The sequence below is a fragment of the Bombina bombina genome, chromosome 6 (assembly GCF_027579735.1).
Source record: "Bombina bombina isolate aBomBom1 chromosome 6, aBomBom1.pri, whole genome shotgun sequence".
NCBI lineage: Eukaryota > Metazoa > Chordata > Amphibia > Anura > Bombinatoridae > Bombina > Bombina bombina.
Window position 1 is genome coordinate 901,551,963 of NC_069504.1, and position 72,089 is coordinate 901,624,051.

Sequence of the window (72,089 nt, forward strand, 5' to 3'; positions counted from 1 at the left end):
AGTAAACTTCCTTAATCTGAATAGTGAAATAACATGACTGTGCCTGCACATGCCAGATGCCCGCTCCCTTGCAAGTCAAGGGACTAGCATTCTGATTGGCTGCTTAAAGTCCCTTTACAATTTGATGTGGCTACTGAGGAAATTTTGAGGTAAAATATCTTCCTTTTTTACATAGAGATGTTCAGATAATTTTTTTAGTCAGCTTTTTACAGCTATGCTGCATCACATTAAATGCTTCAACATTTAGGTATCATGTCACTTTCAACAGTACTTGGAAGCAAAAAGTGTTAAATATTGTATATCTAATTTGCATATCTTACCCAGGGTTCCCTGGTGCATTGGTAACAATTCATAAAGTACATCTGGGGAAAAGCAAACGGGGAATACTTGCCCAGATTTGCTAATTATTTATACAATAATTATATGGCTCTTATTTTATGAAATTAAGGGTTTTAAAGTGATGGTAAATCCTATAGTTTCTGAAACGCTAGGATTTACCATTGGAACAAATAAAGGAGTCTGGTGGCGGATTTTCCGCATGGCTATTGGCTAAGAGGTGGAAATGTCACCTCTCAGCCAAATAGTGTTCTGCCATGGCCTGCCTTAGCAGCTCAGTGCGGCGAAGGCTGCAAACAAATAAAGGAGCTTTCAGCACGAAGTATTTTATACTTCATGACTGAAAGGCCTTTATTTGTTCCAATGGTAAAACGCTAGGATTTACCATCAATTTAATCTCATGCTTTTATCTCAACCATAACTCAAATAAATATTGCTTTTTTTCTGGCAATAAGCTTTACCAATCAGCAAATCAAATCTATATTCGGCGGATGAGTTAATATACTCAAAATAACAGTCCAGAAGTGATTTGCTTTTGCAAAAAGCGTGAGATATTGTATATCTTACCCAGAGTTCCCTGGTGAATTGGTAACAATGCTTCTGGGGAAAAGCAAGCAGGAATACCTGCTTAGAAATGCTAATTTTCTATTTAATAATTATATATATATACTTTTTTATTACCAAGCAAATATTTGTGGACAATAGAATTGACTGTTGAAATAAAAAAAAAAAAAGTTTAATACTCAACATGACCAACACTTCCTATTCACCATATGTAATCTGCATTTAAAAGACATTGGAAAAGCCAAAGTGCATTTTATTTTATTTTAGCTCATATAGACATTGCACCATACATAAATAATTACATTGTAAAAATGACTCCATATTTACAGGTATAATATATATTTCCATATAATATATATAAACAATTTATATTAAATTTAGGGCATGGTGTTTGGGAAAAGTCCTTTAAAAAGACTTATTTGTGGGTTTTCAGGGTGAAGATTTGAGGTGGTGTTTCTGCTCCGCACAGACCCCTACAGTGTATTGCAAAACACTTAATGAGGAACCATTGCAAAGCAGAAAAACCAACACAAAGTAATGCATTCCACACCCCCTGTAGCAGAGGCTTGGTTGCACCAAATGGCACCTGGAAGAAGTGTACAATGACAATTAAAAGACATAAGGATCTGTAGTGCTCCCTCTGGGCAGGGGAGAGAATGTCAACCTTCGTCATTAGTTTAAACAAATGCTGAATCCAGCCACTGTATTAAGGCAACATAACAGCCAGGAACCCCTCCAGCAGGTTAAGATGACAGCTGTAGCCCATTCAAAAGGGAGGTGGCACAAGGCTTTAAGTACTCCTTAGTGGAGAAAATGTAGTCGTTTCTGGAACCTCTTTTTCTGATAGAAGCTAGAAGCATGAAATACATTGCCAGGTTATGTATATAATCCACATTGTTTCTCTGTAACAACGAGACTTTTGCATAGTCATTCACCTGACTGGAGTGGTATAAATCTTACTCTAGATTCCAAGCGAAAGAGATGCCCAGAGCACTATCGGCCCAGTAAGACTTCTAACCAGCAGGGGCATGAGGTGATAACCTGGCGCGAATAGCAGGGACCCCAGCCCTTGGCAAAGCTGATGCGTACACTGTGTGGGTCGTATGGTCCATCTGTATGTTCAGGTGGAGCAGGGAGGTGCCTCAAGACACATGACTTCTTATAATCAAACACTTTGAGGGAGTACCCAGGCATGACCTTGCGCACCACAAAGGGGCGGCAGGCAGGTGTGTCCAGTGTGGGTGAGTTGACAAATATTGGGTGGTCACTGCGGTTGTAGGCCCAAACCCCATCTGCCTCACGGCTTAACATTATGCCAAGCCCTATCTTCCCCCGAGTCCTGACTGCAGCTTCGCTTCGGTTCTCCAGACTCAACTGGCCCAGGCAGAAGCCACTCCCCTGAGGTAGGTCATAGAAAATGCTGACTGAAGGTTGGGACACTGAGTAGAGTCGGCCCACACGTGTGCGGTGCTCCCAGTAGGCCACACTGCACCAGTGGCCCTGCTTACTTGTGTCAGGCGACAGACTAGTATCTTTGGAGACAAGAAAGACAAAAACACAGTTAGAACACAGTAATAAGAACTAAATAAAAAAAGACAGCCAGCAAATTATAATTAAACGCATTGTGGAGAACTTGCCTGGAAAGCATTTTAGTTTTTACAGTATACTTGTGGTAACAAAAGAAGGAAATTGTTGAGTGGTATGGATAAAGAATGAAGTAGCCTGTTGCTCAGGGAGTCTGTCATTTGCACTCCAGAGACAGAACATTGTTTGACACCTATAAGTCTCTTTGTGTTGTCTGGGTCACTCCCTTTTTATTCTGAAGAATTCAGAGAGTTATTACTAATCACTGTGACAAGCAGAGGGAAAGCTGGGAGGGAAGGGAGGTAGAGATAAGGAACCAGAAAACCCAGCAGAGGGATACCAGAGCCTGATTAAGGTTTGCCAGACTTCATACCCTACCCAGGGCCCCTCATACAGGAAGCCTCCACCTCCTGCGGCCATTGAGAGGAAAGTAGGACAAGAAGAAGGGTCAATGCAGAGGATATAGAGTGGGTGTCAGATATAAACATTACAAACTATGAAGACTAAAGGGCCCACTGAAGATAGTACACAGGGAAATTCATCTCAGAATCTTGAAATACTCTATGCTCCAAAGCCAACACTCAAACGGTAGACTATTGCTTCTTTAAAAAGGGACATTTTAATAAAATAATTTGCTGACAACACAACCGCTTCTTGGTAACCTTGTTAAGCCACTGTAATACGTTTAAACACAGTTAAAGGGACAGTCAACACCAAAATTGTTATTGTTTAAAAAGATAGATAATGATTTTACTACCCATTCCCCAGCTTTGCATAACCAACATTGTTATATTAATATACTTTATAACATTTAAAACTCTTTGTAAGCCACTACAGGCAGCCTCTTATCACATGCTTTATTAGCTTTTCACAACAGGAGACTACTAGTTCATGTGGGCCATATAGATTTTGGCCCACATGAACTAGCAGTCTCTTGTTGTGAAAAGCTAATGAAGCATGTGATAAGAGGCTGCCTGTAGTGGCTTACAAAGAGTTTTAAATGTTATAAAGTATATTAATATAACAATGTTGGTTATGCAAAGCTGGGGAATGGGTAGTAAAATCATTATCTATCTTTTTAAACAATAACAATTTTGGTGTTGACTGGATGATACTACACTAATTGGCTAAAATGCAAGTCAATAGATAATAAATAAAAGGTCATGTGATCAGGGGGCTGTCAAGAGGCTTAGATACAAGGTAATCACACAGATTTAAATATATTAAAGACAGTCAAGTCTAAAAAAACCACACAAAAACTTTCATGATTCAAATAGGGCATGTAATTTTAACCAACTTTCCAATTTACTTTTAACACCAATTTTGTGTTCTCTTGGAATTCTTAGTTGAAAGCTAAACCTAGGAGGTTCATATGATAATTTCTTTGACCTTGAAGTGCATTTTGACCACTAGAGAGCGTTAGTTCATGTGTTTCAGATAGATAACATTAAGCTCATGCATGTGAATTTACCGAGGAGTGAGCACCGATTGGCTAAAATGCAAGTCTGCCAAAAGAAATGAAATAAGGGGGCAGTCTCCAGATTCTTAGATACAAGGTAATTACAGAGGTAAAACATATTATAACTGTGTTAGTTATGCAAAACTGGGGAATGGGTAATTAAGGGATTATCTATCTATTTAAACAACAAATTTGGAGTTGACTCACACTTTAAATTGTGGGGGGGGGGGGGTAGTGTCAAAATAATGCAAAAAACAAAACAAAAAAACACAACTCCCCCCCCCCCCAACACCTTTCCTGATTCAAGTCGAATATACAAATGTACTTCTATTATCTAATTTGCTTTATTCTCTTTGTATCCTTTATTGAAAAAGCCTAGGAGCAGCAATGCACTACTGGGAGCTAGCAGCTTATTGGTGGCTGCACATACAGTATATGCCTCGTGCAATTGGCTCACTGGTTCTTTTCAGCTATCTCCCAGTAGTGCATTGCTGCTCCTTCAATAAAATATACCAATTGAATTGAGCAAATATAAATAAAAAGTAAAATAGAACATTTGTTTAAAATTGTATGCTCTTTCTGAACTATTAAAGGGAAACTGAACCCAATTTTTTTCTTTTGTGATTCAGATAGAGCATGCAATTTAAGCAACTTTCTAATTTACTCCTATTATCAAATTTTCTTCATTCTCTTGGTATGTTTATTTGAAAAGCAAGAATGTATGTTTAGATGCCGGCCCATTTTTGGTGAACAACCTGAGTTGTCCTTTGCTGATTGGACAGCACCAATAAACAAGTGCTGCCCATGGTGCTGAACCAAAAATGTGCTGGCTCCTTCGCTTAGATTCCTTCTTTTTCAAATAAAGATAGCAAGAGAACGAAGGAAAATTGATAATAGGAGTAAATTAGAAAGTTGCTTAAAATTGCATGCTCTGACTCATGAAAGAAAATATTTGGGTTTCATTTCCCTTTAAACACCAATTTTTGTGCAATAATAAAACGTTAATTAAGCACTTTTTTTTATTGTGTTATAATGTCGTGTCAGCTAGAAAGTCCTGTACTTGCACTGCAGATCAACATTCCATCCCTCTGAGGCACATAACGGGTTAACCTAGTCATGCAGTGTCACTTTATTTAGCTTTTAAAGTGTGGCTTATAGGGAATGGGCTTGATTTGTATTTGTTTAACCCACTCTTATCCAATAAGCGAGAAACAAATTCACTCCGTCTAGGTAGTTTGTGAAGAAGCTGGAGCTTGACCAGTATTTCCCCAGTACATCTGCAGACTCCAGGCCCTCAGTACACGAGCCAGCTTCTGCCTCGCTCATGCACAGTCATTTGTGTGCAGACCTCGCCCCCAAGAGAGCCAATTTCAGCCCCTCTCAGGACAGACCTGATCATCCAAACCTCTCTCAGGAAAGCCCCCCAACCTTTCCTCCCGGGCCTAGAGAACAGGCTTCTGTGATTTCTGCTGAGAGCTCATTTCTTCCTGCAGCTCTGGAAAGTCTGCTAGCGGAACAAGTGACAGAGACTTGGAGAGGACATCAAAGCACCCTATGTCTGACAGAGGAAGGAGACGGCTCCTGCTGAGCGCGCACATCCTAAATCTTCCAAGTCTTACTGGCAACTCCTAGGTGGGGAAGGGGCAGGGTAACCCTTACTAAGCCAAAGACTTGTGTAATAATATTATATTCTGAAACATCTGTAAAATGTATGTGCACCACCCAGGCAGATTAAACGTACTTAGAAAGAGTTACAGACAGCAACCAAATAGTGTTTCTACTGTATAAAAATGTAATCCCTAAATGGACATTTATATGAAATGTATTAAATATAAAAAAAGGTAGATATGACTAGAAGTTTTAGTGTGTGTTTTTGTGTTGGGGTATTGTAATGCTGCTTGTGTTTACTGATGGGACTGGAGGGTCTATCCGAGAGACAAAATCTAGCTGCATGTTTTCTTGTATAAAGGCGGTTGAGTGTTTAATGTTTTACCCTTAGGTTACCTTTCCCTTGTGTAAAGTATTATGTCCTTAAGGGTGACACGTTACATAAACTTTGTTGTGTGAAAGAGTTCTATTCAGACAGCCATCATTCAGCGGGCACCAATCTTAAACTGGCACATTTCTATCAAGCATATGAAAATACACTTTTTTAGGGGTTCCTTTAAGACACAACAAAGAAAAAAAAAAAAAAAAAAAAAAGGATTTGAATGTCACTTTAAACTAGACTTTTTTTTTCTCTGGCTGCATGTGCACACACATAGCTGCCTTGCACAGTCACCGCCACCTCACAAGCTCAGGATCCTGTGGTCAGGTCTATGCAGAGGTTTGCTTTAAAAGCACGATAAAAGCAGGATGTTTGGCTGAGGTTTCCCTGCCCTCAAATAAACATCCCACAGCAGCCTCATCCCAAATACAGGCCAGCCAGAGTGGAAGTGCTGGCTCCACATTGCATCCATACACCCCCCCCCCTCCCAGCAATGGGCAGTGAAACTCTTGGGAGGAAAAGTTGGGGTAGTGAGACACACACACAAAAAAAAATACAGAGGGATAAGGAGGGTATCAGACAGATTTTATTATTTTGTAATTACTAAAAATGTATGTTAAATACCAGAGTGTCTTTAAAAAGTTTCTTTTTTTATAGTAATAACCCCCCCCCCCACACACACATTCATTTTTGGATGGGGGCTTAATTTTGGAATTTCCATGCTTTTTAACATTAGATTGGGAGCTTAAACTTTGGCATTAAAGGGACATTATACACTAATTTCTTCTGTGCATAAATGTTTTGTAGATGATCTATTTATATAGCCATTAAGTTTTTTTTTTTTTTTTAAATGGATAGTTTTGCTTATTTTTCTTTTTAATAACATTGCTCTGATTTTCAGACTCCTAACCAAGCCCCAAAGTTTTATGTGAATACCGTCAGATACCTACTCCAGCTTGCTCCTGTTTGTGTAAAGGGTCTTTTCATATGCAAAAGAAGGGGGTGGGGAGTGTCTTATTTCCCACTTGCAGTTGGCTTTCCAACTGCCTTTTCAACAGAGCTAAACTGAGAGCTTCTAAGTAAGTTTTTAAACAGTTTTATACTGGATTTTTATATCAGTATCTGTGCATATTGTTTATAGTAGTGTCTATTACATGCAGTTATATGAAAATTGGTGTATACTGTCCTTTTAAAAAGGGACAGTCAACACCAAATTTTGTATTGTTTAAAAAGATTGATAATCCCTTTAACCATTCCCCAGTTTTGCAGAGCCAACAAGGTTATATTAATATACTTTTTAACTCTGATTACCTTGTATCCAAGCCTTCTGACAACCCCCTGTTCACATGACTTTATTATCTATTGACTTGCATTTTAGCTAATTAGTGCAGTATCATGCACAACTCCACGGGCATAAGGGTGTGTGCGCGTATATATATTTATATTAGATGTGGAACAAAGCACTCACTGGTCTTGAAATGTATTCAAACTTGAGTTTTATTTGCAGACCTTGGGTTGGTCTGATGAAGGGGTGAACACCCCGAAACGTCACTGCAAATAAAACTCAAGTTTGAATACATTTCAAGACCAGTGAGTGCTTTGTTCCACATCTATTATCTACCTGCTTCTTAACATTTTGGTCTTTGAATACAGTTAGTGTGAGTGCACTTAACCTAATAAATTTTTCTCTCTATACACATACATACACACACACATATAAATATTTATATACATACATACATACACACACACACACACACACCAACCCTTCAGAGGGATAAGTTTGTAAGTAGTGAAACTTTGTACCCACAATCTCCACTTGCAATTTTTAATTGCACAGCAAAATAGACACATACATGGCTTTGCCATTGCTTTTTGGTAATTAGGCCACTAATTGCAGTCAACAATAGCAACTGATGTCATACATGACACCACAAACTCTCAGTTTTGATCATAAAGTCCTTTTATCACAATTTCAGTGGCATACGCACATTTGCTGCACATGCCCGTGCACCAATGTTCAAACACTGCGCATGCTCAGAGAGCAAGTGGTGGAATGTATTGGGTCAGTAATGGCAACTGCTATCATCAACTCCTAATGTTAATCATAATGTCCCTTTAAGGACGTATGATAAAAATTCTTACGAAGGTATACAATATACATACAATCTAACAGGCCACCAGTCTAGCTGGCCTCTAACTCCGCTCATTTACCCACTTGATTGCAGGGGACCAAAACAAGACAGAATAGTAAAAAAAACATTAAAAAAAAAAAATACAATAATTTATAGCTACATACAAAAATATATTCATTATGTTTTCACGCTACATTTACTGAAGTAAATCTTTTGTTTCTCAAAGTCATCCAGATAAATAAACACACAGATTATAATTACATGCTGCTGCCGTAACAAGCAGCGCCATGCAGGGCTCTTAATGTGAAACAGGCAATTTAACAACAATGCTGAATCTACACGCAATTATAATCTGCAAACATCAAAACAAAGGAACACTGTAGGCAAGAAAGTAGGATTTATGTGGTCTCTCGTAGCACGGCAAAAAAAAAGCACGTGGCGCAACACTTTCTGGTGCTGGTTGGGCAAGCTCCACATCTTAATACTGCGTGCCACCATCTTAGAACTTCGGTATTAATGTATTTTATATGCGCCATGTAACTTTTAAACTGTGTGCAAAACTGCAGACATGTAAAACTGCAGACATGTAAAACTGCAGACATGTAAAACTGCAGACATGTAAAACTGCAGACATGTAAAACTGCAGACATGTAAAACTTCCCTCTCTGTGTGCATCAACCCACAGTACATGAAATTGATCTGTACATGTTCACCCCTTCTGTCATACAGTGCAAGAATACATCACCGCCAATATGAAAATGCATAGCTTCACCAATCACCACCTGTAAAGGGTTAAACTAAGGGAATGGTTCCGAAGAGAGCTGCAGGCATAGTAGGAAAAACAATACCATGGTGAGTATTAACCTCACTTATGTAATGAACAGTTTACACGTCCATTTAACAGGATGAAATCTCAAACAGAGGTTGTTCCTCTCTTAAACAAATTATCTGCAGAAAATGTAGGACCTTAGACGATAGAGTGTAAGCTCTGAGGCAAAATATCTTACTCTGCTCAAAAATATCACCATATTATGTTGTTTACATCAATGGGAAGTCAGAAACCGCAAAAATAGCGTAGAACCTGCTACTGCAATAAAAGTAACACATTGCCACAACCGCAAAAATAGTGTAGAACCTGCTACTGCAATAAAAGTAACACATTGCCACAACCGCAAAAATAGCGTAGAACCTGCTACTGCAATAAAAGTAACACATTGCCACAACCGCAAAAATAGCGTAGAACCTGCTACTGCAATAAAAGTAACACATTGCCACAACCGCAAAAATAGCGTAGAACCTGCTACTGCAATAAAAGTAACACATTGCCACAACCGCAAAAATAGCGTAGAACCTGCTACTGCAATAAAAGTAACACATTGCCACACCAGAGCAGAGCAAAGCCGCCAAACCAATCAGAAATGGCATATGCATGTAGCCTCTAATTACGCAGGCTTAACTCAGGTAAACAAGATTAAAAATTACCATTAAAGGGACAGTTTACTACAGATTTTTTTTGTTTAAAAAGATAGATAATCCCTTTATTACCAATTCCATAGTTTTGCATAACCAACACTGTTCTATAAATACACTTTTTTCTCCATGATTATCTTGTATCTAAGCCTCTGCAGACTGACCCCTTATTTTAGTTCTTTTGACAGACTTGCATTTTAGCCAATCAGTGCTGACTCCCAGGTAAATCCACAGGAGTGAGCACAATGTTATCCATATGGCACACATGAACTAGCACAGTCTAGCTGTGAAAAAACTATCCAAGTACACTGAGATAAGAGGCAACCTTCACGGGATTAGAAATTAGCATAAAGCCTACCTAGGTTTAGGAAAGGTGTGTTGTGAACTCATTTGTATCCCTGCAGCACACTCACCTGAGATGTCCCTAGCAGTGATCCGCAAGGAGCCACAAGCTTCCACTTCAGTGTAAGAGTCCGATAGATCTGGGAATAAAAAGGAAACAACCAGTTAAAAGGCTGAAACTAAAACCAGTTGCAGCATCTATTGTTTCAGCAGCAATTACAATACAATTATTTACATTTTGCTTTAACCTTATAACGCCGTTACAACGTTGTATTCCATCCAAATTTTTATGGGCTTTAACGCCGATGGACGGAATACAACGTCCTAACCGGTGGCTTTCCTGAAGCCACTGGCGCTTCCCTGATGGGATCGCAATCTGGAGGGCGTGCCTAGCATCATAGGGACGCCCCCCGACGCGATCCCATCATTGAAATCTCGTGATCACATGCACGATCGCGAGATTTCAAATTGTTTACATAGGAACAGTTGTTCTGATGTAGACACTTTAACCCCAGCAGGAAAGGGTTAAATTCAGTTTTATTCGAAACCGTTTCAAACATGATGCTCGTTAAGCTCTCCTGTGTGTGTGAAGAGAATGGGTCGTCATGCAAATTGCTGCCTGTGAGATCATGATGACCTGCTCTCGTCACTGCAGGCCTAATTAGTGGTGGTAATAGTGGGGCCCACTCCTAAAGCTACATGTGTGATGACATCACAGAGGGGGTTGGACCACAATGTGATTGGCAGGTACGGAAGCTGGACAGGGGCACCCAAAACTTTTACAAAAATTAAACAGATGGAATTGTGCTGGGGAATGGGACAATATGCGCAATAAAAAAAATTAAAAAAAAAAAACTTGTCTAGAGACTCATAATAAAAAGTTTTCATTCACACACACAAAAAAAAAAAAAAAAAAAAAAGTCTTAGGCCACCATACGATTTGTGTTTTAGCAATGGTATAATGACCATATATAAATTATTTATCAGTCTCTCGACTAGAATAAAACAAGAAATTACAGTATATTTGTATACATTAAAAAAAATAAAAATAAAAAAAGCTTCTATAGGCTAAAATGGCAAGTATTTAGTGTGACCTCCCCTTACACTTGAGCAATAGCAGGAACCTGGCTCTGCTAAATGGAACCCTAATTGTCACCTGTATTTGTCCTACTATTTCATGTCAAAATGACTACTGTGAAAAACATCTATTAAATCAAGTTTGTGCAAGACATGCTTGAGCATTACACACATGTGGTATGAGTTTAATTAATTGGAAGCTTGCTAATAAGACCAACGTTCAATCACACCATTCCATCCAAAATGCCAAAGTTTACAGAATTTGACAGACACAAAATCATACTTTTGCATACTTTTGCATCAGCAAGGCCACTTTCAAAGGGAAATCAGCAAACAAACTGGATACTCAAGATGTGGTATTCAAGCGGTTATAAAGAAATTTGAAGAATCAGGAGAGGCCAAGGACAAAAAAAAAAAATTATGAATGGAAGGCCAAGAAAACTTTCAAAATCTGATGAAGTTTCTCAGAGAGTTTCTTCATTAAGAGACCGGAAGATGTCCAGCAAGGACCTGGCTCAGCATCTGGCAGCTTCATCGGGATGACAAGTTGACCCTTTTAGAGTCAGAAGAAGCTTGATCAGGAATGGTCTTTGCGGAAGGGTAGCAGCCAAGAAAACAATTTTTCGAAAGGGGAACAGGGTGAAAAGGCTAAGATATGCTAAAGCTTACAAAGATTGCAATGAAGATCAGTGGGGGTGGGGGGAAGTGTATTATGGAGTAACGAATCCAAGTTTAAAATATTTTGGTCCAATCGGCGACAATATGTGAGAAGAGTTGAAGAGGGATGGAAGAATGAGTGCTTGTGGCCTTCAGTGAAACATTGTGGAGGGTCTGCCCTGGTTTGGGGCTGCATTTCTGCCAGTGGTGTTGGTGATATTGTCTGAATTGATGGAATCATGAATGCTGAAAAGTACAGACAGGTTTTAAATTCATCATGCCATTCCTTCTGGAAAACGCCTGATTGGTAATGTTTTTATTTTTCAGAAGTAATCATATTTGGAGAGAAAAACAGCTGATATAACACAGACAGCCATGGATTGGCCTCCACAATGTCCAGACCTGAATAATATAGAGGCATTATGGCATCACCTGGACAAAGAAAGAAATAAAAGACAACCTAAATCTAAATAACTACTCTGGTATAATATACCAGAAGATTACTTTAGAAAATGTCAGCATAGTCTCCCCCAACAAAATTCAAGATGTGTTTAGTGCCAAGGGAGGTCACACTAAATACTGACTTTTGCCTGAAGAAGTCATTGTGTTCTCATTGTGTTTTTTTTTTATATTTTTTGTGTATATATTTCCTGTATGTATTTAAATAGAGAAAGAAAAATAAATATGGATGGTCATCAAAACAAAACTGGTGGTGGCCTAAGACTTTTGCACAGTACAATATATATATATATTTTTTAAATATTGAAAATTGACAGTTGTCAAGCTCAAAATTTCCATAATTTTAGCCCAGGAGTGTGGATAAAGGCTTAATAGCAAAAGGGTTAAATTTGATAAAAGAAGTGAAATGAAAAGTATCTAAAAACTGTATGCTCTAGCTGAACCAGAAGTTTGACTTTCACGTCCTTTTAACATTGCAGAACAGCCAATTAAACTGTATTGGGGAATTTATAAGCTTTTCTTAAACAGAAACGTATGTGAGCTGGAAATATTTAGTGCGCATTAGTGGTGACATCAAGCAGCATGAATGGCAGGGAGGGACTCGCTTTCATGTGCATAAGGCACCAGCGGTGTAACTCAGGCTTGGTTTATTCCTTAGCTGAAATTTAGTAAGGGGGAAAAAACAAACACCTAATGCGCTGAATTACAGTACGTGTGGGTCAGGGGTAAATTCCATGAATAAGGGAAAATAGGTGATGACTGAGGAACTAATCTAAAACTATTTATTTATTATCTGTTCCACATCAATATCTGGTATTAACATGGAGAAAGATACTGAAACATTTGCTTGTAAGGGACTAAAACAACAAACAAGTGTGAAAACTTTCTGAATACATTACCACAATTTTTTTTCACTGATCATTGACTGCCAATTAGGACTGGTTACTGCAGTAGCTGCAGTTTGCCAGTCATTTATGAGCAAATTGTGCATTGTTTTTCAATATATTAATCACCTCTGATGAGGCTAATTACAGAGAGATGTAGAAGGATTAGACTCATGATTCTACAGTGTGAATTTAATTCCAAAAGTCAAGTTTTTAAGATTAAAACATTACACTAAAAAAAAAAAAAAAAAAAAAAAAAAAAAAAAAAAAAAAAAGGGAAACGAATAAAATGTATATTGCAAAAAGTTTTTTGTTTTTTTTAATTTCTTTTTTTTTTTTTTACTATGCAAACATTAAAATATCCAACTGCTTCACATTTTTCAATATATCTATACCTACAAGGTAATAACAAGGTTGGCCGAGGACATTACGCTGTCTGGGTCCAAGAACGAAATAACGCTCCATCTCTATACACACACACACACACTACAATCTAAACCCAAGCAGTCTCAAATATTATAGTTCAGCTGATTGAAATCTCCCCTATGAGTATGCAGATACTCAGCTGAAGAAGTTCAACTGACGGCAATTTTCTCTCAAAGAGAAAAAAAAAAAAAAACAACAAAACACCACACTATGAAAAGTGTCAGGAAACAACAAAGAGCTGCAAAATAAATATTTACACCATGACATTGGGATGTGTATTAGGGAAATGATCTAGAAATTATTTAGGGTGAAAAATACACATTTATTACTGATCACTTGCTCTGTGGCAACAATCAAAAGAACAAGGATTGCAAGCTATTAAAGGGACCTAAAATGTGCCAAATAATACTAATGTGTTATGCAAGTAATGTTCCATTACTGTGTGTGTTTAACCCTTGCACGGCTGTGCCCACCAGACCCACGACGATGCATACAATGGGCTATAACTAGGTTTCTAGTGAGAGGGAGGCAAAGCATCAATGAGCTCAGAAGATTACAGCAATGTCACCTACCAGAGTCTCAGTAACCTCTGCCTGCGGGGTCTACATGCCCTTCTCCTGTCCCAGCAGTTACACCCACCCCAGCCTCCCCCTCCTCTTGTCTGTAGCATGTAAAATTTCAACTGCCCTGACCACAAAGCAGGCTGGGACATGGTGCTGGAAGGATAAGGTTACACGAAGCCTTTAAATGCTTCATAGTTACCATACTTAATTACCCACATTAACATTCTTGAAGCTGTTTATTCTTGCACGTTTCCTTCCTTCCTCCCTCTGCTACTGAAGCACAAGAAACTTTGTTTTAACAAGTTGCCCACATTGTTCCCTCTCCATTAACAAATACACAAAGAAAGGCCTTAACCCTTCAATAGTCAAACAATGACAGGCAAAGCAATTCTGAGACTCAGTGACTTACTACAAGATAATAGCACAAGCATTTAGCTGTGCACAAGGGAAATGTGCAATACCCACCCTTTATTGTTTTCAGCATGCAGTAAGATTATGAGGCACCTTTAAAATGGAGCTTGTGTATTTAGTTCTAAGATTAAAGGGGCCTGGTAATGTAACAAAATGCTATAATCATTTTATTATTACATAAGGGTTTAACCCCCGCACACAACAGTTTAACTGGCACACTAGGTGCACTCCCGAGCTAGACATCAGCAGGATATAGCTAGTCAGAGGCTACCTGGGTATGCATTCCTGATTAGCTAACTGGCTAAGTTTGATGGCACTTTTGTGTCAATCCCAGTCCAGGCATTAAATATGTAGCTAATGAACTAGAACATTTTATTATAGTGTCCCATTTATTCTAGCGTTTCTAAACACCTATATTACAACAAAATACACAACACTAAGAATCCACTAGAGTAAAATATTTCAACAACAAAGAAAGTAAGGAAAATAAGGGGGATATGACCAGCAAAAAAGAACAACTTAGAAACAAGGTTGTATCAGAAGACTCTAGCACATTTTGCAAGCTGGCTGGTTATATTGTTAATATGGGATATGAAACCCAATTGTTTTAATTAATTATTCAGATAGAGCGTACAATTTAAACAACTTTCCAATTTAATTCTATTAGCAAATTTGCTTTGTTCTCTCGATAATAAATATATATATATATATATATCCCAACATCCTTTTACGGCAATTGTTTTTCAATGGTCAAACTCCACCCACCGTTTGCCTTATTTAAGAAACCAATTTGGGCTTTAGTCCACAGACAACAAGGCTAGTCCCTGTCATAACGTTAGTATAAAATGCATTTTTTTGCAGTTGTTATCTGATAAAACCAGTTAGGAAGAGATATGTAGCAGAGTTAGCCCTTAGTAGTCAGCAGGGAGCATTTCAAGTTCTGAGAATTAAAAGGGACGTTCCAGACAAAATTGGAATTTATACAGGTGATTTCACTTTTGAACAGAAGTATTTGTGCAGTATACATGAATTAGACAAAAATGCTTCTAATAAAAAGTTATAGCTATTTCAAGAGTATTTTTAAAAGGGACAGTCTATCTTTTTAAACAATAACATTTTTCAAGTAGATAAATACCTTTATTACTTATTCCTCAGGTTTGTATAACCAACACGGATATCATTTTTACCTCTGATTACCTAAGCGCCTGAAGACTGCCCCCCTTATCTCCGTTCTTTTGACAGACCTGCATTTTAGCCAATCAGTGCTGACTCAAATAACTTTATAGGAGTGAGCACAATGTTATCTATATGACACACATGGACTAGCACTGTCTAACTATGAAAAACAGTCAAAATGCACCGAGATGTGGCTTAGAAATCAGTTTGAGTCTGCCTAGGTTTTGCTTCCAAAAAAGAATACCAAGAGGACAAAGGAAATTTGAAGACAAACGTAAAATTGGAAAGTTTCATTTCGACTTGACTGTCCCTTTAAGTATGTACCGTGCCGTGCACCAGCATTTTAAACACAACACTTACTCAGAGAGCCTTAAGTGCTTTTACCATATGGTAAAAGACTCAATTTGTCAGTTGCTGGCATGATACAAGCCCCACTAGCTCTCTGAGCAGCTGCTGGTGCACTGAAAATATCTAGCTATCTGGAATGTCCCTTAAAAATTGCAGAATTTCTAGACCTAAAGTTACATGAAAAGGGGATATAAATAATGAAAATATATTGCAAAATAGTTTCATTATGCATAACTAAACTTTTTATATACACAAATAAATATAAAAAAGCATATCAAAAGATAAATGCACGTTGCATTATGTATTCTTTATTTGAGTAAATAAGAGATAGAACTGAGAGATCACTAGATACAAGAAGAGTGAAGAGACATGGTTCAAACCAGTAGCCCTGGGGCAAAATTGTGGGTAGAGAACCTCACCCCTTCTTCACCAAACGCCGGACTGCAAAACAAAGCTACATTTCCTAACAGTTTAAAAGGGACACTCAGGCTTTATTAAATTTTCATGATTCAGATAGAGCATGTCATTTTTAACAACTTTCTAATTTACTTCCATTAAAAAAAATGAGCAGTGTCTTTTATATTTACACTTTTGAGTCACCAGCTCCTACTGAGCATGTGCAAGAACTCAGACTATACGTATATGCATTTGTGATTGGCTGATTGCCATCACATGGTACAGGGGGAGTGGAAATATACATTACTTTAAAATGTGTTAGAAAAGAATCTACTACTCATTTGAAATTCAGAGTAAATGCTATTGTATTGTCTTGTTATCTTGCATTTGTTGATTATGCAAATCTGCTGTGTTTACTGGTCCTTTAAATACTTTTGAAACCTTTATTTTGGATGACAATTTGTAATGCAGTGCTTCTAAATGGACAATAAAACATATCTTTTTGCTTTTATTTAAAGGAGTATTAAAGTCAAAATTAAACTTTCATGCAATTGTAAACAACTTTCACATTTGCTTCCATTATCAAAACGTGCACAGTTTTTGTATATGCACACTTTGTGAGGCACCAGCTCCTAATGAGCATGTGCATGAATTCACTGTATATACATATATGAAATGTGATTCGCTGATGGCTGTCACATGATGCAGGGGGAAGGAAAATGGAACTAACTGAAATCTGGCAGAAAAAAAAAATCTACTTATTTTGAAATTCAGAGTAATTGCTTTGCATTGTCTTTTTATTATGGATTTATTGCTTAATCAGGTCTACTTTTATTTAATGGTTCTTTAAAAATTTGCCTAAGCTCCCTACAGAGGCTTGTGACCTACGTTGCTTATATTCAACAAGCTGCAAATCAAATAGCTGGTTTACAGAATTTGCTTTCGGGTCTATTTAGGGAGCATGGGGAAAGCAAAAAGGGTTTAATGTCCCTTTAATTGCTGATAAATACTATGTATATATTAAAAGTGAATTAAATGTCCCTTTTAATACATAGTCAATATCTTAAACCACTGTTGTGTGGAAGTTGAACACCCACAAAACATTGTGGCACCAAAAGTTTAAAAAAACAAAAAAAAAAAAACTTGTCAAGCACTTCTAGAACAAAAAAACCTTGTATTTTTATTAGGTAAACTAATTACAGTGATATCTGCTTGTAGGTGAAAAGGAACTTCCTGCAAAGCCATTGCCCCCTCTTTACACAATCTCCTGGAATGTCACATTAACTAGATCATGTGTTCCAGGACGCCAGGAGGGGGAATGCATATTGTTTGGTCAAGTTACCTTAATCTGTGTCTGCATATCATTTACATCCCATATGCTAGGGTATGACAAATCCCAGAAGCCCGCGCTCCTGACATTTTATTTCTGGTTCCTAACTTTTTAGAGTATTCTATGTATGTCTAGATATAAATTCCTTCTCTGGCACCTAAAAAATAAAAAGCTCCTAGGTTTTATTTAAATATGTTAAAGGGACATTACAGTTATTACCCTTTATCACATCTAAAAGAGGCAATTGTAAAATGTTTTTTGAAGAAGAGTTTTTCCTGGGATGAAAACCAACAACTCATGCTTGTGATTTATGTAACTATCAATCAATAGAGCTTAGGGTATTGTCCTTAAAGGGACAGTACACACTCGTTTTCATATAACTGCATGTAATAGACGCTACTATAAAGAATAATATGCACAGTTACTGATCTAAAGATCCAGTATAAAACGGTTTAAACATTTCCAGTTTAGCTCTGTTAAAAAGGTAGCTGGAACACCCACTGCAAGTGGGAAAAAGCAGACTCCCCTCCCTATGCATATGAAAAGGCTCTTTACACAAACAGGAGCAAGCTGATGGCTTTGGGGCTTGGTTAGGAGTCTGAAAATCAGAGCAATGTTATTTAAAAATAAGCAAAACTATCCATTTTAAAAAATAAAAATGTATGGTCTATATAAACGGATCAGCTACAAAACATTTATGCAAAAGAAAAATCTAGTGTATAATGTCCCTTTAACAGCCAGTGAGAAATCTGTCTTTAAAGTGGAGTTTTGCACAACATTCACTGCCAGTTAGTCTCAAAACTAGTTTAAAAAGGGATATGAAACCCTAAATTGTTCTCTCATGATTCATATAAAGAATGCAATTTTAAAACTACTTTTTAAATTTACTTCTATTATCAAATTTTCGTTCTCTTTGTATGTTTTGTTGAAAAGCAGGGACTTAAGCTTAGGAGCCCGCCCATTTTTGGAGCACTATATGGCAGCAGCTTTGCAAGCATGTTATCCATTTGCAAGAACACTAGATGGCAGCACCATTGCCTGCTATGTAGTGCTCCAGATACCTACCAAGGCATCTCTTCAACACAGAATATCATGGGAAAAAAGCAATAGAAATTAGAAACTTTTAACTATATGCTGTCTCAATCACAAAAGGACATTTTTGTGTTTCATATCCCTTTAAACAACTTTAACTTAAAAAAGGGACAGTCTACACCAAACTTGTTATTGTTTAAAAGGACAGACAACATCTTTACTACCCATTCCCCAGCTTTGCACAACCAACATTGTTATAGTGATATATTTTATAACATTTAAACCTCTAAAATCCTGCCCGTTTCTAAGCCACGAAAGACAGCCTCTAATCACATGCTTTTTTATTACCTTTTCACAACAAGATACTGTGAATTCATATGTGCCATAGATAACATTGTGCTCACTCCCATGGAACAGTGCAGGACCCAGCAATAATTAGCTAAAAGGTTAGTCAATAGATAAATAAATTGCACTGAGATAATGGGACTGTCAGCAGAAGGCTTAGATACAAGGTAATCAGAGGTAAAAAAGTATATTAAATATAACCATGTTGGCTGTGCAAAATTTGGGGAATGGGTAATGAAAGGATTATCTATCTTTTTAAACAATAAAAATGTTGGAGTAGTAGACTGTCCAAATAAATTTGTAACATTATTGTGCTCTTATGGAGGATACATTATTCATCCCAAATTACATAAAGGTCAAAATTGAAAGGTTTGTGAATGCATTTCAGTCTTGAGTAGAAGCGTTTTTGCTATATACTTTTAACCTTTTAATGACCAATGGAGGAATTATTCTGTCATTGAACAATTGAGCAAACTGGAGCTGTGTCCTTAAGGGGTTAATAGCAAAAATCCTTCTAGTAAAAGCTATTCGTTTTTCAGCAGCATACACAGGTATGCTCCAAAGCCCCCAGATTCAAACACTGTGCTAGCAATGGTTTAATTTCTGCCATACATGTCACCACTGAGTCTGAGTAGGTGTGGTGTTTAAATGCTGGTGCACAAGGCTTGCACAGAATACATGTGTATGTCGCTGAAACATGAAACCCACTCACGAACATTTCAGTTTTGACTGTTATGTCCCTTTATAATTTCTCCCAGGGTATCAAACACGCACATTACATATCAATAACTTACCCAGCGGCTTTTGCTCAACTTTTGGAGAAAGACGGGAATAGGGAGGAGGTGGCGACTCTGAAATAATAAAAAAAAAGTTTAATTAAAAAATGTGCTGTTTTCGAACAATCCGTTTGCTATTATTTTATGGTCTTTGTTTATAGATTTACAAATGTACTTACTAGTGATGAATGTAAAGTTTCATCAAGTAGTGCCCGGTTTTTAAAAATACTATTAAAAACAGGGGCAATTTCATTGATGAATCTTTACATTGCACCATATTTGTAGAAATACTATTCCGGCCTTCCTCCAATCACGGCGTTGCTTAAGGCAATGCTTGCCCCAGGGGGGGAAGCTGCGATTGGAGGATGTCGAAATTGTCATTGCTGGCGTAGGAAGAGGCTTGCGATGGGCTGGTGAAGCGCTGGAGCGGCTTTCAAGACGAAGAGGTATTTCTACATATATGGTGCAATGTAAAGTTTCATGCTTTTAATAGTATTTTTAAAAAAAACGGGCACTACTTGATGAAACTTTACATTCACTTTAATAAAAAGGTGCAAGTAGATTTACACTAAAATTATAAATCTTTTTGATTAATAACACTATGCTTTTACATTTTAAGATTATTACTTTATCTGGCTCCTTATTTAGCATTTGCAGAATTGATACACAGGGAAGAGGGTTTAAACTCCAACACTACCTGGAAACTTGAGGAAAACTATATTAAAGCAACTATTGAACATGGGGTTCACAACTGTGATCAGCTAAAACAGTTTAAAATTATTCTGCAAAGCAGAGAAAATGAAATGCAAAAGAAAAGAAAAACAAAACAAAAAAATTTAATTAAAAGACTTTGGGACTGGAAAGAATAAAAGGCACATGGGGGAAGGGAGAACAGAAATGACAGAACAAGGAAAGGAATGAGAGAGGAAAAAAAAAAAGTGTAGAGAAAAATATAAGTGTGTGGGGGGGGGGGGGGGGGCTGGGATCTGGCTTGTCACAGAGTGGGAGTTTTCCTGAAAGGCAATACATGCCATTTCCTAGGACAGAGCCATAGAGTGAGAGGAGGGGGGAACTGCAGCTTTAAGAAAGCAGCTGTAATTGGCGAGATCTCCAGATAAACAGTCATTCTGGCGCCAGCCAAAAAGCAAACTCTGTATTATCACCACTCCTCTTCAACAGCAGAGGGACCTCCTCGGGAAAACAGGGCTGAGTGATCTGATTTCAAAGAGAATGCCAGACCAAACAACAAGAGCAAACTTCAAACTCCTGCCCTTCTCTCCTCCCCAAGCAGAACATTTTGTGCATCTTAAAAAAAAAAAGATTCACAACATGATAGAAAGATCTACTCTAAGCTTGTGCTTAAAACCTCAGGGCAGCCAATTCTGCACATCACAACCTCAAAATCAATATTTGCTCTCTCTATTTTAAAAAGGAAATCCTGGGGACTAAAAAGGTTAAATAAAAAAAAACACAAACACAACTATAGCATATTATTATTAGTAGCAACAGTACGTTAATGTAAAATTTACACAAAACTTGTGTAAAGCAGGGTTCTACAAACTACCCCCCCCCCCCCCCCACAGACCCAGTGCCACAATACTACATACCGTTGCAACCCTATTTTTATGCTTGGTCTGAAAATGTAAGTAATATACAGCAAAAAAGCAGCAATTGTTCGGCAAAATGGTTCAGAAGTGTGCATACTTTATTCCTGATTGTATTCAAACATGAAAGTGTTGTAAAAGGTAATAACACCCACACTCTCCTGCAACACACACACACGTAGAGACACAGTAAATATAGTTGTGTGACCCAGTAATGGGTCCCGACCTGTGGTGTGAAGAAACATGTGTAAAGCATCTTACACAAAACATTCACACATAATTAATAATGAAAGCTGGAGAGAAAACAGTTTTTTTATTCTTTTAAGGTGTTTTCCCCCTTTTAGAAACATTCTAGAGTAATTACAGCCTTTTTGTTCATTAAACAAATGCTGGTTTCTATGTGTTCAACCCCTGCAAAAGTGTTAAATACATAAAGTTGTGCCCCCAACCACAATCCATTGCTGCACTTGAGAAGGATACAGCAAGGGAGCCAATCAGGTGTGCCATATGTAACTGCATGTAGTGAACTTAATTCATGTATATCCAGGGGTAAATTGACATAAAGCTGCACTGTCTGATGTATTATTGTATTTTATTATTGCACCATTGCTTGCCAATACCTATGTGTTTAAGCCATCTACAATATATACTGCCAATCCTGAGCTGGATACGGCCGGTGACTGTGGCTACACACATATGCCATCCCTGACTGGCCATGTTCAGCTGTGGAGCAGTAGTGCACAGTAGTACACAGCGCTGACAGTTTTAACACATGCAAGCAACACTTCAATTGCATTAGAGCATTTACTCTGCATGTCTAGGTCCTTTTAAACACACGTAGAGAAATATGCATTTGTTTGCTCTAAAAAAAGAGGATTATTAAGTCCCATGGTATACGCAGATTTACTGTAGAAATGGTATTTTCTGTCTTCTGCTGCGTAGCCATCTTTGTGCAACACTTGCTGAAAATTATTAACGCTATTAGAAGCAGCAGAAATAAAACTATCTTCTATTTACTGCACTGACCTAGCTCTACCATATTGTTAAAGATAAGGGCAGCCCCTATCGCTACAAAAAGGCAACCAGCAACCCCCAGTGCCACAGCACACACGCATCACTGACCGCTTGGTATTCTACAAATGCAGCTCTCAGGACCCAAAGTTTCCCCGGAAAAGAAACATGTATTCTGTACGCTCTGATTACCCATAACACTACAAACAGAAACTCTCCTCACCATACAATTACTGATAAGTGCTGTTTAAGTCCAGCAGCCCGAAATTGTGCAGGGAGTGGTGTAGGAGCGAACAGGAACTCACAAACAGGAGATTTTGCCCAATACAGATTTTATTTAGTGGTTGATTGAAAGGTAAAAGCGCAGAATTGTGAAAGTACCTAAATTAGAGGAAACATTCCCTCATTACTGCTCAAGTAGCCCTTATACAATCTGTGGATAATTAGACAATTGTAAACAATAAAAGAAATATGATGATACCTCACAATAATGTTTCAAGTGAATTTAAAGAAACAAAAGAATTATTAACTTTAATCCAAGATTTGACAAATCTTATTAAATGGACAAACTAAACAATTTTCCAGCGGCCAAACAATACAATATGCATGTGCAATAATAAAAATCATTATTACAAAAAAAATGAAATCTAAGAGTTGTGGCTCCCTGGCTGCTGAGATCTTTCAAGCACTGCATTAATGTGTAGTTTCATAAATTTCTCTTATTCCAGCAGCTAGCTCTCAGTAGTACATTGCTGCTTGTGAGCTCACCTAGGTATGCTTTTTAACAAAGGATGTCAACAGAACAAAGCAATTAGATAATACAAGTGAAATGGGAAACTGCATGGTCTTATTTTGACTCAACTGTCCCTTCAAAAATGTTAAACTGATTGTGCAAAATTTAATTAAGAAAGTTGTTCCTGCTGAGTTTAAAGGAATATGAAACTGTCACAGATACCAGGTCGCAAGGGTTAAACTCCTACCCCCTACTACCTCACCCCCTCCTGTTTGTCAGAGAAGAGCCCTTCTAGGCTGACCAGGCTCCTGGAACTCACTGTCGGCCACATCACGCCAGACACCCGCTAACTTTACCCCTGGTCGCTCCAGCAGCCCTTTGCCCCAGAGCTCTGCTCTTTTGGGAATTGGTAGCCCCTAGGGAGGACAAGAGGTGGAAGAAGTGCCGGAGGGGAGCTCCTTTGGGAACCGGGGGCTTTGGACACCCCTACCCCCTATCTTTACCAGGCTGTAACACCGGTCTCCAGTAAAAAATCACGCCATTTTTTGGACTGTGGCATCTCGGGACCGAGAACTTTTAAATGAGCTTTTCCCCCCGGGATCACCCCGAAACCACCACCTCTATGTCTTGGGACTCCTTGGGGCCGTGGCTACTATGACCAGCGCCAGCCTGTCTGGAGGGGTGGGAAGTGTTTCACAGTAAAGTCAGTTATTGTTTCACCTGAATGCTACTCTGTCTAGTTATTTGAGTGGGCTCCTGGCAGAGCTACCCAGTCAGAGTAGCCAGAGTCTGTCACAGGGTGGGATCCTTAATACTGGTGCTGTCTGATATCAGGGTGGGCTACTGGCTGTAGTGACTTGGTGGATACACAGCTGCAGTCAGCAGGGAGGAAGCAGGACTCTTCTGGCGGTGCTACCCAGTCGGAGTAGATGGGGTATCGTCACATTGGTGGCAGCAGTGGGATCTGCTTCTTCCACACTGTTCCTGCTGACAGAGGAGAAGTGCCACAGTAGCCAGTAACTATGGAGGCTGGGCTCCTGGAGAGAGTAGAGGAGGCGCTGGCCCAGCTATACGGTCCTCATTCGTATCAGGACCTGCTGGCACAGAGGGCCTTTTTCCACCAGCAACTATGGAGGAAAAGCATTCAACAGGAACAGGAGTGTGATGGAAAGGTCCTCCCAACGGATAAGAGGTACTGGGTCTGGTGGGACTTGCGGGTGCCTCTCCTGGGAGAGCAGCCCAGGAAGGAATGGCTATCTAACCTGGATGGATTGGTCCAGACAGAGATGTGGGTGGAGGACGGTTACCGAGCCCTCCGATGGCACGCTATGGAAGCGAAACATGACTGGAGGATGACACCCCCACAGAGGGCTTTGGTGGCCCTGGAATACTATTTAACAAGATGAGGGGGGACCCAGACTTTGGGAGCTTGGCAAAACTAAGAGCGGAGGAAATTGGCAGTGCCCAAGAAAAGCTGCTGGATCTCTCAGGGGTACCCGGACTGCAAGCCGATATGGATTATATATGTGGCCAGGAATGGGAGCTGGAAGTGGCATACAAGAGGCTGCTAGACCGCGTTCAGCAGCATGCCACGGATTCTGCACGGAGCTGAGGTGCAGCAGTCTGGGAATCCTGGTGGTTGGCCTCTGAGGAGTGGCAACAAGGAATAAGCGACAAAGAGCTGCTAGATACAGATCAGCAGCATGACCCCAAGCTTATGGTCTTGGACCAGGGAGCTACACCAGCAGTAGCGCTGGTAACCGGGCAGAGAGCCACTGGCCTCTGCCCCGCACCTACAGCAGCTCTGGGAAACCAGGGAGCGGAGGTCGCCAACCTCTATCCCCACCAACAGAACCCCTTCCCAGGAGAGGAGACAGTCTGTCTCCCTCCACAGCACCAGAAGCCCTTGCAGGGAGAGGAGGTAGCAGACATCCCTCCCCAGCGGCAGAACCCCTTCCAGGGAACAGAGACAGTTGGTTTCTCTACCCAGCGGCAGAACCCCTTGCCGGGAGAGACGGCAGTCGCTCTCCCCAGTGGCAGAACCCCTTCCAGGGAGCGGAGACCCACGGTCTCCCTCCCCAGCGGAAGAACCCCTTGCAGGGAGACAGCAGTCGATACCTCTCCCCAGCGACAGAAGCAGGTACCAGGAGAGACGGCAGTCTGTTTCTCTCCTAATTGACAGAGCAATCCCCAGGGAGCGGAGGTAGTCGTCCTCCCTCCCCTTCAACAGAACCCCTTCCAAGGAGCAGAGACAGTCTGTCTCCCTCACCAGTGGCAGAACCCCTTGCAGGGATAGATGGCAGTCAATATCTCTCACCAGTGGCAGAGCCAGGTGCAGGAAGTTGCGGCAGTTGGTCTCTCTCCCCAGGGGCAGAGCCATCCCCTGGGAGCGGAGGTAGACGTCCTCCGTCCCGTAAGCAGAACCCCTTCCTGGGAGAGGAGACAGTCGGTCTCTCTCCCTAGCAGCAGAGCCATCCCCCGGGAGTGGAAGTCTTCATCCTCCCTCCCCTTCAACAGAACCCCTTCCTGGGAGAGGAGAAAGTCGGCCTCCCTCCCCAGCGACAGAACAGTTTCCCAGCGGCCAAAACCCTTCCCGGGAGAAGAGACAACCGGTCTCTCTCCCCAGCAGTTTGGCAGGATCACCACACTATACCCGTCCAGGAGGATTTCTCACAGGGGGCAGGCGTTTCATTGGGCCAGAGAGATACCTGCTCCTGCCGTTGGTCCCACAAGTTTGGGCACCCGAGCTTTGCCTGCCCCACCTAGGAGCAACCTCAACCTATAGTCTGGGGTGGGAATACAGCCGGGAAACCTGCAACAGCTTTGGTTGTAGGTGGGTCGGCAGGTACACAGCCAAGTGTCACAGAGGGAGACAGTGTGACCATGGGACTTAAAGACACTGGGACGGTAAATGTTTTGGAGCCCGGCCAGCCTGAGAGGGGTTAGGCAGGTATCCGTTGTGCTGCGGCTGGCTGGCAGTTCCAGGAGCCCGGCCAGCCTAGAAGGGTTTTACCCGGTCAGAGATCAGCTCTTCTCTGACAAATTTCACATTACAAAACAGGTCTGGGAGATCACGGCTGCTCTCAGGAGCCCAAATCCGCTGAGAAACAGGAGGGGGTGAGGTAGGAAGGGGTAGGGGTTTAACCCTTGCGGCCCGGTATCCGTGACATCTCCCCCCTTTCAGTCCGGCAAACCCTTAACGGGTCGGCCTGGGGCTGTCCGTCGGTTGTTGGGAGAGGTCATCCCATCCCTCCTGGGCTTGGGGCATCTTTGGCTACCACTGGCCGTCACCCCCTGTGCCCTGAGCACAGGGATAGGTACACAATGCACAGTCCCAAACAAGTTTCCCAGGCCTACTCCAAAACATTTGCCCTCCCACAAGTCCCAGTGTCTTAAGTCCCATGGTCACACTGTCTCCCTTTTTGACACTTGGCTGAGTACCTGCCGACCCACCCACAACTAAAGCTGTTGCAGGTTTCCCGGCTGTATTCCCACCCCAGACTATAGGTTGAGGTTGCTCCTAGGTGGGGCAGGCAAAGCTTGGGTGCCCAAACTTGTGGCACCAACGGCAGGAGCGGGTATCCCCCGGCCCTATGCAACGCCTGCCCCCTGTTTCAAGTGAATTTAAAAGGAACAAAAGAAATATTAACTTTAATCCAAGATTTGACAAATCTTATTAAATGGACATACTAAATTTTTCAGGGGCCAAACAATATAATACGTATGTATATGTGCAATTATAAAAATCATGATTACAAAAAAAAAAAAATTAAGATCTAAGAGTTGTGGCTCCCTGGCTGCTGAGATCTTTCAAGCACTGCAATAATGCATAGTTTTATAATTTCTCTTACTCCTGCAGATAGCTCTCAATAGTACATTGCTGCTTGTGAGCCCACCTACAGTATCTCACAAAACTGGATTACACCCCTCACATTTTTGTAAATATTTTATTATATCTTTTCATGTGACAACACTGAAGAAATGACACTTTGCTACAATATAAAAGTAGTGAGTGTACAGCCTGTATAACAGTGTAAATTTGCTGCCCCCTCAAAAAAAACAACAACACACGGCCATTAATGTCTAAACCATTGGCAACAAAACAGAGTACACCCCTAAGAGAAAATGTTCAAATTGGGCCCAATTAGCCATTTTCCCTCCCCGGTGTCATGTGACTCGATGTTACAAGGTCTCAGGTGTGTTAAAATTTGGTGTTATTGCTCTCACACTCTCTCATACTGGTCACTGGAAGTTCAACATGGAACCTCATGGCAAAGAACTCTCTGAAGATCTGAAACAAAAAAATAAATTGATGCTCTACATAAAAATGGCCTAGGCTATAAGAAGATTGAAAAGACCCTGAAACTGAGATGCAGCACGGTGGGCAAGACCATACAGCGGTTTCACAGGACAGGTTCCACTCAGAACAGGCCTCGCCATGGTCGACCAAAGAAGTTGAGTGTATGTGCTCAGCTTCATATCCATAGGTTGTCTTTGGGAAAGACGTGTGAGTGCTGCCAGGATTGATGCAGAGGTTGAACGGGTAGATGGTCAGCCTGTCAGTGATCAGACCATACGCTGCATCAAATTGGTCTGCATAGCTGTCGTCCCAGAAGGAAGCCTCTTCTAAATATGATGCACAACAAAGCCCACAAATAGTTTTCTGAAGACAAGGAGACTAAGGACATGGATTACTGGTATTTGGTTCAGATAGTGTGAAGCGTGTGTGGCGGCAACCAGATGAGGAGTACAAAGACAAGTGCGTCTTGCCTACAGTCAAGCATGGTGGTGGAAGTGTCGTCGTCTGGGCCTGCATGAGTGCTGCTGGGACTGGGAATCTACAATTCATTGAGGGGAACCATGAATGCCAACATGTACTGTGACATACTGAAGCAGAGCATGATCCTCTCCCTTCGCAGACTGGGTCGCAGGACAGTATTCCAACATGATAACAACCCCAAACACACCTCCAAAACGACCACTACCTTGCTAAAGAAGCTCAGGGTAAAAGGTGATGGACTGGCCAAGCACGTCTCCAGACCTAAACCCTAATGAGCATCCTCAAATGAAAGGTGGGGGAGCACAAGGTCTTTAACATCCACCAGCTCCGTGATGTTGTCATGGAGGAGTGGAAGAGGACTCTAGTGGCAACCTGTGAAGCTCTGGTGAACTCCAGGGCTAAGGCGGTGCTGGAAAATAATGGTGGCCACACAAAATACTGACACTTTGGGCCCAATTTGGACATTTCCACTTAGGGGTGCATTGTTGCCAACAGTTTAGATATTAATGGCTGGCCTGTGTGTTGAGTTATTTTGAAGGGACAGCAAATGTACAATGTTGTTATACAGGCTGTACACTCACTACTTTACATTGTAGCAAAGTGTCATTTCTTCAGAAAATGTGAGGGGTGTACTCACTTTTGTGAGATACTGTAGGTATGCTTTTCAACAAAGGATGTCAACAGAACAAAGCAATTTGAAGTGAAATGGAAAACTGCACGCTCTTATTTCGACTCAACTGTCCCTTTAAAAATGTAAGAACATAAGAACATAGGACCAAACACTATCTCCAGGCTATATGTGGCACTTCAATCCCCCCCAAATACACCCTAAAACTCCCATAATGCTGGCTTGGGAACGGGACCTAGGTATAGTAAGAGATAGACAGGAGTGGGAAACAACATTCCAACTAGGAGACAATGGCCTATTAAGTGTTGATTTAAAAGAAAACGCACTGAAAACAGCCTTCCGATGGTACTTAACCCCAATTAGGACTTCTCATATGAGCCCTCAGGGAAGCAACTTGTGCTACAGAGGTTGCGGATAGAGAGGCACAAACAAACGTGGTGGGATTGTGAGATTGTCCAAGAGGTGTGGAGGAGACTCTCTTCATTTATAGGTCAGTTGGTGGATGAGGAGCTTACCCTTACCATACAACAAGCACTACTACATGAACCTATAGAAACCTACCATAGACACCTGAACACTTTCATTAGAATCCTATGTACAGTCACCAGAACATGTATAGCGAGACACTGGAAAGTAGGGGCTCCAACATGGACAGAGATATACAATAAAATACAACTCACATATACTATGTATGAAGCAGCAGCGGAAATTCTAAACAATAGAGAGACAATGCAAAAGGTCTGGTTCTACTGGATAAGTAGACAGGAACAAATCATCTAGGGCAGTGATTTTTAACCTTTTTTTTGCCGTGGCACACTTTTTTTATATTAAAAAATCCTGTGGCACACCACCATCCCAAAATTTTAAAAAAATCACACATTGTAGCCTAATACAGTATATATATATATATATATATATATATATATATATATATATATATATATATATATATATACATACATACACACATACTGTATGTATTGTGCTGTTATGCCATGCCTCCTACAAACTACCCCTGCACTGGGAGTAAAAAACAAGCAAAGTTTAAAAAATATGTCACACTGTTGACAGTCTGCCGTGGCACACCTGAGGATCTCTCACGGCACACTAGTGTGCCACGGCACACTGGTTGAAAAACACTGATCTAGGGTCTTAACTTAGTGTGAGCTGATGTCGGGTTGTCGGGGGTGCGTCGTGGGACGAGGGACTCTACTCATCAGGTAAAGTGCTACCTACAAAAAGAGTCACTGTCTTATGTGAACGGAGAAAGAATCTCCCCCTTTCCCTTTTTTCCCCCCTTTAAAAATTTCCCCTTTTTTTTCTTCCCTGTTTTCCGTTGGTTTGTTAGTTTGTAGTTTCGTTAACAAGGATGAGGGACTGACAAACCTGTGTTCTTTTTAGTTTTTAATTTGTTTTGTTTAACCTGATAGCAACGTATCTCACAGTTGCGTTGTTCTTTGGTGTGAGAAGTTTGATAAAAATTAAGTAGAAAATACACTAGGATGTATCAATCTCACGCTGAAAACAATGGACATTTATGAAGGTATGCAAGCAGAAGTATTATTTACTAATATGACTTAAAGACCTGGATTTTAGTTATAATGAGAATGTATTGATAATTTTGCTTTGTTTACACATGGTAAAAAAAATGTTTTCAATAAAAAGTATTTAAACATAAAAATGTAAGAAAGTTGTTCCTGCTGAGTTTAAAGGAATATTAAATTCCAATTTTTTTCTTTCATGACTCAGACCATGCAATTTTAAACAACGTTTTAATTTACTTATATTATTAACATGTCTTCATTCTCTTGATATCTTGTTGAAAAGCAATGACGTATGCCCACAAGACGGCCCATTTCTGGAGCACTATATGGCAGCAGTTTTGCTAGAATGTTATCCATTTGCAAGAGCACTAGATAGCAGCACTATTTCCTGCCTTTTAGTGCTCCAGATGCCTACCTAGGTATCTCTGCAACACAGAATATCATGGGAATGAAGCAAATTTGATAACAGAAGTATATTGGAAGCATTTTTTTTTAAAAAATAGTAAGCTCTGTCTGAATCGCAAAAGAAAATGTTTACATTTTATATCCCTTTAAGACTTCCCCCAATAAGCCAATACACGTGACAGCTATTTGACCAACAAAATAAAAAGGGGGAACGAGAGGAGCACTTTAAAACTTATATTTTATTTCTGTATTGTAGTTTCCTTTAAAAATACAGCATCATAAGACAAACTGCATCAACAAATCCGCCATAACAGGAACAGCTATTTGACCAAAACAATATCATGCCTGCAAATATCAAGGGCTTTTAGGATGAGTGGGGATATTGTACCTGGGGTAAACCCCTAAGAGGGTCTCACTATGAAGTAATGCATTAAAGCCCTCTCTTGTAAAGTGCTAAAGGGAGATTGCAACACTGTGGAAAAAATGGTACAGAACCCATTTAGTCAGAGGATGCAACTGCAATGCCACAATACATACTCAAAAGTGCATTCCTCTTTTCGCAAATATCTGTAGAACAGCGTTGGGTAATCAGTATGACACCAAAAGTCACAAATCACTACACCACATATTAAAAAGCTCTATTTAAAAAAGGACCAATAAATGCATTAGACCTACATAATAAAAAGATAATGCAATAGTGCCCTTGTATCATGTGTATAGAAAAATATTGTGCACAATTCAAATTTGATCAGTAAATAGGAAAGTTTTTTTTTTATTGTAAGCCCTATCTAAAAATCATGAACGAAAACTTAATAGCATGGAAGACAAAGTCCTGTTTAATTGATAAATATATAAAAATTATGCTTACCTGATCATTTTCTTTTCTTCTGATGGATAGAGTCCACAGCTGCATTCATTACTTTTGGCAAATAAGAACCTGGCCACCAGGAGGAGGCAAAGACAATCTAGCCAAAGGCTTAAATACTCCTCCCACTCCCCTCATCCCCCAGTCATTCTGCCGAGGAACAAGGGACAGTAGAAGAAATATCAGGGTGAAATGTGCCAGAAGAATAATAAGGACGCCCCACATAAAATGACGGCTGGGGAGCTGTGGACTCTTTCCATCAGAAGAAAAGGAAATTATCAGGTAAGCATAATTTATGTTTTTCTTCTTAAATGGAAAGAGTCCACAACTGCATTAATTACTTTTGGGAAAACAATACCCAAGCTATAGAGGACACTGAATGCCAAGACGGGAGGGTACAATAGGCAGCCCATACTAAGTGCACCAGGCCTGAACCTCTACCCAATAAAAAAAAAATCCTGCTTCTTCCCAAAAATTTTTTTTAAAAGGAAAAGCCCCAGTGACACTGACTCGCAGCCAGTCCAGAGCCAAAATTAGAGACTGCAAAACGGACTTGACGGAGCCAACAGCCCACTAAGAGACACTGTCGCCCAACAGACGGTCCCCCACCACTCACCCCTAACAAATGAAGGGTAAACCAGCTGAAAACCCCAAAGGGAACAAAGCAAAAGAGGATCGAGAAAAATGAAAAGTCCCTCAATGCAAAAAACAGCACCTCCAAGAGTGGGCCCAGTAATCAGAGACCCAAATGAACCCAAACAGGGAAGAAGGCCACGCCTATACCAGGTGAAACCCGGGATAATACCGAAAAGACATCTCTCCAATATTCTGCAAGCATGGAACGCAAATAAAGAGGCAAAGTCCTCCCAGCGCGTTCCCATAGAATACCCAAGTATTCGACGATGAAAGAGCGTGTAATAGACCCAGGCGAAACCCCAAGTTTGAAAACACAGAGGAAGCTAAAACATGAATTATCTTGTAACGTGCGGCTAATCCCCCTTAAGGGACTCAAGGCGCTGCTCATCTTATAAACCTCGAAAGGAAGAAGGCTGAGTAGACCTCGCCGGGGATCGAACGTGAAACCCTCGGTTTGCTACAGTACATTAGTACGCTGAGCTAGCTGTCCAGCCAGCTGCAAGGAAGAAGTCATCAAGAAACAGACCGCACAAAACAGCCCCCGACAGAGGGCATGCTCCAGGCAACCTAAGCCGCCAGACCTACTCACAGGTCCCTAAAAAGGGGAACACAAAGCCTCCATTAAGGCCCTTTGAGAAGGAGAATTACCCTCAGAATCCGAAGGAAGAGGAAACCGTCTCCTGTCAAAGGAGCAAGGAGAAGGGAAAAACCCATCTCCTAGCAGACTGAGCTATCAGAATAGACACAGCAAGCTCACACATCCCAAAGGATACTGTGACCCATAGACCGCTCAGGCATCCTGACCTGCAGACCCAGTTGGGCCACCAATACAAGGGAACTAAGATCCCAAAACTGGTAAAGGAACGAGCGTAAAGATGGCAAAGCCATCCCCCCCAGAGTACAAGTACAACCCAACTCTGAAAACAGACAAGGCCATAGACCCAAGGATCTATCAAATCAAAGCCCCACAATCTGACATGGAACCAACAAGATTCCAGGTGGAACCAAGTCCACCTTCCACTTCCCGACCAGGAGAAGTCCCTAGTAAGGACTCCGTCTCCCGAGAAGCGAATATCCCTTAAAGAAAAAAGGAAGAGGCCAGAAGGGCAATAACCGTCCTTAAGGCCCGAAGCCACCGGCGAAACGGGAAGAAAAAAATCCCCCGCAAATGTCCAAGAAAGGACCCCCACACAAGTAGTTTGCCCAACAGAGGGACAGCCAACCCATTCATCTGCAGTGTAGAGTTTCCACGGGTACCCTGGCAAACAGGGGAATGCAACCCTAAGGCACACCAGAAGATCGGAATCCAGCACCAGCAGCTGGGTAGGAACCCACCATTCTTTAGGCGCAAGCCACCCAGCTAACCCCAGATGACATGAGTTACTCTGTGGCAAGGAGTAATAAATACTCCGATAGACCTGGCCAACCCTGACCCGGTCAGGTAGATGGAGCAAGGACATAGCCCCAGTTCCCACCACCGTTGAACATCCCGACCAGCCCTGAGATCCAAACAACCCAAAACTGGGACAGGAGCGAAGTCCCCAAATCAGGAAGAAAAAACAGGTCCGGGTACCTAATAGTTCAGGCAACTATACCCTGGAACTAAACACCTACTAGCAGGGCTAGTCTCCCCATCACCTCCACACAGGCAGAGGACACAGGTGAGAGATAAGGTGCTAAACCTTCCCAGCTCCGGGAAAAACCTGAGCTAAACAAGTCCCCACCGGGATCAACCAACGTCCGGAAAAAAGATCCCCAAAAGGAGATCTAACCCACCCGGGACAATGGAAGAAGACCTAAGGTCTCATAACTCAGACAGACCTTACGCGGCCTAGAGTAAGAGCCATATCTAGATGCACTAGAAACAGCTGACATGCACCCCCTTTAAAAAAGGTGCCAAAAGCTGCAATAGGTTTCAAAATACAAAAAAAAAAAAACTTTCCACAAGCTGGACAGCTATACATACAAGCTGTTGGATCAAGCCCCATAGGACCATCCAGGAGCCTAAAAACTGAAGACCAAACCACTCAACTAGTGACAACGGGGCACTACGCCCGCCAGCCCCCGCCCCCCCCCCCACATGGAGGAGGAACTCTAGGTTCTGATGATATCAGATGTCAGATAAAGTGACACAGCGGAACACTCCCCTGCCCCCTCATCCATTGTCAGGTTTTTTTCCCTGTTTGGTTTGCCATGTGCTGCCGGCAGCCATTTTACTCACCTCTCTTCCTGATTATGGCGCATTGTGGGGGATGCTGCTCATTTCCTGCACTTCCTTTTATGGCTAGACTGGTGTGCATCATCCATGCGAGACAGGATTCAGTCTCATAATTGTGATGTCATCACTCATTTAAAGGGCCTCTGTTCAGTATGCTTTGCCTTTGCCTTGTCTCAGACCTGTTTGTGAGAGTTCCTGTGTATTACCTGGCTGCCTGACGTCCTTCCCGATTCCTGGCTTGTTCCTGACTCTGCTGTTTTCCTTGTTGCTGATTCCGGCTCGTCTGACTATTCGCTTTGGCTCCTGACTCGGCTTGTCTGACTACCAGCTCTGGTTTTGACTCGTGGGCTTTTTATTATTGTTTGCTATTAATAAAAGGTGTGATTATTTTTACACTTCTCGTCACAGTCTGATTCCTGGCACCCTGAAATTACGCAAAGGCCGTGAATCCTGATGGTGCTAATAATCCACCTTTACGTGCCATCATTTCCAGGATGGATGGACAGGATGACCGCTTGGATCAATTTGCACTAGCCCTGCAAACCCTGCTGACTCGCACTGCACATTTGGACCAAAGTGTCCCGCAAGTTATGGCTGCTCCTGGTTCCGCTGCTGCACCTATGCCTACCAGGAGCATGTCTGGTTCTGCACCTCTACCTCAATATATGGAGGCGATCCTATTCAGTGCAGAGGGTTTTTGAACCAGGTGGGCATTTACTTTGAGATGTTACCTCAGGTGTTTCCCTCTGACAGAGATAAGGTGGGATTTCTTATCTCGTTACTCTCCGACACAGCTCTTGCCTGGGCTAATCCCTTGTGGGAGACAAATAAACCTGTGATTTCAAATTACCCTGAATTTGTGGCCTCCTTTCGAAGGGTATTTGATGTTCTGGCTCGCTCCTCCTCTGCTGCTAAACGACTCATGTCCATTCAGCAAAGTACATGATCTGTTGCTCAGTATGTGGACTTTTTTTTTATTATTTTTTGCTATTAATAAAGGTGATTATTTTTGCACTTCTCGTCTCAGTCCGATTCCTGGCACCCTGACATCCATAACTGAAGGCTATAAGAACTGCAACAATCCTTTCCCGCCTTGTGTACCCACAGGTCCTCTCGAATGCTTAGTTGAACATAAAAAACAATGATAACCTGAGCACTCGGCGCTACTACCGATCCAGCAGAAACAGCGCCATGTGTCTGAACAGCCCCAAAACCAAACAAACCCGACAAGCTGCATAAATTCTCCCACATAGGGGGAAAAAGAAAAACAGACATTATTAAACATAGGACTAACAAGTCCAAACAACTTCCGAAAAAGTAACAAAGAATATCGATCCCAGATGGTTCCTGAAGGAAGCAAACAATAGGGCACAAGCACAATCTCAAATGAACGCCTGGACTCTGCAGACGGACCATCACTAACATTATCTGGAAGCGAAAACATGCTGCAATCTCCGGGGGGGGGGGGGGGAAGGCTCCCCCAGAGATGGATGGCTCAGCAGTCCTCTGGTTCCCCGAGTCCGAGGAACCAGGCGCTCTCATATGGCATACGGAACAAAACTGGTCGACATGTGTCAACGAGGCCAATCCGGAGTCATCACCAGACACAGAATCTAAATCTGAAATTAAAATAGTCTCAGCATCAGAATCCTCCATAACTGGATAGGAGGAAAAATCAATATGGACCAAAGTATTAAAACAAATGCGGCACCTGACACCCACAATGGCTGGGGCACTCACCACCTATGACCAGACCCCTGTGGACTAGAATATCTCCTTCACCACACGGTCAGGAATGCGGAAATGGGGGAACGGAGCGTAACCACGCCCAAACACAAGGTGAACCGTACAGTCCAAAAACCCAACCAAAAAGCTGCGTCACTTCCAAAGGCCTCAAAGTTCCAACCACGAGCCCATAAACATCACACATAAGCATGTTGAATCACATAACATGATTATAAACCCCCCCCCCCCTATTCAATAACCCCCCTCAGGAGATATTAATCCTCAATTCCAAGATACTAACAAAGACTCACTGACACACTTATGTCATATAGTTAGACCCGCAAAGGTGTGGTAGCCTCTCGGGAAAACATTGACGATAAAGTCAAATGAAACGATCTTACCGGAATCTACGCCGTGGAACAGGAACACAGCCTTTCAAGTGTGACGAATAGTGGCATCGCCTCCACCATGGACTTGAGAGAAGAAAGCAGGCAGCGGAGCGAAGTTAGACAACACCGATTGCTTGAGGAGCTGTTAATATGAGTCGGGATGGTTTCGCAGAAAGACACTCTCTGCATCTCCGGACTCTAACTTTCATCTAAGCCCTCACTGAGAGACTGACAGGACTACTTAAAACTCCAGTCCCATGCCGAAGAGTACTACCCTCCATAAGAGACAAAAACGAAAAATTCTGACACTTCAAAGAATGACTGGGGGATGAGGGGAGTGGGAGGAGTATTTAAGCATTTGGCTGGGTTGTCTTTGATATATAGATTATATATATATATATATATATATATATATATATATATATATATATATATATATATATATATATATATATATAAAAATATTACCGTATTATGCACAAATAATGATTTGATTTTTTTGGTTTGTAATGTATAGAATAGACCACTGGTTTTCAAACCTGTCCTCAGGCCTCCCCAACAGGCCAGATTGTTAGGATTACCTTGGAAGAGAGCAGGTAAAATAACCATGTTTACTAATCAGCTGATTCTGACTACTGTCTACTCACCATGCGCATGAACAAGCTATAGGACCACAGAAAAGTCTGTGCTTGATTGCCCTATAAACAGGGTAAATTAACCTTAAAAAGAGAAGGACTGATTATTGTTAAATAGAGTAAATACATTCTCTGCAAACAAAAAAGGAACAGTTTTTTAGCCAGTGAAGAGGATTGGTGCTTCTGGCAAAGCCAATGGGAGCCACCAGTTGTACACCACTGAGTCAATACTGTGCACACAGATAGCTGTGGCAACAGGAAGTGTTCTATCCATGCACCACAGTGCATCACTTTCTCACCACGGCAACAAGCGGATGGAAAGTGCAGCTTTGAGTGCTGTGGACATACTGTTTTGTTGCACTTGGCAGTGAGCTCTGGTCTTACGTGCACTATTGTATTGAATGGACATTGCCGTTTTCCCACTTTCTGGAAGTATATTGAAAGTCAGATTAACAGCATGCTTACAATACAGCTAATGTATTTAAATTAGTATGTTAGACAGTAGTAAGGGCAATGGAAGTGAATAATAAAGCAATCATTACTCCCTTGTCCATTTAAATTATATGGAAAAACTTTTTTTATAAAAAAAAAACAAAAAAATACATATCAAACAGGAGCTGGAAAAGGATGCGTTTTAGTTTTTCTCTCTTTTTTTGCCCACAAATAACTGTGTGCAAAGTAAGGAACTACTATACAAAGCTTGAGCACATTTCAGTTTTGCAATGCATATCATACTGCGCACAATATATATATATATATATATATATATATATATATATATATATATATATATATATATATATATATATATATATATATATATATATAGCATAAATCGATAAAGCCCATGCAATCAGAAATGTGCATAATCACCAGCTAGCATTGCTGTTGCAGAGGAAATATGCATATTCTTTTCAACAAAGGACACCAAGAGAAAAAAGTAAATTTGATAAAGTGAATTTAAAGTCATAAAATGGCATGCAAGTTTCATTTCGACTTCCCTATCCTTTTAGAAAAAAAAAAAATGTAACAGTGGATGATTTTATATTAAAGGGACAGTCTAGGCCAAAATAAACTCATGATTCAGATAGAGCGTGTCATTTTAAACAATTTTCCAATTTACTTTTATCACCAATTTTGCTTTGTTCTCTTGGTATTCTTAGTTGAAAGCTTAACCTAGGAGGTTCATATGCTAATTTCTTAGACCTTGAAGCCCACCTCTTTCAGATTGCATTTTAACAGTTTTTCACCACTAGAGGGTGTTAGTTCACATATTTCATATAGATAACACTGTGCTCGTGAAGTAATCTGGGAGCATGCACTGATTGGCTAGACTGCAAGTCTGTCAAAAGAACTGAAAAAGGGGGAGTTTGCAGAGGCTTAGATACAAGATAATCACAGAGGTTGAAAGTATATTATTATAACTGTGTTGGTTATGCAAAACTGGGAAATGGGTAATAAAGGGATTATCTAGCTTTTAAAACAATAAAAATTCTGGTGTAGACTGTCCCTTTAATGTGGATTTCTTTTTGACAACACTGGGGTAGATATACTATAAAACTGAAAGGTGAAATAGTGCACAGTAGGTGGCCTCTTTTCTATGATCTGTGTAGGAGGTAGTGAGCAGCACAGGGTTTTTAATGTCTGCTTATTCAACACCCAAGACATTTCTATCTCTGAAGTCTGCAGAGTTTCAGCTGTAAAGCGTTTCTGACAAACACATTGCGCTCTCTCTTGACAGGCCTCTGATACCAACTAAAGACGTGATTCTGTTGTGTGTATTTATACTTGTGGCCCCAGGCTGGGAATACAAAGGCCAGCCAGGCTGAGATAAGGAATCTTTTAGTCCATTAACCCTCTTGTGTCTGGACAATGCTAAGCGGTGTCTAAGTACTTGCTAAGATACACTTCCCTTTGATAAAGTGTGCAAAAATATATACTTTCTTTATTACATAAATACATGTATATGCACTTGTACAGATATCAAAATAACTGTCACATAGTGTAGCAATACCCCTTTTTACTGGTCAAATTATACAAGGGCTCTTTCTTGCTGTGAAGCAATACATTATTATAAAAACACCAACCTCATAATATTTAAGGTTTCAAATAAATTTGTTGCAAACAAGTAATATATTCAGATGATTTATAAGACAGAGCAGACTAGTATTTTTTTTCTTTTATAATGGCTAGTGTCTTAGTAGCGATCAATCATTTTTCTCATTTTAACCCTTTATAGCAAAGGGTTCCAACTTTTTCACAAAAGGTGCCAACACTGGACTACCCTCTCTGTAAATTGAAACAGAAATAATAATAATTTATTTAAACAAAACCAAGCCTCAAATAAGCCATGATTTCCGCTTGTTTGTTTTCCTCCTGTTTCACATAAATTACCCTATAGAAGTGGAGGGCCAGAGGAAATGCTCAGAAGGGCCACAGAGCAACAATAAAGCCTTAGGCTTGGACAAGTGTGATCTAGTATTATCAACTGTGCAAATGTGCTGTAAATATAACAGCCTGGGACAGCAGCAGTGCATTTGTGATAAAGAAAGTGCCTCAATAGCTGAGAAGTCTCAAGTATCTGATGAGGTCTTGTTTGCTTAGAGGAATTTAATAAAAAGCAGAGAGAGAAAAAAAAAAAAAAAAAAAAAAAGTAGGTGGACAGAGGGGGTGATTTGTAGAACTGCTTCCATACAGTATAACCTCTTATGCCGTTCTATGGGTTAACTATTTCAGTGCCAGCACATATAAATTCCTATTCAAATTAGATTTAAATGGAAAAAAAGGAGGGGGGTGATTTTATAGGTTATCATAATGTTCGCCCTTATGACTCACTTTCAAAAGGACAGTGGATTTTTCATAAATAGTTCTTGTTATATTTTGCTCTCTGTTGTAGGAAAGTGTTTTTGCTTATTAGATCCATTTACTGGCATCATACTTCGTTTTTCACTGGCAGGGAAAGGGTGCATGGCACAGTGGGGTAGCGCAGGACCAGCTTTCATTACATTGGAATGCAATGAGAGGAACTCAGCGACTCTTTACAGGGGAGTTATCCCATCCAGCCCAAACTGTATTGAAAACAGCACAAGAGTGGTTATTTGTGCAAATAAGACAGCACTCTAACTCATAGACAGATATATAGCATACACGCAAATGCTTGTGCAATTATTTGTTTTACCTTTTCCTACTGCTCCAATAAATGGTTTTATAGAAGCCAAGACACTCTTAGTACAGGGTTTAACAACCCCAGGTATAAGAAAGATAGAATGTATGGAGTATTTTGTTTGCACATATACTAACTACACCAATAGGAAGTTAAATCAATCTACAAATTTAGAACTTCAGGAAAAGCAATAGACAGAGTGGTTCACAACTTAGTGCTTATAGTTTTTAAATTAAAGATGTTGCTTTGCTTTCTGAGTTCTCCAACTGCATCAATTATCTTCTTATCTAACTTTCCATATAACTTAATGGTCCATTGGGTAATACATTTATGCAATTGTAAGGCACAAATACAATACAGCAAGAAGCATTTATAATAGAATATTTTCAAGATTAGAAAAGATGAACACATGTAAAACTAGTTACAGGACATATAAATCTTACTTATTTTGCTGCATTACAACAATGTCTATGAAAAATAAGCTCCACCCCAACTGGGGTCACCATGGTATTGATTGTAATGCACAAACTACCATGGTGAGGACATGTCATTTTATTTACCCCACAAAATGGTGCATTTTCCACTCCTCTCTAGACCTGGTGTAATGTTAAACTAACACAACAGTGATGTTACAGTCAAAATATTGATAATTGAAATGTAGGATAAGAGTTTAAGTTAACCCCTTTGATTACACAAGATGGCAAAACTTGGTAAAGCAATGAAGTACAGATGACCGTCACCTAAAGGGATACTCAGAAGTCAGAATTAAACTTTAAAGAGTCAGATCGAGCATGCAAGTTTAAACAAATTTCCAATTTACTTCCATTAACAAAATGTGCAGTCTTAATTGTTACACTTTTTGAGTTACCAGCTCGTACTGAGCATGTGTAAGGATTCAGAAGATATACATATATGCATTTGTGATTGGCTGATGGCTGTCACATGATACAGGAGGAGTGGAAGTAGACAACTGAAATTGGTCACAAAAAAATAAAAATCTGCTACTCATTTGAAGTTCAGTGCTATTGCATTGTCTTTTTAAAATGCATTTGTTGATTATGCAAATCCACTGTATTTACTGCTTCTTTAAATTTGTACTCTAACACTGACATTTCAGTATGCAGCATTTGAATTGTGCCATTTGCACAATATTTCATAGTATACGATACCAAAATAATTCTTATTTCTTGTGATCTACTAATAAAATAAAAAAGGGATGAAAAACCATATGCAAGGGTGTTAATAAAAACACAAATTTGTTTGACTTCCATGTAAAAACGTGTACCTGTCGTACAACACAAATTTGGAGGCTGTCAAGTGTTTATAAACATTTAAGCATTTTCTTCTACTTTTATAGTATGTAAGTAAAAGCACCTGAATTTCTAAAATAAATCTGATAACTTGCTTAAAGGCAGTGTACAGTGAAATCTGTTTTCTTTTAAAGTTTCCAATTATACGAGCTGCATAGTATAAAAAGGTATTGGAATTGTACCTTTATGTTTAGTTTAAGAAATTGTTGTTTCTGTTAATTGAAAACACAACCCAATTAAATGTGTTGAGTTTCCAAGGAGAGCAGACCTCATTAAAGTGATGGCAAACTCCCCTTTATATAAACAGATCCTGGAATTTTAGTGATTTTTTAGATGGAGTTTCATCAGTTGCAATGAAGATGAGCTATAACTTACTTTTGAATATAGATATAAAATTCTAATTCCTTGTGCTCCGCCATCCACTTCAAAAGTCATTTTTGTGTGCCAATGGTCTGAATTGTTCTCCAATCAGCGCTCTCCCCTTTGGGCACATTTTGTTGTAGCTAGAGCGCCGATTGGACAACAATTCAAACCTTTAGCTCACAGAAAATTTGAATTTCATATCTATATTAAAAAGATACAGGGCATCTTAATTACAACTATTATTTTAAACTCCATTTAAAATATCACTAACATTCTGGATTTGTTTTTATTTAGCGGAGAGTTTACTACTTCTCTATTATTTACACTAAATTCTCCTTATCCTATCTCAGTATACACAGTGAGACCAGCGCATAGGGGCTGATGATCAAAAACTCAGAGAGAGAAATCCTGCATGGCGAGATAAGAATGTAAAGCTACAATTCACCTTTATGAAGCTGTTTAAGGCACCTCACCAGAGAGGAGAGCTTTAGACCATTGGGCCCTTAGATAACACTGGCAAATAAACACTTTAGTGCCTCTCTGTCCAACCCCCACTGGCAGTGTGAACTATGTATAAACCTTGGTACTTGCATAGCTTTTCTATAGCCAATACACAAGTATTAACATTTTCAGTATAGGTGGGGATACAACTGGTAAAAATTGCTATTTCAAATGACAAAATCAAGGTAAAGGTGCTATATGTAAAAAGTTTAATACACTCCAACAGGTAAAATGAATCATTGGGAAGACATTTTAAAGGAGATGAGGGGGGGGGCAGAACACGGTCCCTTTAAGATTAGTTTTTAGGCTTCTTAAATGGTTATGATAAGTGCCTAAACAAGAGATCAATGTAAAATACATTCCTGTGCCCTACAGGCTGCAGTTTGCCAAGGAGATACGTGATGCACTAATTAAGGAACTACAGAATATACAGTATGCCTATGTGCTTCAATGAGAGCTGAACAAAGACCTACTGCACATGTAGGATATCACAGCTGTGGTCACTGCTTGTAAACCTTGCAGTATACTTGCTAGTGCTTTTGCTGTGTTCCCTATATTTTGGTTGACACGGCCAATCAGATGTAAAATGCCCTGGCCTACAAAACAAAAAAACAGTCAACAAGCTGCTGCAGAAATAAAAATAAAATAATGCAATCAATTTACAGGCACATGAAAGTTTTGTGATTCAGATACTTTTACAAATGCATTATTTCCAAATGACTTCTTTCTCTTGGTATTGTTCTGTTTAACACACTATATTATATGTTAAAGGGACACATACACACACTATCAAGGAAAGGAAAACGAGGATACAGTGAAACTCAAGCCAAAGTGGTTTAAAACACTACATCAGTATGCAGGGGTAAGCTGGATCTGACGCGTTTCGAGCATGCTCAGTGTGCTTCAGAGGAGATTATATATATATATATATATATATATATATATATATATATATATATATATATATATATATATATATATATATATATATATATATATATATATATATATATATATATATATACACACACACACGTTTAGTGCTCAAGACAAGTGCACCTGAGCATACCTAGGTATACATCATGGAAATTAACTAAGGATACCTAGAGAAAAAATTAAAATGTGGAAGTATTTTTTTATTTAAATGATGCACTCTATCCAAATCAGTGTTTTCACTCAACTTTCCAGTCCCTTTAACATTTTTAACAACAAAAAGTTAATGTAACTACTGCTTTTCACACACACAATAAAAATGTTTTGCCTACAAAGTCTCAATAGTTAAGACAGAGTGTGAGATATATATATATATATATATACACACACACACACACACACACACACACATATACACACAGATACACACACACAAAAAAATGCATAATGCACGCATTAGAGAAAGTCACTCCAAAAACCTCAGAGCCACAACAGTTGCGAGAAACCTAAAACCCATTAGTAGTAGCACATACCAGGAACGTGGGAGATCTGTCTGCTGTTGAAATTTCCATGGAGATCAATGAATTACCCAAAATGCATTTCAGTTTATAGCAGCTTTACCTTTGGAAAAACATCTTACAAGGCACCAATATAAAGCAGTTGGTTTATAAGTGATGGGTAATAATTATCACTCTAAAATTAAAAAAAAAAAAAAAAAAAAGTGTTGAAGAAATATTGGCCTGAAGCAGATAAATAATGTGGGCAAGGGCAAAAGGTAAGTGAAAACACAAGTGTTAAGGGATTTCTAGGAATAAAAAAAACAAAAAGGTTGAACCACAAGCCTCAGAAATTAAAACAACAAACATTGCCCAATCAGTTTGCTGTCACCATTAAAAAAAAAAAGGTATGGATGCTGCAGACATAATACATTGCAGAGATGCAAATTACAGTACATGGAACAAGTCAAAGCAGGGCTCAAAATATATTTAAAATGTAATATGGATTTATATTATTAAAAAAACACATCAATTGAACCCCTTGAATGCCAGAAAAAACATGTAGTAGTCGTGAATAATCCCATAGAATACAAAATAAACACAAAGTAATAGATTAAAATTGCTACTGCACATGGATTTGCAGCAGTGGTTTAACACCTTAAAGGAGCAACAAAAGTCAAAATTAAACTTTCATGATTTCAGATACAGCATTCAATTGTAAACAACTTTTCAATGTACATGTACATCTATTATAAAATTGGCTTTGCTCTTAGTTTCATTTGTTGAAAAGCATACTGAGGTAGGTGCACCAATGCACTACTGGGAGCTAACTGCTGATTGGTGGCTGCACATATATTCCTCACCATTGGATCACCGGATGTGTTCAAGCTAGGTCCAAGTTGTGCATTGCTGCTCTTTCAACAAAGGATACCAGGTGAAAAAAATGCCCACCATGCCATGCTGGCATCCTTAGGGCATGAATTTGCAATTCAATGAATAGTTTGGAGCATTACAAGTATTGGCACCAGTCAAATGTCTGAGTCACAATTGTGCTGTGGCAGTGGCACTAAGGATTTGTCAAGCCCTGGTTTAGTGCATAAGAAACTGACAGAACGGAGTGCACTTGAGAATATAAGGTGGCAATCAGACATAGGGGTAAGGTGCAGTTGAGATATAAACCAAGAAAACACAAACATACAAAAAAATTAAACAAATCATGGCACAACTTATTGTACATGGTGCAATTTACAGTACATGCAGATTAGCATATAACAATCCTTGACAATTCTGTGTCTCAAGTGGTGCCTAACAAAATGTGTTTTTTTTTGTTTAACTCAAAATAATCAACTCCATGTGTATATGGAGCAGACTAGCTGCAGAACAACTAGACTCAGTATAATGTGCAGCTTGGTCACAGAACATGGTGAATTTATTGTGTAAAGGGATGGTTACACCAGAGCAGAATGAACATCAGAGCAAGGGTTTCAGGATAGATGATGAGCAGAGGGTGCAGGATAGTGTATAAAATACTGGGTGACTACATAGTACAAGTTAGCAGATGAGTGCAGCGAAGATACAGTGTTAGTGCAAGATAGATAAAAGGCTGCAAGGTAGATCCAGATAAGAATGCAGATTAGGGTATAAAATACAGATTATACAGGTGCAGATCTAATTGACAATCTAATGAAAACTGATGCATAACGTACACATTGATCAGGTTAACCTGAGAAGTTATAATAGGGGTCTATGACTAAATGAACTTTGGTAGTTATGATAAGAGGATATCGATCCGAACAGTAGTAGTTTAGGTTGGGATAAAACAACATCCCTAACATGTTATTTTATATAGGAGTACTACATTTTATACAGGAACTACACACCAGAAGTACAGTTGTCACGCTGTGATCACTCACCTGGTCCGCACAACCTGCTATAGTGATAAGGGTTGCAGCAGAAGCTGTTGCTGTCCGGTCCTCCAGCTCCCTGGCACCCAATTAGGGCTTTGAGCTGCCCTGGATGCTGCAGATCGGGCCACCGGAAGAGTCTACAAAGTAGCAAGTGGGGAGGGGGCCCGTGCCTGGTGACCAGAACACACCCGCCCGGCGTCGCTCCCCGGGATTCCACCGCCTCCAACATAGTAAATAGAGCCTGCTCTTTTAGGCGCTTGAGTACGCTCGATGCTGCAGAGCGCAGCTCCGGGGATCCAGTCGGCGGCTCAGACAGACCGCAGCATGACACCCCCCCATCCCCGCCCGCCCGGCTCCGCCACAGGCGCCGAACCAGCCCGTTGCGTCTGGACCTAAACATGCGGCGCCCCCGGGGTGCGCCCGGGTCACCGCAAATTCACTGCCCGGGGCGAGCTGGGGGGGCCGGCATGAGGCTGCGCGGGGGTGGCACAGCCGGGGATGGAGCTCAGTGCACAGAGCCGCTGCTGTGCCAGGTATTCGGTTCTATAAGGATGCGTGTAAGGAGTAGGGTTAGGTGGGAGGATTTTCAGTAGCCGTGCCTCTCGGGTCACATCTCGGGTGAAGCCGTCTGTCCAGGGCGAGTGTAAAAGCTGTCACATGTCCCGGAGTCTTCCAACCGAGAGCTGAAGATGCAAGAAAGTCACATTGCACCGGACAAGCATAGTGCAGGGAGAAGCGCTGCTCGTGCAAAATGAAGGAGATGCTGCAGCCGAGAAATTGCAGGGAACCTAATGAAATATACCCTGAAGCACTCGCTCACTTATTCTGCAGCCTGGTCCGCACTAGTGCGCTGGGTACAGTTGTTACTCTCAGTGCTTATCCGTGCACACTGATAGGTTGTGCACTCGCTGCCCGTCCTACTAATCCGTGCCTCGGTATTGCACTCGCCTGGAGCGGTCCTTATTCCCTCAGCCTGGTCCTTGCTGCTCCCTGCCTTTGTGCTCATAGACTCTCTGTCTATCTCTCACACACACTCTCAGGCCCTGCACGCAGCGCCTCATTGGCTGCCTGTCTTCACGTGACAGTCTAGACACTTTGGCGGCTCCGCTGCACTGACTGTTGCGCAAACAAATCTCAAGTTTCTTAACTCTTAAAGGAGCCACAAGCACACATTACCTCTTTCCAGTGTCTCAGTAACCACTCCTTGAACTCCAGCATCCTTTACTAGCCGCACGCTTTATTGTTAACCACTCCCTGCGACCTCACTGCTGTGCATAACATTCATTAAAACTTTTTTACCACCGCATCATAGAGATTTAAGAGCATCTTTTACTTCTTTATACTCCATTTATCATATAAAGCATCTCGCACCAAATGTAACACAATTTACCAATCATTTTCTACATCTGCTTACAGCATTCTTCAAAGGGACTTTAAGGGACATTCCATGCAAAAAGTCCACATAGATTAATTACATCTTTGAAAAGAAACATTTGTTATTAGCAAAAATGCGTCTAGTCAAAGTTATCACTGTTTTAGTGTTACCATTTTCTCGGCATGTGAAGCATAGCTAGATATTCTCAGTGCACCAGCATTTTAAATACTGCAGCTGCTCAGAGTGCCAGAGGGGCTTGTAGAATTTCAGCAATTAACACGTTGAGCCATTGCTAGATGATACAGGCACCTTAGGCCCTCGCTTTGAGCAAGTGCTGTGTTTAAAATGCTGGTGCATGGTGCATACTTAAATACATGTTTAAAACAGCTATAGCTTTTATTAGAAGCATTTTTGCTAATGCACGTATATTATAAAAATGATTCTATTCAAAACAGAAATGCATCTATGTGGTTTCCAAATTTGTCTGGAATGTCCCTTTAAAGTTAAACATTTAAAGCATCAGATTGTACAATTAAAAAAAAAACCCAAATTTTCTCTTATCAAATTTACCTCTTTCTACCGGTTTGTTAAAACTTACCTCCTTTCCATGAGTGAATACTGAGATAGGCTCAGGAGTGTGCACGTCTTGAGCACCTTATGTATAGTGTATAACATTTAAAAATATTGTTGCAGATACTGCTGCCATAAAGTGCACCAGAGGCTTTTATTACCTCTATCAACCAATCCACTATTTTTCATTAGCTACATATTTTACTGACACTGATAGCCACATTCTGCACACTTTATTTGACACTGAATCTAATACTCTGCGACCTTGAGATTTTTATTTAAAAGGCTTAGCAATGCAAAATAAAACAAGTTTGTAATCTACTTTATTTTTGTTTCCCTCTGAAATTTGTGGATTTTCTAATCCTCAGAATGGTAAATGCACCTTGCTGACTTCTCAAGGCTAACCCTACTACATATCTTCCCATAACTGGTTTTAAATGTACAGTACGCACCTTGTAATTGCAAGACATTGCTGTTGTGTTGTTATAGAATAACATATCAGCCAAGTCTTAATTTTTTTTTTAAACGAATTAACATTCTTTTTACTGCAATTATTTTTCAATAGCCAAACTCCAGTAACTATTTGACTTGTTTGGAGGAGCAAATGTGGTCTTTAGTCCACAGACAAGACTATGTATCCATTGTCATAATATTAGCGTAAAATGCATTGTTTTGCAAACAAGGCAGGTGGTGGAGTTTTTTTTATTGAAAAACAATTGCATCAAACAATGTTAAATTTGTTTTACAAATGTTTAGACTCCGCTAATACGTTATTATTACAAAGTGTTTACTGTCGCTTTAATAGCACATTCTACAACTTCTTGTCACATCCAGTAACTATATTTTTTATTACATCAGAAAATACACAAGAGGTGCAATAAAATAATCGAAAAATAGAAAAAAACAACAACAGTGGTGTGATTACAAAGAGAAAGGATGGACCTTGCTTAGAAAATCACATGATTCAAATTGAAGATAAGCGCATTGTGAAAACCACAAGATGGTTTAAATCTGCTTCACTTCTCTTCCAGAATAAACTTATACATTTTTTTGAAAACAAACACATCTAATTAAATTAGTTAAAATCAGATTATTTTGCAGTAAACTCTTCTAATAGTGGTCACTGTGTTTCACCCTGCATTTTTATTTACTAGCTACATTTGCTACTGTTTATATACATCATATATTGCTAATATTACAAGCCTCTATTCTACTACTCTTGCTTACAACATCCAGAATCCTTTACTAAAACATATATTACTTTCATTGCAATCCACAACCAACATTCTTTACTAATCACACTTTGAACTACACCAACCAACCACACCCAACATCCTTTGATCTCTTGACTGGCAGAGAAGTTTACAACACATTGCACAACAGTGCTTTTTAGGTCCCTCTGGCAGCAATGCTTTTAAATAATCACTGCTACTATTCCTACTAACCATCTCTGGTATTATTTACAAAATATAGAGCACCAATGATTAACAACTCATGCCAGAATCTTTTAACAACTACTTTCTCCCTACCCTAACACCATCCTTTCATCCATTCTCTTGGTATCCTTTGTTGAAATGCATACCTAGTTAGACTCAGGAGCTGATAGCTAGCTGCTGATTGGTAGCCGCACATATATTCCTCTTGCCTTTGGCTCACCAATGTGCTCAGCTATCTCCCAGTAGTGCATTGCTGCTCCTTCAACAAAGGCTACCAAAGAATATAGCAAAATCGTTGACGATAAGAGAAGTAAATTAGAAAGTTGTTTGAAATGTATACTCTATCTGAATCAAGGAATAAAATGTAGGGTTTCATGTCCCTTTTACCCATTTAATCATGTGGAGCAAACGCTTTGCCACATTCCTCACAAAAGTACAATTTTCAAGTCATTTTTCTAGCTGCCCCTTTACCTATTCTGGCTACACTACCTCTCACTATAAACACAAAATGGCTTCTCCCTTCTGCTCCATGTGACCAGAATGCACCAAACATTCACTGAGTGGGCAATCAAAACCTTTCAAATGATACCAAACACTTGGGGGCACTCCCTCTAGAAGCCGGTTGCTTTGCCGTTAAATTTACTGGACATTAAAGTTAGTTAATTGCTATGCCCAGAAAAGCTTATCTCTCAGCAGGATCTACACACGAGGGGGGGGAGATTATTATTATATTTGCTCATTATTAATTATAAAATCTATTTTAAAATTATAAAAATTGTCATGTCTGGTAACTTTATAATATTACTACAAAACAGAGCTATAAAAGGTCACCTACCCCTGACCTAGACTATTTTATCCACAGTCAATATGTGTTGTTGTACATACATTTTGCATTCTGCACTCTGTCAGGTAGCTACATGAAAGCCAAGTTATTTAATTATATATTCTAACACAAATAATAACCACATCCATCATATTTTCAGACAAAACATTCTACTACACTTTGTAATCACACCAAGATGCTATAATAACCATATATTCTGCAAAAGCAGCTAACCATTTTCAACATTCTTTACTAACCCCACATTTTACTAAGTAGTGTAACCAAGGCATGACCAACCTAAGTACATCTTCAGTACATTTCAAATTCGGCCAAAGATTTTTCAAATATGCACTCAGTCTATGTCCAAAAGCATTTGGATACCTGACCGTCACACCTATATGAGCTTGGGCATTTATAGCCCCCTTGTGGCTGTAACAGCTGCAACTTCTAGGGAGGCTTTCTACAAGATTTTTGTTTGTGGGAATTTGTTCCCATTCAGCCAAAAGAGCGTTTGTGAGGTTAGGCACTGATATTAGATGAGAATGTCTGGCTCACATTTGGCATTCCAGTTTGTTTCAAAGGTGTTTAGTGGGGTTGAGGCCAAGGCTCTGTGGAGGCCACTCTTGTTTTTCCACACCAAACGTGTGAACCCATGGATATTGTTTTGTGCACACAGTTATGTTGGAACAGGAAAGAGCCTTTCCCAAACTGTTGCCAAAAAATTAGAAGCACTCAGTTATCTATAATGTCTTTGTATCCAGTAGCATTAAGTTGACCCTTCACAGGAACTAAGAATCCGAAGAGTGCTCTCTTGAGAATAATACTTCCCAGCAATGCGAAATTCATGAAAGTGATATTTAGCACTCCACTTGTAAACTGGCCCCTAAAGGGACATTATACACTAGATTTTCTTTGCATAAATGTTTTCTAGACGATCCATTTATATAGCCCATCAGGCAGTTTTTTTGTAACAATGTATAGTTTTGCTTATTCTAATAACATTTTGCTGGTTTTCAGACTCCTAACCAAGCCCCACAGTGCCAGATGTATACGCGGGTTTACAGACCACTGCTGTGGCTCCTGTCTTATCTGTCTTTTCATATGCAGGGAAGGGTGGGGGGAGTATCTCCACCCAGCCCCTTTCACTGGGTGTTCCAGCTAATCTCATCAGCAGTGCTAAACTTGGAGGTTCTAAGTAAGTTTTTCTTCTTAAACAGGAAGATTCCACTGCTGCATTCATTATTTTTGGGAAATACAGAACCTGGCCACCAGGAGGAGGCAAAGACACCCTAGCCAAAGGCTTAAATACCTCCCCCACTTCCCTCATCCCCCAGTCATTCTTTGCCTTTCGTCACAGGAGGTTGGCAGAGAAGTGTCAGAAGTTTGAGATAGTCTATTATGGAGGGTAGTACTCTTCGCAATGGGACTGGAGTTTTAAGTAGTCCTGTCAGCCTCTCAGTGATAGCATGGATGAAAGTTAGAGTCCGGAGATGCAGGGAGAGTTTTCCTGCGAACCCATCCCGACTCATAATAACAGCTCCTTGGTAATCAGCGTTAACAAGTTTTGCTGCCTACCTTTGTTCAGTCAAGTCCATGTCAGAAGCGAGGCTACTATCTGTCACATTTGAAGGGCCGTGTTCCTGTTCCACAGCAAAGATTCCGGTAAAATCGTTTCATTTTATTTCGATATGTGAATGTAATGTTAACTAACTAATGTTAACTAAACAAGGTAGGGTCCCAGTGGGACTCCTTTTATCTTAACGAGGAATCATGGGGTAATATCTCCTGAGGAGGGTTATTGAACAGGGGGGACTTTAATCATGTTTGTTATATGGTTCTATCTGCTAATGTGTAGCACTATCTAGGCTCTCGGCCTTTCGGAACATAACGGCCTTATCTTAGTGGTTAGATTTCTCGAGATTGCGCACCCTGTTGGTGACTGGCACGGTGCACCTTGTGACGGGTGCAGTTAGGTTGTGTCTCACTTCCGTATGCTGACTTTGTGCGACGGAGAGAGTCTGGCTCGTGAGTTGTCTGGTTCACAGGAGGTGGTGAGTGCCCCAGCCATTGGGGGTGTAAAAAGGGTGCCAGTTATTTTTTGTCATTTTTGTAATCCTAAAATTATGGAGGATTCTTATATGTTAGAAATGGATGTCTCTGATACGTATAATGTGTCTTGTGATGAATATGAAATGGCCGGGGTAATCAATGCGCATCAGTTATGTTCCGATTGCTGTTCTAGTGTACTCTCTTCTCCCGATACGGAGAATGTGTCTTGTGATGAATATGAAATGGCCAGGGTAATCAATGCCCATCAGTTATGTTCCGATTGCAGTTCTAGAGTACTCTCTTCTCCCGAATCATGTAGCTTAGAGTACGTTGAGCCATCCGCCTCCGAGGTTTCCATGTCCCGTGAGGTGCGTGCCCCAGACCCTTTCTCGGCTACGCAAGCAGGTGTCCCTATGGCCTTTACTCCTCCGAAGGGTGGCTTGTTTTCTCCAGAGGTTACGGCACGGTTCTGCATGGCCATTTCTATGCCGTTGACTCATTTATATCTCCCAAGTGAAATATTTCTAAGATACTGTCTCTGTTCTGTTAACCAGTGCCTGCAAGTGAAATATTTCTACGATACTGTCTGTGTTCTGTTAACCAGTGCCCGTCGGGCATGCAATCGCCTTATTCAGTTCAGCCTTCTGGGGAAGCGCTGGCCACTGAGGCTTCAGGAGCCACAACCTCGGGGCCAGGGTCTTCTGTTGATCTGGCGAGGGATGATTTTGCCTTCCGCTATAGGCTGGCGCGTCTTCGTGTTCCTTTAAGACATGTGTTGGCAATGTTGGAGGATCCCAGTCCGAGTGGGCCATGGGATCCGAGGCCTTAGATGCTGAATGGCAAATTGGATATGACGTTTTGGGATGAAACCAATCTCCTTAACGTCTCCGTTTTAATTTTTCTTTATGTTTTGGTTCCAGTTCTGTGCTTGGGTGAATGGGGCCTCTGATGGGCTGGTCCCGCTAGCGTTCTCATTCTCCTTGGTCATTCACCCGATGGTTCTGCCTTCAGTTTATTTTTGATCTGGATGGATGTGTTTATTTTTTTATTTTTTTTTATTAAGCTCATGTCTGTTAGATTTTTGTTTTGGAGAACGTTCTTCTATGGATCCGATACTTGCGATTTTGTGGTCGCGTGGGCACTTCCTCGAAAGTGGCACACTCTTTGAATAATATAATTATGTTTTCTAGTTCATTTATCGATCCTTCGGGTCAAATTTTCTTGGACCTTGGACAGTTCTGGAGTGTCCTTATACAAGGCAGGTACTGGTTGGACAGTTTTCGGCTGTTACAGGGGGTTCATGTCACCCTCGTAGTGCTGATTTAATCCTGTCAGATTCTGAATGTCTCTTGGCCTATTGCTATGGACTCCAGGCTCGGATCCTATCGAGGTATAAGGCCTACTGTTTCAATACAACCCTTCTGACTGGAGGGTTGTAAGTACCGATCTAAGGTCGGCTGTTTCGGGCTACTCGCCTGGGATACAGATCTTTTTTTACAGACGTCATCATGGTTCTTCAGGTCCTTGGGGACTCAGAACCATAATTTCCATTCCTTTGGAGTTGGGAGATGTGAGTGACCTATGTGGTCTGGGGTTCCGATTGGCAAACTATTTGCGGCTTCACTCGAAGTTCTTACAGATGCTGACTCTTTAGCCTATTAAACATTTACTTACGGTGCCGGAGTCTCCTTCCTTCCCGCCTTGGGTGGATCATCTGATCTGGAAGCGCAGGCATGTCCTTCTTCCTCTGCTCAGAGTTGCGTTACTCTAAGAGGTGGTGTGCAGGGGTTCCCTGTCTTCTGTGTGGAGCTGCGAGGCTCCAGCTTTTACCCTGTTATAGAGGTTTCTTTTTGGAAGATCGATCCTACAAGGATCTCTGGTTGTTGTCTCTTCTATGTTATACCCTTGGTCTGACCACAGTCTCGAAGTTCGGGTGTTTCTGCGTCCTCGTTGCAACTCTAGCCTTGGGGCTTAACAGTGAAGAGTCGAGGTCAGTTACAGACGGTCGCCCTTCTGGGGTCAGGTAGTTGAACATTTATCCTCGATGTTCTGTTAGGGCTTCGTGGAGGGTGCCTTAACGTCTATTTGTTGGGATGACAAGCAAGGTCCAGGATTCTCATTCACCTTCGGGTGTTGGTGCTACCTTGCCAGTGTGTGTAACACGTGTTAACGATTGTCTACGAGATTTCCTTGCAATCCAAGTGCACTGAGTGCCAAATTCATAAACTGTTCAGAAGCTCTTTCAGACTCTTGGGTTTGAGGCTGTTGCTAGATCGCCAAGTCTACGGACTTTAGATGGTGCGCTCCTAATTGTAGGAGGCAGCTTAGGGTTCCTCTGGAAGTTAGATCTTTGTTAGATCTTTTGTGGTCCTATGTGCCTCTCTCAGAGGGGGCGGGGCTCTGTTTTCGTGGAAGATGCCTATCTGCCTGTGGCTTAGGCTCTAGGTCTTTCTGACAGGTCCCTACTGGTATGCTGGCGCATTTGTGTTCCTGTAGACTCCAGGTGTCTTTCAACTGAGTTGGCGATATGGCCGAGGGGTCTCGCCTCTATTGTAGGGTGTTTTTTCCGTTGTTTTCGCTCCCTTCTCTTCTAGAGCGGGGGTTGGGATCTCCTGGTTCGGAGTTACCTTAGTATCTGATTGTGTCCCACGATGGCTTAGTGGTAAACTATGTTTCCTGAAAGCTGAAGGTCAAGAGTTCAAATCCAGCTATGGATAGAGTGAATTTCATTGAGATAACATCAAAAATAAAAATAACATAAAACTCCTTGAAAGAGGTTTATGTTATTTTTATTTTTGATGTTATCTCAGTGAAATTCACTTTATAAAATAAGAGTGCATATTACACACTTAAAATAGTCATTGCACAACAGATTAGCTAGACCTTATATTCCAATTTTACATTTTATATTTTAGATTAGCAAGATTTATTATATGCACAATCTGAGTTTTTAGACTTAAAGGGACAGTTCACCCAAAAACTTTCTCCCTTTTAAATTATTCCCAATGATCCTTTTTACCTGCTAGAGTGTATTAAATTGGTTGCAAGTGGCTCCTTTACTCCTATTTCAGCATTTGAAATAGCTGATTTAGCTTGTGGTTTCCCAACCTATACTGAAAGTTTTGATACTTGCGTATACGCTATTGACAAGCCTAAGTAAACACAGCCAGCAGAAGAGATTACACCCTCAGTGGGGGCATGATAGTTAAGTAATAAAATGATAATTTTCCATTGTTCTCTCTGTGTATTGAGCTTTGGTGTTCCAGACAAATATAAGATAAGGAAGCAAGTCTGTGTACATAAAAGTGATAACATAATGAGATCTGATATTACCTGAAGCTCAACCCATTGTAATAGGCTGTGGTTTCAAAGCACAAAACCTGCTACTTCAGATACACAAATAAACCCGAAAATGCAATTTATCAAATATTTTATACACTGCAGTTGGTATAACAAGTCATTTAAAATACATTTATGGAAAAACAATTTTACAGTGTACTGTCCCTTTAACCTAGGTGTTATAGGCGCACTCAAAAGCACCCATTTTATCTTTATATAGACAGTACAGACAGTGACACTCTGTCTGTATCAGCTTGCGGTGATGCCATGGGTGGTGTCAGAGTGAAGGAGGCAGGTGGGCGGAACATTGCGAGAGGGAGAGGAAGGGGAGGGTTCCCTATACTACAGAAAACATGCTGGTGAGGGACAGGAATAGCCACTATGCTACAGAAAACAGGTGAGGGAAGGGGGTTCCCTAGTGACAATTGCTTGGGGGGAGCTTAAGGGGGGACAAACTGGGTACTGACAGACAGCTGGCAGTACCTAAGTTTGCTGGTTCTAGTGTCTGCTATTTCTGAACAAAGGGGATCCCAGAGAAGCTTTTACAACCATTTGTGTTATGACTACACAAGTGGTATGTAAATAATTTCAGTGAGAAACCCAAAGTTTGGGAAAAAGTTAACGCTTTTTTAAAATTGGATTGCATTTAGTACCGAAACGGTTAAAAGAAATATACCAGAATAGGCCTAGATAAATACTGTGGTTTGTCTAATAAAAAAATATATATAGTTTTGATACATACATAAAGAAAAACAAGGCTCTTTTTCTGTTTAAATGTAATGATAGAAAAAAATGCTAAAATGTCTCTGGTACTTTGGGCAAGTTATTCTCTTTTATTATTGGTCCTGAAGGGGTTAAAGGGACACTGAACCCAAATTTTTTCTTTCGTGATTCAGATAAAGCATGATATTTTAAGCAACTTTCTAATTTCTTCCTATTATCATATTTTCTTCATTCTCTTGGTATCTTTATTTGAAAAGCAAGACTGTAAGTTTAGATGCTGGCCCATTTTTGATGAACAATAGATGCCGGACCATTTTTGATGAACAACCTGGGTTGTTCTTACCGATTGGTGGATAAATTCACCCACCAATAAACAAGTGCTGTCCAGGGTCTGAACCAAAAATTGGCTGGCTCCTTAGCTTAGATGCCTTCTTTTCCAAATAAAGATAGCAAGAGAATGAAGAAAAATTGATAATAGGAGTAAAATAGAAATTTGCTTAAAGTTGCATGCTCTATCTGAATCACAAAAGAAAAAAATTGGGTTCAGTATCCCTTTAAGGACACACATAGGTAGCAAAAAAAATGGAGGAAATATGTAGTTGGAATGGTTCCATATCCAGTCATTATGGAAATCAATAAGGGGATAGTAAGAGTGACCAAATGCCCCCCTGGCTTAGACATAAGTCTGGAGATTGATCATGGAAATAGGCATTACAAAATAAATTTAAACTTGTTACCTAATCAGATTAGGTATGGAAGAAATATTAGTATATATTGTAGCTATGCTATCTAAAAATTTAAAACTAACAATACTGGTAAAAACTGTACAATTAATTTGTATATTAATTATTTATCTAAATGTTTTGTCTGCCTAATCGCCTCAGAAAATTGTCTTTATCAATATGTTGGAAGCACAAAGCACCATTTTAGAGATAGGATTTCGGAACACCTAACACATTCTGAATATGTTATAACTAAGTTGCAGTAAGTTTTAGGAATTGTGGTATTCACTATTTCTATTTCCAGGATATTGAAGCAATTTGTAGACCACAGAGAGGGAAACAGCCTACATTTTGAAGGAAAGTATTTTGAATGGTTGAATTAGATATTTCAAACACAATTAGTCTAAATAAAGAATGGAATGTTAATTGATTAACATTTAACCAGTACTGTAGGTTTTATAATATTTGCTTGTCAATACTTGAACTTTTAGATTGTAATTTGTTTAATTATGCGTTGTAAAAAACATTGCATTAAACTTTCATTATTAATTTTACCACATTTATGCTGTAGTTTAATTCTGAGAATAGGAAGGACACACTGCAGATTTCAAAAGCCTAAACCTGACACATATCTGTACTTAATTGACCTAATAAAAGGGGATAAAAGAAGACGCTGCAATACTATACAAGTACAGAATGACAGTGGCAATCTTGTCTACCCCAGTAACATGTTTAAATTGTCTCTTCCATATATTGGCAAGTGCTGAGGAGACATTTGTTCTAAGAAAAACAGATACTTCAGAATATTTTACACACTCCTGGAATTTTAATTTATTGCAAGAATACTTATGATTTTTTGTAGTATGTGGGATAGCCCTGGATAATTAGACATCTCATGTTTCAATGTTGTAAAAAATTGTCTTTTAGTGTCACATTTTTCTTATAGGGTAATTAAATACAACATTATGATTATTAAAAATCTCAATCTCAAGTTTTACAAAAAATTAAGAAGATTACCTCAGATTTCCACACCAGTGGAGGGGTTAATATTTGTAACATATGGAATTTTGTGGCACTATACAAATAAATGATGATAATAATAATAATACAAATATATTGAGGGTACAATAACAATGCTGTTGATTTTAAAGGGACACTGAACCCAAATTTTTTCTTTCGTGATTCAGATAGAGCATGCAATTTTAAGCCACTTTCTAATTTATTCCTATTATCAATTTTTCTTCGTTCTCTTGCTATCTTTATTTTAAAAAGAAGACATCTAAGCTTTTTTTTTTTATTCAGAACTCTGAACAGCACTTTTTTATTGGTGGATGAGTTTATCCACCAATCAGCAAGAACAACCCAGGTTGATCACCAAAAATGGGCCTGCATCTAAACTTACTTTCTTGCATTTCAAATAAAGATACCAAGAGAATGAAGAAAATTTGATAATAGGAGTAAATTGGAAAGTTGCTTAAAATGTCATGCTCTATCTGAATCACGAAAGAAAAAATTTGGGTACAGTGTCCCTTTAAGTAACATTGATAATTTTAACTAATGAGGATAATGCATCATACTTGTGAAACTTATCTGATAGGTGCTTTTCCCTTTCTCTTCCCTTCCTTTTTTTGTTTATGCGCATTTAGTTATTTTTAATGTGATTTGTTGATTTAAACTTTTTTTTTATGTCATTGGTTTTAGAATAGTCAGGCTTTTTTTTACATAGTCAGGACATAGGTGACCATTTATGGGTGAAGTTAGTTTAGGTGGTCCCCAGTCTTCATCAACATCGACAAACCAGGTTATATAAAGGGGAAAAATGCCAGTCTTGTTATATACTCAGACATAAAAGTGCGCATTGGCATCAAAAGTGTCACTCAAAGGACCACTCAGTGCAGTAGAATTGCATAATTAACAAGTGCACAATAAAAAGACAATTATTTAACACCTACTCTAAATTTTAAATAAGCAGTAGATTTTTTCTGAGAAATGTATTTTTCCTCCAATTTTCCGGCACCTTGTATCATGTGACAGACATCAACCAATCACAGACTATTATACGTATACCCTGTGAGCTTGTGCACATGCTCAGTAGGATCTTGTTCACCAGAAAGTGTGTATATAAAAAGACTGTGCAAAATTTTATATTGTAAGGAAATTCAAAAGTGTCTTAAAATTGCTGCTCTATCTGAATCATAAAAGTTTTATTTTGGAGGTGAAAGCAACAAGGTTGACTCAGAGGACATGAGCAGCTTGGTTCCCTGGAGGTGACACAGTGCCGCCACTTTCAACACTTTCTGCTTCTATACACGGTTTGGCAGCGAGCACCTGACGGGAAGTGCTAACATTGCATCATACTTTATCCTTTCTAATGACTTATTATGAACCAGATCATTACTATCAAGCGATCATTTAGTAGACTAAATAATCCTTACATATACGCTATGTTCTGGTAATCTAAGCTGCTAAGCCCACTCTATGAACATACTGCAGTCATCGTATGCTCTAAAGGTGGGCGCAGCTAAACACAGACCGACAATAAATAAAAACTGAGCTGTATATTGTTCTCTTTTTGATAGTATGAGTAGTCCATAATGACAACAGCACCGCCTTTATCCGCTCTTCTCACCTCAATTGAGTCATCTTTTGCTAATCCATTCAAGGCTTCTATTTCTTTACGTGTGAGATTATATCTAATTTATAGCTGATTTAAATAGTTCCTTTTCCAATTTATGGCAGAATATCTTGATTGTAGTATTGGAGCTATTGGGTTCAAACTTTCCTTTTTTTCTTAAACTTATTGTACTCTACAAACAGTGTTTTTCAACCAGTGTGCCGTGGCACACTAGTGTGCCGTGAGAGATCCTCAGGTGTGCCACGGCAGACTGACAACAGTGAGGGGGTGTCCCTCTTTTAAATTTAGAAATATTGGGAGGTATGTGATAGGCTCATCAGGCATCATTTACAACCATGACATTGACATTCATTCACAGACAATCATTATGATTGTTTATGAATGAATGTCAATATGTCATGTATAGTTTGTAGGAGGCATGGCATGACAGCACAGTACAGTCTGTGTATATATATATATATATATATATATATATATATATATCCTGTATTATGCTACAATGTGTGATTTTGTAAAATTTTGGGATGGTGGTGTGCCGCAGGATTTTTTAATGTAAAAAAGTGTGCCACGGCAAAAAAAAAGGTTGCAAATCACTGCTCTAGAGTATTAGTACCAAAATATTGATTCAGCTTAAGGGTGCTTTGGAAGCGTTATACAACTTTATTATATTAAAGTTTTTAATTCAAATGCAGCTTCTTGCCTTGCAACAGATATACCTGCGGCTAGTGTTAAAAAAACACCATGATAAAGCTAGATACGAGCACAACCAGAGCAGAACGATAACTGATTTCATTGCTGTTCTCCACAGTACTTATGAGGAACTTTTGTGCACACATTTGTGAGAGAATTTTGTGTTCTCGCAAGACGCATTTAGATGATAAATTTGAGGCTGGTCCTATTATACGGCATACTCTTAAAAAAGCGACAGCAGAGGCTAGAATTAACCCTTATTTGGCACACCGGTGTGCCTTGGCGAACGCAAATTTGGTAGGAGAATTTGGAGTCGAATTGCCTTCATTTTAGGTGAATTTTCACATAATAAATTAGGGGATTCATTCTCAGCAGCAAATTAAGGAGAAAATAGAGGAGAACTTCAATGATAACTCTAGACCATAATATGGATTGGCTGTCAAAAGTTACAATTATATCCTGCATTCCTTACTATCTACACACTTCTATCTATTAATTACATCCAATAACCATAGATTCTGCTATGTACCCGTTAAAGGCCATAATAGTCTAATTATGTGATGCTCTAATTTATTAGTACATGTAATTTTAGTGATCCTACACTACTGTGTGTTTAACCTCTTCTCTTCAAAGGAAATTTTGAATCCAATTAGCAGCGCTAGTTACATGTCTGACTTGTGTGACAAGTTGTGACTAGCGCTGCTGATTGGATCAGCGTGAGTTCCTTTGCAGAGGTTAAACGCACTGTAGTGTAGGTTCGATAGTCTTAAAATGACATGCTCTAACTCAGTGATTTTCAACCTTTTTTTTTACCACGGCACATTTTTTTACATTAAAAAATCCTGCGGCACACGGGCACACCACCATCCCGTAATTTTACAAAATCACACATTGTAGCCCAATACAGCATATATAGATATATACAGTTTATATATATATATATATATATATATATATATATATGAACAATTTAGTACATTTTAGTCAATTCAGAATTCAGAATACAATCAGGATGGTTGTAACTTGTTGTTTTTTTATGTTATGTGCGGGTACATTCCAGATGCAGACGGCTCCGTGTGGTGCAGCACACATTTGGACTCGTGCTGAAAGTTAAGCATGTATTTATTTTTTTTTCACTTTAAAGTTTAAACTTAATTTTAAAGCCTGCATGGTGTGGGCAGCACAGTGCCATAGCCTGCAGGCACTTACAGACTGAACCGGCATTGGATGCAGCCTGCGGGAGGAACACAGCGTCTTTTTTTTCCTTTGCTGCCCTGCAAACTTAAAGTCTTTAAGTTTGCAGGGCAGCAAAGTGGGGGGAAAAACGCTGTGCCAATATTTGCACAAGACAAGACCCCAGCCCAGTACCATCACGGTAGTTATAACTTATTACATTATGGCGACGGCTCTCTGCCGATGCGCTCCCAAAGTGAGCAGAACTTTGCTGCTCAGTCTCCACACACTTCTGCAGCTGCCCCAGTAAATGAAACCGTCTGCCTGATGAGCCTTTTAGTCTGCCTCTGTGACGGCAGCACACCTGATGATCTCTTGCGGCACAGTAGTTGAAAACCACTGATCTAACTAATTAGGCCATGCAGTTTTTTGACTATCATGGTCCTTTAACTGTATCTAGTACTCATTCCAAGTTGCAAGGTGTCAAGTATTTAGCCAGACAGTTCAGTGAAATCTTCACAAAAATACTGGACATTTAGGCCTCAATGGATCACAAATAGGGAGCAGAAATAAATGAGGGCAGTCAAGGTGGTCAAAATACTACTGTTTACATGTATTACTGGCAAACAAAAAGGTAAAATTATAGATTTGTATGTTACTAACAGCCAAAGGGTAAAACAACTGCTTACTTATGAAAAATACATATGGTGGGATCAAGAGTGCTTTGTGTGACCCCACCTACCAGGTGACCAATCACCTATAGATTGTCCAGTATTTTTTTATAAATGACAGCTGAGAACCCTGATTCCAACCCTTATAAATATTTCCAGTGCCATTTAAAAAGCAACTACCTATTAATAATGCACATTTTATTTCAGAGCTCTCAGTCATTCTGCAATTTGCTGGGCTGTCCCTAACTGGAAGCTCGAGCCAACTGTCTCTCCTACCACTACTGATACCCTAGTTCTTCCTTAGGAATTCTAGAACAGTATAATCCCTGACTCAGAATGCCTATTCTCTAGCAATATTGTCTAAACCCATTCACCAGGTTAAACAACTAAGTGACCCACCTGCCCTGGGCTATCTGCACTCATTCCCCAAAAGTGCCCTGGTCACACGCCTAACATCCAGTCCCAGATTAACACTTAAAAATGTTGTCATGGGCATATCTCCAGTTACCTTACTTCTCTATCCACCATTGTTCAATAACCATACACCTGCAATTTCGCCACTAATTACAATCAGCATCATTAACTAAACACACTTTACCACCTACAATGATCCATACATATTACATATTTACATGCACTACTAAATGTTCACTGTCCTAGTCACACACTCAATGTAACAAAATAAAGCTTCTAACTTTAATTTTAAGGAAAATCAATGTAGTCATTGGAAATATTAGACTGTACAGTCAAGTACTAGGTATCTGGCAAACCTAATCTGGCCCTAACCATTCAATAGGTAGAAGTTATTATTCACTGAAAACTTTGCTGATCCTAAATAAAAGAACTTATGTGTCAACTATTGATCCATTATTGACTTATGCAAGGGACATGAAACGCTACATTTTTCTTTCATGTTCCAGATAGAGTATATGTTTTTAAACAACTTTCCAATTTACTTCTATTATCTAATTGTATTGTTCTCTTGGGAGCTGAGAACTAGCGTTAACTCCTCTAAAAGTAAGCTTTTTGCACGCGTCAGGTAGCGCTCGTATTACAAGTTGAAAGTAAACTGTTCACTTCCACACTAACCTAACGCGCGTAAAACGCAGATAACGCATTCACCCATAGAAGTCAATGGAGCAAAAAACGTGGACACACACCTTACTCATGCTCAAACCCGATCACATTTTCTCAAGTGCGCTAACCTGACATAAAAATATTAATATTTCACATTACAATGTCCTTCAAATAAAATGTTCTATTTATTAATAAATACATATACAGGGAGTGCAGAATTATTAGGCAAGTTGTATTTTTGAGGATTAATTTTATTATTGAACAATAACCATGTTCTCAATGAACCCAAAAAACTCATTAATATCAAAGCTGAATAGTTTTGGAAGTAGTTTTTAGTTTGTTTTTAGTTATAGCTATTTTAGGGGGATATCTGTGTGTGCAGGTGACTATTACTGTGCATAATTATTAGGCAACTTAACAAAAAACAAATATATACCCATTTCAATTATTTATTTTTACCAGTGAAACCAATATAATATCTCAACATTCACAAATATACATTTCTGACATTCAAAAACAAAACAAAAACAAATCAGTGACCAATATAGCCACCTTTCTTTGCAAGGACACTCAAAAGCCTGCCATCCATGGATTCTGTCAGTGTTTTGATCTGTTCACCATCAACATTGCATGCAGCAGCAACCACAGCCTCCCAGACACTGTTCAGAGAGGTGTACTGTTTTCCCTCCTTGTAAATCTCACATTTGATGATGGACCACAGGTTCTCAATGGGGTTCAGATCAGGTGAACAAGGAGGCCATGTCATTAGATTTTCTTCTTTTATACCCTTTCTTGCCAGCCACGCTGTGGAGTACTTGGACGCGTGTGATGGAGCATTGTCCTGCATGAAAATCATGTTTTTGTTGAAGGATGCAGACTTCTTTCTGTACCACTGCTTGAAGAAGGTGTCTTCCAGAAACTGGCAGTAGGATTGGGAGTTGAGCTTGACTCCATCCTCAACCCGAAAAGGCCCCACAAGCTCATCTTTGATGATACCAGCCCAAACCAGTACTCCACCTCCACCTTGCTGGCGTCTGAGTCGGACTGGAGCTCTCTGCCCTTTACCAATCCAGCCACGGGCCCATCCATCTGGCCCATCAAGACTCACTCTCATTTCATCAGTCCATAAAACCTTAGAAAAATCAGTCTTGAGATATTTCTTGGCCCAGTCTTGACGTTTCAGCTTGTGTGTCTTGTTCAGTGGTGGTCGTCTTTCAGCCTTTCTTACCTTGGCCATGTCTCTGAGTATTGCACACCTTGTGCTTTTGGGCACTCCAGTGATGTTGCAGTTCTGAAATATGGCCAAACTGGTGGCAAGTGGCATCTTGGCAGCTGCACGCTTGACTTTTCTCAGTTCATGGGCAGTTATTTTGCACCATGGTTTTTCCACACGCTTCTTGCGACCCTTTTGACTATTTTGAATGAAACGCTTGATTGTTCGATGATCACGCTTCAGAAGCTTTGCAATTTTAAGAGTGCTGCATCCCTCTGCAAGATATCTCACTATTTTTGACTTTTCTGAGCCTGTCAAGTCCTTCTTTTGACCCATTTTGCCAAAGGAAAGGAAGTTGCCTAATAATTATGCACACCTGATATAGGGTGTTGATGTCATTAGACCACACCCCTTCTCATTACAGAGATGCACATCACCTAATATGCTTAATTGGTAGTAGGCTTTCAAGCCTATACAGCTTGGCGTAAGACAACATGCATAAAGAGGATGATGTGGTCAAAATACTCATTTGCCTAATAATTCTGCACTCCCTGTATATATATATATATATATATATATATATATATATATATATATATTTATATATATGAATTTTTTTCACAAATATATATTTATACCTATATATATACAGATGATTATATATAGGTATAGATATATACATCCCCTTACACTTGAGCAATAGCAGGAACCTTGCTCTTGTAAACCTAAATGGAATGAAACCCTTATTGATGTCATTGTTAACACCTGTATTTTTGCATCAGCAAGGCCACTATCAAAAGGAAATCAGCAAACAAACTGGATACTCAAGATGTGGTATTTAAGCTATTATAAATAAATTTGAAACATCAGGAGAGGTCAAGGACAAAAAAAGGACTGGAAGGCCAAGAAAACTTTCAAAATCTGATGAGAAGTTTATCACAGTTTCTTCTTTGAGAGACAGGAAGAAGTCCAGCAAAGACCTGACTCAGCATCTGGCAGCTTCATTGGGATGCCAAGTTGACCTTTCTACAGAAGCTTGATCAGAAATGGTCTTTGTGAAAGGCTAGAAGCCAAGAAACCACTTTTTCAGAAGGGGAACAGGATGAAAAGACTAAGACATGCTAAAGCTCACAAAATTGGAATAAAGATCAGTGGAAAAGACTATTATGGAGTGACAAATCCAAGCTTGAAATTTGTGGGTCCAATCATCGACAATATGTGAGAAGAAGAGTTGGAGAGAGATGGAAGAATGAGTGCTTGCGGCCTTCAGTGAAACATGGTGGAGGGTCTGTCCTGGTTTGAGGCTGCATTTCTACCAGTGGTGTTGGCGATATTTTCCGAATTGATGGGATCATGAATGCTGAATACTATAGACAGGTTTTATTTCATCATGCCATTCATTCTGGAAAGCGCCTGATTTGGAATGGTTTTGTTTTTCAGCATGATAACGATCCCAAGCACACTGCTAATGCAGTGAAATCATATTTAGAGAGAAAAAAGCTGATAAAACACTGACAGTCATTAACTGGCTTCCACACAGTCCAGACCTGAATATTACAGAGGCTGTATGGGACCACCTGGACAGAGAAATAAATAAAAGACAACCTAAATCTAAAGAAGAACTCTGGGAGGTGATGAAAGAAGCCTGGTATAATATTACTTCAGAAAACTTCAGGAAGGTCACAAGAAATACTGACATTTGCTTGACCTCAGAGCTCTGGTAAACTGTTTTTTTTTTTTTTGTTCTGAAAATTGTGGGGGTTTTTTACATTTTGTGTTCATATTTCCTGTATTATCTGTTTGTATCTTAATTAAGAGACTTCACCCTCCCCCTAAGATTCTCAGCAGTCACATGTTTGTAAAAGGTGGATTATCAGTTTTGCATCAACAATCATGATAGGAAAACCATTCTTTGCAATAGTAACTAAGCATAAATGTTTTGTAGATGATCTATTTATATAGCCCATAAAGTTTTTAGGTTTTTTTTAATGGATACTTTTACTTATTTTTTAAATAACATTGCTATGATTTTCAGACTCCTAACCAAGCCCCAAAGTTTTAGGAGAATACCGACGTATACCTACTCCAGCTTGCTTCTGTTCGTGTAAAGGGTCTTTTCATATGCAAAGGAAAGGGGGGGTGTCTGATATTTCCCACTTGCAGTGGGTGTTCCAGTAACCTTTTAAACAGAGCTAAACTGAAAGCTTCTAAGTAAGTTTTTAAACGGTTTTATACTGGATTTTTATATCGGTATCTGTGCATATTATTCTTTATAGTAGTGTGTATTACGTGCAGTTATATGGAAATTATTGTATACTGTCCCTTTAAGGGAAGAGATAAGGGCCGGCTTCCCCAGTCTCTCTCAACTGCACATGTGCAAACAGAGTTTGTGCTATATCTGAATCTGAATATCTGAAATATACTCATTTGACAAAATGAAGCTTCAGTTTTCATTGGAAAATTATTGTCAGATATGAAGGATCAAAATCACTTAGTTTACAATTTGTGTTTAGTGGTCCTTTAACTCACAGTAGAACATTTTTTTGCACTTCTGTGTTCACATAATGTCACTCAGTCATAGACATGCTCTATCTTTAGTAAATAGCATCACTCAGGAGCAGGCAGTTTTCTTGATTGCCAATTAATGTGACTCATGAGCTGGTAGACTCTCTCATCAGAAACAAGTGTCACTCAGGTACCTGCAGTCTTTTTTCTTGTGTAATTCCACTCAGGTGCATTTAGTCCGTTTTGTTAGTAATGAGTGTCACTCAAAAATAGGCAGTGAGTCTCTCATTAGGAACAAATGACTGTCACTCAGGAGTATTGAATGGCCTACAGGGATATGCAGTCTCATTAGTATTTAATACCACTTGAAATCAAACAGATTAAATTAGATCAAATGTTGCTTGGATAGTGAGATAAGCAGTCTCAGTCCCCTAAAGAATGTCATAAGCAGGCTGTCATGACCCTGAATCAAGCACACTGATTTTATTTTATAACATTTACTAAATCAAGTAAATGTTATATATTTGCTGCTGTCAATGAGCTTTAGACACATACTTTGCATGCAGTTACCATATTGTGATACATTTAAACTGAGTGTTTATCAGCCATGTAAGATATTTCCATGCATAAACTTTTGACACTGCAGTGATCTGCTTAAATGTCATTAACTCAGAGTGTTACTGATGGCAGTTTCTATCATTAGTAGTGTTGGAATCTGGATACTCTACAGCACTGAAATTGTTAAACCTCTGGACACACTGGAGTCAGAAAGACTGGCCACGCCTTTTCACTGTGTTTATTTGCCCAGGGTGCCAAAAGTTCAGGCTTCTCGAGTTGCTATTGGATGAGTGCATCACCCAACCACGCCTCCTCCAGTGATTGGCTTTTATTGTAAAGGAACTGAGTGTCTGTCAATCACTAAACAGCATCTTCTAACAATGTAATCTCTGCTGTGTTTGTACTGATAGTGTGTACAGATATAAATGCATGTGCAATATGTGTTTATCAGGGGTGTGAAACACAGTGCTAGAGACATATCAGGCTGGGATTAAGGAGATCTTTGCTTAAAGGGACGTGTTTGAAAAGATGTATTTGACAGATGAAGAGCAGCTGTTAAACATGTGAAATTCGGTAGCATAAAATAAGTATTTAATGGGTTTTCAGTATTTTTTTCCTTTCTGTATCTATAACGCTTTACATGTTAAAGAGATATTAAACCCAAATATTTTCTTTCATGATTCAGACAGAGTGTATGTTTGTAAAGAACTTTCCAATTTACTTCTTTTATCGATTTTGCTTCATTATCTTGGAAACTTTTCTTGAAGAAGCAGCAATGAACTACTGGAAACTAACGGCCAGATTACAGTTTTGCGCTATGAGGGGTGCGGTGCTAACTTGCACGTTATTGTCACCGCTCACTTGCCTACAGCGTTGGTATTACAGGTTTTTCTAAACCCGGTGTTAAAAAACAAGAAGTGAGCGTAGAGCAAAATTGTGCTCCATACCGCACTCCAATACCAGCGCTGCTTAAGTCAGCGGTGAGCTGGTTGTACGTGCTCGTGCACGAATTCCCCATAGACATCAATGGGGAGAGCCAGCTGAGAAAAAGTCTAACACCTGCAATAAAGCAGCGTAAAACTCAGTAACGCAGCCCATAGATTCCTATGGGGAAACTAAATTTATGTTTACACCTAACACCCTAACATGAACCCCGAGTCTAAATACCCCTAATCTTACACTTATTAACCCCTAATCTGCCACCCCCGACATCGCCAACACCTGCATTATACTTATTAACCCCTAATCTGCTGCCCCCAAAATCGCAGACACCTACATTATATTTATTAACCCCTAATCTGCTGCCCACAACATCGTTGACACCTACATAATGTTATTAACCCCTAATTTGCCACTCCCAATGTCGCCGCCACTATAATAAACATATTAACCCCTAAACCACGTACTCCCGCATCGCAAACACTAGTTAAATATTATTAACCCCTAATCTGCTGCCCCTAACATCGCCGCCACCTACCTACATTTATTAACCCCTAATCTGCCATCCCCAACATCGCCGCCACTATATTATATTTATTAACCCCTAAATCTAAGTCTAACCCTAACACCCCCTAACTTACATATAATTTAAATAAATCTAAATACAAATTCCTATCATTACCTAAATAATTCCTATTTAAAACTAAATACTTACCTATAAAATAAACCCTAAACTAGCTACAATATAACTAATAGTTACATTGTAGCTAGCTTAGGGTTTATTTTTATTTTACAGGCAAGTTTGTATTTATTTTAACTAGGTAGAATAGTTACTAAATAGTTATGAACTATTTAATAACTACCTATCTAAAATAAATACAAATTGACCTGTAAAATAAAACCTAACCTAAGTTACACTAACACCTAACACTACACTACAATTAAATAAATTACCTAAATTAAATACAATTAACTAAATTAAATAAAATTAGCTAAATTACAAAAAACAAACACTAAATTACAGAAAATAAAAAAACAAATTACAAGATCTTTAAACTAATTACACCTAACCTAATAGCCCTATCAAAATAAAAAAAGCCCACCCAAAATAAAAAAAAAAACCTAGCCTAAACTAAACTACCAATAGTCCTTAAAAGGGCCTTTTGTGGGGCATTGCCCCAAAGAAATCAGCTCTTTTACCTGTAAAAAAAAATACAAACAACCCCCCCAACAGTAAAACCCACCACCCACACAACCAACCCCCCAAATAAAACCCTAACTAAAAAAACCTAAGCTCCCCATTGCCCTGTAAAGGGCATTTGGATGGGCATTGCCCTTAAAAGGGCATTTAGCTCTATTGCGGCCCAAAGCCCTAACCTAAAAAAAAAACCCACCCAATACACCCTTAAGAAATCCTAACACTAACCCTGAAGATCCACTTACCGGGAGATGTCTTCATCCAAGCGGCAAGATGTCCTCAACGTAGCCGGCAGAAGTGGTCCTCCAGATGGGCAGAAGTGGTCCTCCAGACGGGCAGAAGTCTTCACCCAGACGGCATCTTCTATCTTCATCCTTCCGACACGGAGCGGCTCCATCTTCAAGACACCGGCGCGTAGCATCCTCTTCTTCCGACGTATTCTTGCTGAATGAAGGTTCCTTTAAATGATGTCATCCAAGATGGCGTCCCTTAGATTCTGATTGGCTGATAGAATTTGATCAGCCAATCGGAATTAAGGTTGAAAAAATCCTATTGGCTGATCATTCATTCCAATCATTCTAAATAGCCAATAGAATGCAAGCTCAATCCTATTGGCTAATTGGATCAGCAAATAGGATTGAAGTTCAATCCTATTGGCTGATTGCATCAGCCAATAGGATTTTTTCAATCTTAATTCCGATTGGCTGATAGAATTCTATCAGCCAATCTAAATCTAAGGGACGCCATCTTGGATGACATAATTTAAAGGAACCTTCATTCAGCAAGAAGACGTCGGAAGAAGAGGATGCTCCGCGCCGGATGTCTTGATGATGGAGCTGCTCCGAGTCGGAAGGATGAAGATAGAAGATGCCGTCTGGGTGAAGAATTCTGCCCGTCTGGAGGACCACTTCTGCCGGCTTCATTGAGGACATCTTGCCGCTTGGATGAAGACTTCTCCCGGTAAGTGGATCTTCGGGGGTTAGTGTTAGGATTTTTTAAGGGTGTATTGGGTGGGGGGTTTTTTAGGTTAGGGCCATCAAGTGGTGGAAAAAGGGAATGAAAGGTAGCAAATCTCATAAAAGCAAGTGTTTTTATTAAACACAAGATTCACAGCAACGCTTTTCTCGACTGAGCCTGTGGAAACAGTAGTAATACTGAGAAAAGCGTTGCTGTGAATCTTGTGTTTAATAAAAACACTTGCTTTTATGAGACTTGCTTTTTCCACCACTTGATGGTTTATAGCAGGTAGGAGGTCCTTATTGTATCCTACTTACTGCGAGTAAAGAGTCACCTACTATTTTTGTACTTTCTGCACCTAGAGGAGAGTCATACTGGACAACTCTGAGGATCGTTTTGCATAATTTGCACTACGTTACAGTGCTTCACCCCATGTGAGTGTATACTATCCTCTATTTGTTATTTGATATCCCTTGCAGTTTTATGCTATGTGGCGGTTGTACCATTTCTTTTAGAACCACCTGCGAGAGAAGAGTCACTTGAAATATCACTTTCCAAGTTCTGTGTTGTTTTACACCCAGAGGAGAGTTTTACCGGACAACTCTGAGGATCCAGTCTGCCTAGTTTGCACTACGTTACAGTGCTGTACCAAATGTTTGCACAAGCTAGGACAGTCGAGAAATGCGTTGCATATCTGAGGTACAGAGCAGGGAGCAGAACAACTACTAGATCTCAACGGAGTAGTGGGCCCATTGAGTTGGAAAACAGCCTTCATTAGCCAGCTCTCGAACCATTGCTGAAAGAATCCGATTACAACCATACTCCTGGAGGATACCAAGTAACAGGAGAAGAAGTAGAATAGATAAAAGGTCGAAAATTTCTACCATACAAGCCAGAGTACACGAAAAACTTTAATAGAAATAAACAGAGTTCAAGTACAAGGTCGGGACTACCATCCACGGGAATACAGTTGGAGGGGACCTGACAGTGGGAGCTTACGATGAGTACCCATTTTTACTTTGAACACATACATTACCTCATATGATTGAGGTAATATCTGGTAAGAAGGCCGACCTCTACCTTTTCTATCGTCATAATATAACATCAGACTGTTAAAGTTTAAGGAAAAAGAACTATTTTGTGTATTGAATATTATCAGATTTGTTCATGGTTACATATATAAGGGTATGTCTATATAGACCATATTGCAGATAGATATTGAATCAGTGCGCTGTTCTCTCATTAATTTTCGCTTTCTGTATATAGTTATACCTATATATAATCATGTATGTATATACTGTATATATATATGTGTATATATATATATATATATATATACATACATACATACATATAGTTGTAATCAAAATTATTCAACCCCCATTGCAAATCAGATTTATTAACAGACTTTCAGCTGTTTGCAATGAACAAATCAGACAAAAGCATTTGAAATAGCTCAACACAACAAATGATTCTAATGGTTTTCCTAAATTCAACTGAAAATGCAACTTTTAATGAATTATGCAGTCTCAAAATTATGCAACCTCATTATTAGAATCCCTCACAACAGCACAAATATGCAAAACGTGTTGTCTCAAGCTCACCTAATGCAACTAATCAAGGGCTTCATTAGCTGCACCTAGTGTGCTTGAGCTAGAACACATGAAATACCTGAACTGGCTAGGGGTTTGTTGAGTGTCACATTTGACTGCAGGTTAGAAATATGGCTTATTAAAAAGAATGATCCAAAAAGTTAAGAGAAGCATACCTCAAATTCCACCAAGGCTTGGTTTGCAAAAGAAGTCCTGAAAGATTCTACAGTGGCCATCACA

General features: G+C 39.7%; 1 protein-coding gene across 1 annotated transcript; it reads right to left on the reverse strand.

Annotated features, from left to right (window-relative positions):
• Positions 1 to 1,137: 1,137 nt before the first annotated feature.
• SMAD6 (SMAD family member 6) lies at positions 1,138 to 46,676 on the reverse strand. The gene is made up of 4 exons (XM_053718521.1): positions 45,611 to 46,676; positions 19,776 to 19,832; positions 9,949 to 10,017; positions 1,138 to 2,432 (listed from the first exon to the last, which is right to left on the reverse strand). Exons 1-4 carry the CDS (start codon positions 46,002 to 46,004, stop codon positions 1,894 to 1,896), a joined length of 1,059 nt encoding a protein of 352 aa, XP_053574496.1. The 5' UTR covers positions 46,005 to 46,676; the 3' UTR covers positions 1,138 to 1,893.
• Positions 46,677 to 72,089: the final 25,413 nt, after the last annotated feature.

Coding starts and splice junctions, on each gene's coding strand:
- SMAD6 (XM_053718521.1), bottom strand. CDS start 46,004: ATGTTTAGGTCCAGACGCAACGGGCTGGTTCGGCGCCTGTGGCGGAGC. Junction 19,833..45,610: donor TAGCAGGTTGTGCGGACCAG/GTGAGTGATCAC, acceptor TTATTATTTCAG/AGTCGCCACCTCCTCCCTAT. Junction 10,018..19,775: donor AGTTGAGCAAAAGCCGCTGG/GTAAGTTATTGA, acceptor TTTTATTCCCAG/ATCTATCGGACTCTTACACT.